General features: G+C 41.3%; 1 long non-coding RNA gene across 2 annotated transcripts; it reads left to right on the forward strand.

Moving 5' to 3' along the window:
* The first annotated feature begins 26,978 nt into the window (after positions 1 to 26,978).
* LOC134738516 (uncharacterized) lies at positions 26,979 to 48,734 on the forward strand. Of its 2 annotated transcripts, none has more exons than XR_010124247.1 (4): positions 26,979 to 27,104; positions 31,011 to 31,214; positions 32,851 to 33,073; positions 48,592 to 48,734. It is a non-coding gene; the product is annotated as an uncharacterized LOC134738516 (long non-coding RNA). The 2 variants fall into 2 exon arrangements; XR_010124246.1 differs by lacking the exon at positions 48,592 to 48,734 and adding an exon at positions 43,028 to 43,164.
* The last annotated feature ends 23,355 nt before the right edge of the window (positions 48,735 to 72,089 follow it).

A 72,089-nucleotide genomic window follows, 5' to 3' on the forward strand; every position in this document is an offset into this window, starting at 1 on the left:
ATAGATTGAATAAAACTTGAGGATCCACAGAATTCTTCCTGGGTAAAGTGACATTTTAAAAAAAGATGAGAAACTATGAATCTGATGGGCATCCATGAAAAAGTGCCAAGCCAATTGTCTCTCTTGGGTGCCGATTTTAGTAAATGGGGGCGAAGTAGAGGTGATTATCACATAAGCTCTGTTGTCAGGAGTCTGACTTGAATTCTCTCCCTGAGAATTCAACTGTCATACTTGGAGTGTGACAATAAATGAATTACTCAACCTCTCTGAATGTCATTTCCTCTTCTGTAAAATAGGAAAGAGGTGAAATCATTGTGAACTATTGTGAAGATCAAATAGGATGACATTGAACACAGTGCTTGGCACAAAGACAGAGCTCAGTGTTGGTAGCGTCTTATTAGATTACTAGTAATCTTATTTAAGTCAAGAGAGAAGAAGGTTTGCAAGGAAAGAAGCAAGCCTTTATTTATCTACCCAGATAGGCATTGCACAGAACGTGTTAACTCAGCAGACCTGAGTTGCCCAAACTCTGCACATCCCAAAGGTCTTCAGGACTGGCTCCTGACCTGATCCTGGCCTTTAAGTCCTTGGAATATCCTAAGACTGTCTTTGCCTCAGAAGAATGTCTTTGTATACCTGAGATCTTGAGCCATGTCAGATCATTTATGCTAACAATGTGATTTACAGTACATGATCATTATGACTTTGGGCCATACTGTATCAATTCAACATCATGTTTGGGGGGTGGGGAATAGATGCTGAGTAACTAAGGCCAGTCATATGGGTCGCCCATGCCTACATGACTTATCTTCAGTAAAAATCCCAGACAGGGCTCAGGTGAGCTCCCCTTGTTGGCAACTTCACAGGTATTGTCACATATTATTTCTGGGAGAATTAATGACTCAACTGAGAGAGGACAGCTGCAAACTCAGATCTAGTTTTTCCTAGACTCTGACCTATGTGTATTTTTTTTTTTTTTTGCTGATTTTGATGTGTATCCTTTGACTGTAATAGAATAGAACTGTGAATATAATACCTTTCTGAGTCCTGTGAGTCCTTCTAGTGAGTCCTCAAATCTAGGGTGGTCTTAAGCTTCCCCAACACAGATACTGTGCTAGGTGCTGCCTTCATGACATCTTACTTAATTTAATCTTCATCACCACTAAGCAATGAGACTGATATACACAGAGGTAATATTCTAGGGTGAAGCTGTGAGGCAGGCTCACCTATTTAGTAAGTGTTCAGCCAGAGTCTGAACCCAGGACTGCCAGATTTCAGAGAAATGGGTGTTACTTGGGCTGGTAATTTCCATGGACCAAGTACACATATGGGACAAGGGCACTGTGTCCAGGCACTAATAACGCCAGTTTCTCTGGCCTGATTGTGGTTTCTCTTGGCTAGTAGAAAACATGAGGTATGAGACAGAGGCATAGAGAAATGGACAGAGTATCAGAAATGACAGCCTGCTACCCCTCAGTCATCACCTGCTGAACTATCTATAAATTTTTCCAGGAACTAGAGAAGGTGCACATCAGGAAGCAAGTGTCCCTCATAGACCAGGGTAGCCAGAAATAAAAAAGGAAAACAGACTGAGTCTCAAAGAATCTTCTGGCTGGTTTTTTCTATATTTTCTATTAAAAACATTTTTTTGAGGAACAAAACATATCTGTATGCACTGATAGAGAAATATCTCCAATACAGACCATCAGGAGGTAACATCAAGGTGTAGAAAGATGTATAGTGTATAGTTTTTGTGCAAAACAAAACAAATGCACATACACCTACATACATATACTTAATATCTTTTATATTTGTTATATATATGTATATATATGACATATACAGTATCCGTTACCTACATATCTATGTGTATTAGTCTGTTCTCATGCTGCTAATAAAGACATAACCGAGACTGGGTAATTATGAAGGAAAGAGGTTTAGTTGACTCACAGTTCCACATGGCTGAGGAGGCCTCACAATCATGGTGGAAGACAAGGAGGAGGAAAGTCACATCTCACATGGCAGCAGGCAAGAGAGAGAGAGAGTGAGCCTGTGTAGGGGAACTCCCCTTTATAAAAACATCAGATGTCATGAGACTATCCACTCTCAGGAAAAAAGCACAGGAAAGACCCACCCCTCATGATTCAATTACCTCCCATTGTGTCCCTCCCATGACATCTGGGAATTATGGGAGTTACAGTTCAAGATGAGATTTGGGTGGGGACACAGCCAAACCATATCACTATGTATCCATCCCTCTCTACCTATTTTTACATATATATGATATGTACATATATGTATGATATACACATATTTACATATATATGATTTTTACATATCATATATATGTAAAAATATATATTATATATAATATATAACTTTTCTGTCCTTATATTCCAAATATATATCCAAAGATATATATTATATATAATATTTACATAATATGTACCTTTCTTGTCCTTATTGTTCAATTATACTTTTTCTTGTCCAGTTACACAAATGTTAAATCATTTCATTTTGCCCCATATGTCTACGCTCTTTTTTGTCTTCAATTTTTTTGTCTCTTTTTGGTACAATCTGTAATTATTTTCATAAAGTTCTCTGTTTCCATTCAATGATTTTTCCCTTTGTTGATTCTCATCTGTTATTAAATTTATCCATTGAATACTTAAACTTTGTCGTTTTATTTCTCATTGCTGAAGTTTTGATTTGATACTCTTTTATAGATTCTAGTTATCTGGTAAAATTCTTCACCCTCTTGTTTATTAAATTGAACGTGTTGATCAGAGTTATTTCTAAGTCTGTGTCTCATCTTCAATATTGGCATCATCTGCGAGTCTGTTTCTACTAGAGTCCTTCTCTCTTTGCATGTCTGTATCTATATGTTTGCCTGTATATGGAAGGAAACACAGAAATAAGGAGAAGTGGTGTCCTCTGAAAAAGGTACCTGAGATATCAGGGATTATGTTAATTTTCTTTTTTCTTTTTGAGGTGGAGTCTTGCTTTGTCGCCCAGGCTGGAGTGCAGTGGTGTAATCTCGGCTCACCGCAACCTCCACCTCCCGGGTTCAAGCGATTATCCTGCCTTAGCCTCCCAAGTCGCTGGGATTATAGGCACATGCCTCCACGCCCAGCTAATTTTTGTATTTTTAGCAGAGACAGCATTTCACCATGTTTCCCAGGCTGGTCTTGATCTCCTGACTCAGGTGACCCACCCACCTCCGCCTCCCAAAGTGCTGGGATTACAGGCGTGTGCGACTGTTCCTGGCCAAGGGGTTATATTAGTTTTCTATTCCTGCTGTAACAAATTGCCACACCATTGTTTAAAATAATCCACAGTATCTTATAGTCTGGAAGCCCTGAAATGGGTCAGCAGGGCCACATTCTTACTGGAGGCTTGAGGGGACAACCCAGTTCCCTGCCTTTCCTGGCTTCTAGAGGCTCCCACGTTGCCTCTCTGCAACCCCTATTTCCATCCTGACATCTCCTCTGACTCTGACCCTCCCACCTCCCTCTTAAAAGGACTCTTGGGATGACACTGGACCTACCTGGATGATCCAGGATAATTTCTCCATCTCAAGGTCCTTAGGTTAATTACATTGGAAAAGCCCTTTTCGCCCCTTAAGGTAGCATCTTCACAGGTTGTGAGGATTACGATGGGGACATCTCAGGGGACTATTATTCCACCTCCTACGAGGGTAGAATGAAACTTCACTGTCGCTGGATAGAGCTGTGCATTTAAAATGTTTATTATGTGTGGTATTACCTAATCAAAATTTAAAGTTGTATTTATATTTGATAGGACAATTCCTGCAATGATTTTAAAAGCCAAAGTGTGTGTGTGTGTGTGTGTGTGTGTGTGTGTGTGTGTGTGTTAAATTAAGCCTCCTTTCCATGCCTGGGGTGTTCCTTCTCTGAAGCAGACATTTTACTCATTTTTTGCATATCAGTCTGCATTTTCTGAAGAAGAAAAAGGGGAATGGGAAAGAACACAGTCCCCAGCTGAAGGAGGGGTAGGGTGGGCTGCTGTGATGTCATCTGCCTGGATTGAGACCTCCTTCTGGTTCTCTTTGGGCATCTAAATCTTTCACAAATCCAGCAAATGTGTATATTTCCTGACTGTAGGCCAAACATCATGTTAGATCCTGGGGTACCAATCAGGCTATGCCCCCAGGCGGCCTTGGCTCTGGAGGGAGGCAGGCAGTAAGAATGCACTGATGACTTGTCAGAGAACGTGTGGCCTTAACAGCCACAATTCCAAACCTGTGTCTCAGCCCGGCTGAGCCTCGGGCCTCCTCCCTGTGCAGCTGGGTGCTGGGGTCAGGGGAGAGGAGAGATCTGCTCAGCTGCTAGCCCCAGGAAAACCCTGTACATCTTCCAGGACGGCCTTTCTGCTGTGTATTTATGCCTAGGCTCATGTTCCAAGAAAATCCCATGATCAACCAAAGCATGATTTCCCTGGGAACCAGAGGGACGTGAGGCCGTCAGCCCCTCTGATATAGGGACTTCCCTGGGCTGTTTTCTCAGCAACTCACAGCTACAAGGCAGAAAAACATAGATGATGCATAGTGCTCTGGCTTTCTCTCCCCTCCTCTGGGGATCCTGGGGCTTGGGCGATTCATTTTAGTGCCTCTCATCAGGCCCTGAGCCCAGGGCCTCGGAGGGAAGGAGGATTCCTGCAGAGGGGTGAAGTTTGGCTGTCATTGATGGTTACCCTTGGGTTGGTACCATGCGCTGGGACGTTCAGAGGCTGATTTTCCTTCTTATATCTGACAGTACATTTTGGATCTTTAAAAGCCCCAACTATTCCAGACACCTACACAAGTCATAAGCCACAAAGGTCAGTAAATTTCAGACCAAAAATAAAAAAGCAAGGGAGAGAGAAATGCACAGTGACAGAATGAGATTCAGACACCCAAGATACACAGGCCCCCAAGGAACGGCCAAAGAGCTGCCTCTGAGACAGAAATGCCAGAAGTACAGAGGAGACACACACCTGAAAGGACTGAATATTATCAGGAAAAAGACGTAGTGAAGAGACAGACTCAGACACACCAAGGCTCAGCGGCACTGCTGTCCTCAGGTGCTCCGAGATGAACAGGCAACCTGAGAGCTTCTTAGGACAGGCCGGATCCCTCAGGGTCGACTCCCATTCCCACCATTTTTATTTCCAGCCTGCAGAATCACCTCTTCCTCGTACTAGGAAAGAACTCTGCAGACTGGGAAACCCCTGCAACCTGCCACTGCAATAAATTAGATCTGCCACTTGCAGACCCTAGTAGGCAAGTGGTATTAACTAGACCTCAATAGCTATACAAGAAAGATACATGCACATAGTACACAGAAGGCTGTGCAGTCACAGGATCCATTTTTATGGGAAGTGTTCCCTTCTCCCAGACATTTAGCAAAGAAGTGATTCTAGAACAAGAGTCGCAAAGGTGGAGATGAGCAAAGCAAAATCCTAATTTATCCAACCCTTTTGTTGAATAGCTGAGCAAATGAAGTACACAAAACCAGGGGAACCATTAAATGTCACAAATTCAATACAGAAGCCAGGTAGAAACCAGACATCTTTGGCCATGGCTTAGGGTCTTGGATCAGTAGGATTTTGCCTCTCCATTGGAATGGCATCCTACTCTACTGTGGCAAACAAAGCTGGATCCCAGAATTCGAGCATCAGTATCAAATGAATTGGGAACTATAAACGACACTTTTAAAGGTGATCATAATTATTTCCCTCTTTGATAGAGCACAAAGGGAGTGCCCTGTCTAACACTCCCACAAGAACTTGGCACAAAAGGAATGAATGTACAACTTTGGTTTCTCGCTGGCATTTAAAAGCCCTCATTTGGGAGTAGGATTTATTAAATATTATAATCAGTTCAGTGTCGCCTGCTGAAACATTTACTTTAATGGGCTTGTTAAATTTAGATTATGTTAAAAAGAAAAAAATTTAGATTATGCTAAAAGGAAAAAGAGAGAGTGAGAGAAAGAAAGACATTCCCCTGTCTCTGAACTCTTGGGCTGCCAAATCCTCATTGGATACATACTGAAGAAATAGCTCCCAGCCATGATAATTACCCAGATTGTGGGAGGAAGGGGATGACATTTCAAGATGATGTGAGAGGACATTTTGTTTGGTAAAGACACCCTCCTGATCAAAGCCTCTTTATTTTGGAAAGAGCAACATAAACCTTTCTTTCTTCCTTTCTGCTTCCCATTCTTCCTTTCTTAAATGGTATTTTAACTTAATTTTAATTACATGAGTAACACGTGATATTTATGTTCGTTTGTATTGTGTTGCCATAACAGAATACCTGAGGCTGGCTTATTTACAAAGAAAAGAGGTTTATTTGCCTCATGACTCTGGAGGCTGGAGAGTTCAAGATGGTGCAGCTAGACCTGGTGAGAACCTCATGCTTCTTCTACTCTTGGTGGAAAGTGGACAAGAAAGGGGAGTGAGCATGTGCAAAGAGAACACATGGTCACAGTGGAAGCAAGAGAGAAAAACTGAGGAAGCCAGAGTCCTTTTAACAGTCTGCTCTCTTGGGGACTAATCTATTCCTGAAAGAGGGATAACTCACTCACCCCCAAGAGAGCGCATTAATCTATTCATGAGGGATCTACCCTCATGACCCAAAAGCCTCCCACTAGGCCCTATTTCCCAACAGTACCACATTGGAGGTCAGCTTTCAACATGAGTTTTCATGGAGACAAACCATATCCAAACCAAAGCAATATTAATAGCTGACATTTTTTGATGCCTTGCTATGTGCTAGACACTGTTCTAAGCATTTACCTGCATTGATATTTTAAATCCTCTGATTGCATTATTAAGTGGTATTATAATTATTGCTATATTACAGGCGGGAAAAGTGGAGCATAGCGAGGTTAGGCAATGGGTCGAAGGTCACATAGCTAGTAAATGACAAAGCCAGTATTCAAACTCAGGTGCCTGACACTGAAGATTATGCATCTATCTAACTGCTATGCTATACTGCACAGATACTCATTCACCCATAGAACTAAAGTTTTTCCGTATAAAGCCAAAGTTTTCTTTAATCAACCTAATCCCTGTCTCCTTCTTATAACCAATATTAGCCATTACCATCAGCTTGGGAAGCATTCCCCATGTGTATGAAAATAAATAGAATCACTGTGTGTATTAAAGCAATGATGTCATTCTGTATCATTCTTGTAACTATTTCTTCAGTCAAAAATATTCCATTTTATACCTGTATAATATTCTATTCTATTTTATTTAGCTACTCTCTTCTTGACAGATATTTAGGTTGAATTTAATTTTTAAAAAAGTAAATAATGTTCAGTGTATATGTAAGTTTGTCTTTAGGGAAGATAGAAAAAATGGAATTACTTAGGTCATTTTTTGTTTTTGAACAGATATTGCCAACTTAATGTTCTTAATGACAGTACCTGAACGTTACTATTACTTCAATCTCTCTGTCTTTTTCGTAATTAAACTGAAAAACAAACAAACAAACAAACAACAACAACAAGAAAAACACTTGGCCGGCCAGGCGCAGTGGCTCACACCTGTAATCTCAGCACTTTGGGAGGCCAAGGCATGCAGATCACAAAGTCAGGAGTTCGAGACCAGCCTGGCCAATATGGTGAAACCCCATCTCTACTAAAAATACAAAAATTAGCCAGGGGTGGTGGCTGGCACCTGTAGTCCCAGCTACTTGGGAGGCTGAGGCAGGAGAATTGCTTGAACGGGAGGCAGAGGTTGCAGTGAACCGAAATCGCGCCACTGCACTTCAGCCTGGGCAACAGAGAGACTCCGTCTCAAAAAACAAACAAACAAACAAAAACCTTGTTAACCTTATGGGTAAAAAATACAAGTGCTTCTCTCTACCCTTCTGTGAGAGTTAACCACCTTGGCTACTGCCTTTCAATGTGCAATTCTACACAGCTGGGCCTACTAACGGTCAAGTTCAGGTTTTCCTTGGTTCTAAGGCAAGTTTGGCAAAAAAAGGTTATTTATATCTCTTCTCTACTTTGAGTCCTGGCAATTTGGAGCCAAGTTGTAGCTGTTGAACATTCTAGGCCATGAGACTCCTCACCCACCAAGATAAAAACTATGTTCAGTTTAGAAGCAAAATCAAAATCTCCCACTCTTTGGTGTATTCATTAATGTTACTATCCAGCCCTTAACTTGACAAATACTTAATGAGAACTTTCTATGCGCAGACACAGTGCCAGGTGCTGGGGAAACAAGGATGAGCAAGATAAATGCTCTCCCATCCTCATGGAGCTTCATGTGTCTGTGATTGCCCAGTTCATAGAATCAAATGTCCACTTGGGTCTTCTCTAGTTTATAAAAACTGTTCTCCACTCACCTTCCATGAACTTCACCTTGAATCCAAGACCATGTTTTTGGGGCCCTGGTGCTTTACAAAGCACCCAGTCCGCATCTATGAGGGTTGCCTACAACCTCCAACCTCCATTCCTCTTGTGGGACTTCTACAGGGTCTATATGAATATTTTAGAAATACTCAGTTTAGATTTGCTATTATTGTGTCAGGTCTGTTGAAATAGTTTAGTATAGACTAGTCCTAAACCTTGAAATGAAATACCCTTTCTTTCTACTAGAAGACAACTTTTCATGAGTCTCTTGCATTTCTGCCTAACTTGAGAGCAGATGAACTGACCTCAAAAAACAGAGATAGTGTGGTGTAATAAAAAACATATTTGGCCTTCATCCTTGGTTCCTGATGCAGAACTCCTAAAACCCTTGGAATTTCCTGAGTCATAGGAGCATCTTTTATTCTTCATAACAAACCCCTTTCAACCTGAGTTTATGCTACTGAAGTGACTCTTGGTGGGCACCTGCATAGCTTCAGGATGGGGACTGGTTGCCAGAAAACCATATGATTAGAGGGTTGGAACTTCTAGCTCTACTTCTGACCTCTAGGGAGGGGAGAGGGCTGGAGATTGAGTTCAATCCCCCAATGGCCAATGATTTAATCAATTATTCCTGCATAATGGAACCTCCATAAAAACCTCTAAGCAATAGAGTTTGGAGAGCTTCTGGGTTGAACACATCAAGGTGTTGGAAGGTGGTGTGTCCAGAGAGGGCATGGAGCTCATACCTTGTCTTATGCTTCTCTTCCATTTGGCTGTTCCCAAATTGTATCCTTTTTAATAAACTGGTAATAGCAAGCAAAGTGCTTTCCTGAGTTCTGTGAGTCATTTCAGTAAATTATTGAACCTGACATGTGAAGAAAGGTCATGGGGCTTGCAACTGGCATCAGAAGTGGTAAATAATCTTGTGGGATGGAGCTCTTAACTTGTTGGGTTTGGGCTAACGTCAGATAGTGTCAGAAATGAATTGAATCATTGGGTGCCCAGTTGGGGTCAGAGAATTAGAGAAATGGAGAATTGCTTAAAAGGTATCCCAGGAAAAAAAGAACCTGAGGGATAATCTCCCTCTGGAGCAATGGATAGGTAGGCTTACCACTTGTTATAAAAGATCTGGATTCCTTAAACTCAGGGTTCTTCTCCAGTAATGCACCCTTCTGCATATGCAAATGTCATTTCGTCCTCTCTGCATTATCCTGTAAAAATTGAGTCTCATGGGACCATGATACATGCTGAAGGGTTGTTCCTGATTATTGCTATGCTTAATACACTTTACTTTATTTCTGGCTTAGGAGCCTCTGTCTTCTACCAGCATCAATGAAACTGTGGCAGTTTGGCTTGCTAGCTTGCAAACAGGGAAATGTCTGAGACATTTCACAGTTATTGACACAGGTATTTACCCATTAAATAAAATACTTATTGAGTATCTGCTATATGACAACTACTAGGGGTTCACAGATGAATCAGATAGTCAGGTCCCTGCTCTCATGGAGTTTCCATGCATAGTGAAGGAGGCATGCAAAATAGAAGCATTTATGGATTGTGAAATGTGCTAGGAAGGGAATAAATAAGTGCAGTGGTCGAGACCAACAGGTATACTAGGGTGAGTTGGTGAGAAAAGGCCTGTCTGTACAGATGACCACATTGGTGAGAATTGAGAAGTGGTACCAGTCATTCAAGTGCTCCAGGAAACACAAGGATGGAGGCACTGAGGTGGGACGGAGCCCAGTGTCTTCCACAAACTGACTGATGACACAAGTGACCCCAAAGTAGATTAAAGCAAGTGAGTCATATGAGGTGATCAGAGAAGTAGCAGGAAACACCCGTCCTTGAACTCACAGTATGAAGGTTGTATTTCATTCAAAGTGAAAATGGAAATCATAGAAAAGTTCAAGCCGCAGAGAATAGGGAGGAGCAGCATTTCATTTACATCTCATAACAATTTCTCTGGACACCTAGTAAAGAAAGGAACAAGAGTGCTTCTCCTAGGACCTCCTGCCTGGACCACCCAGTGCCTTCTCTGAGCCCAGCCTCAACTTCCCCTCTTCCCCTCCCCCTGCCCTGTGAGTGTGTTTCTGACCCATCTCTGCTGGCTCTCCCATTCTCCCTTCTCACTGCCCCTAGGTTGCTGAGCAACCCACAATGCCTCTCACCTCAGTGCACAGGGAACAATGGTTTTTCAGCTCAGGGCTTGAGAAGGGCAAAGAGGGAATCCAAAAGCAGAAATATGGGCAACCCTTCAGAATGGGCCATTGTTCAGTTGGGAGCAGAAGGGGATTTGCAACAGGCAAAAAGAGAAGGTACACCTTTTGTCAGGAAGGGATTATAAAACCATCCATGAGAACACGTGCCCAAAGCATTAAAATTGACATCACAAATACATTTGATGGAACAAGACAGCGGGACATATTGCAAACAGAATGTGACAGACAATGTCTATGAAGAAAACAATGGTCAACAAAACGGTGCCATACACACATTATAAGGAGATATTATGCAGCTAAGTGAGAACGACAAGTTGCAAAGTCCTGTGTGTAATATGATCCATTTAAAGCAAACATTAACGATTTGAAAAGCAAGTCTATGTTTATGTGTTTGCATATATATATATAAAATCATGAAGAACAGTGTGAAAAGTTACCTTTTCAGACCTTGTTGGAAAGGTGATCCTCAGCCTTGACTAAATATTAGAATAATTCTAATAATTTCTAATAAAAATTAGAAAATTTCCTTCATAGCTACCACAAAAGTTAATACTAGGAAACTGAATATTTTCAATAAAATTCTTGTTTTTAAATAGCTTTAGATTATAGGAAAGATTTTTGCAAGATTAGCATACATTATCATGTATGTCCTTCATACCTATGGTATATTTGTCAAAACTAAGGAACCAACATTGATACATTATCGTTAACCAACTCCAGGCTTTAATTTGTATTTTACCAGTTTCTTCCACTACTGTCCTTTTTTCTGTTCAAGAATCCAATTAACAGTACAACACTGCTTTTAGCCATCACGTCTTCTTAGTCTCTTCCTGTCTGTGACAGTTTCTCAGCCTTCTCTTAATTTCCTCACCTTGAAAGTTTTGAGGAGTACTGGCCAGGTATTTTGTCAAATGTTCCTCAAGTTGAATTTGTCTGATGTTGATTCATAATTAGACTGACGTTATGGGTTTTGGGAAGTACCAAGGGCAGGTCATTTGTCCTTTTTAGCACATTCTGTCAGGGATTTGCTACCAACAGTAGCAAATTAACTGGTGACATTAACCTTGATCACTTGGCTAAGGTGGTGTCTACCAGGTTACTCACTTGAAAAGTTACAATTTTTCCTTTCCCTTTCCATAGCCTATTGTTTGGAAGTGAGCCACTAAGTCCAGTCCCCATTTAGGGGGAGGAGTTTAACTGCAACTCCTAGGTAGGGGAAGACATACATTTATTATTTGGAATTGTTCTATGAGGAATATTTGGCTCTTTTTTCTCATTTATTTATTATCAGCAAAAACTTGTGCATATTTATTTTATACTTTAGGTTATATTCCAATGCTACATTATTTATTTTGTTTCTCAAATTGTTCCAGTCTTTGGCATTATGGTTTCTTTCCAGTTGGCTCTGGGGTTCCCTTCGTATCCCCTTGCCTTTTTTTTCTTTATTACCACTCTCTTACTTTCTGGCACTATAAAATACTCTAGTCTCATATTTTGTATTTCCTTTCCCAGCTTTAGACTCAGATATGTCTCTGAGAATGATATTTAGAAACCAAGGTCTGGGAAGAGGCATTCTCATTGCTATAGGGGTGTCACAGCTTCTGAGACTTCTCTGTGGATAGAGGTAGGAAATATATGTGTATACAACCCAGGTGTACACACGTGTCTAGAATTATTGTTGAATCTCAACCTCTCTGTCTTTGTATACACACACACACACACACACACAGAGCACTAATGAAGTATATTTCATTGCTTCATTAGTAAGAACATAAACTCATACATTCATACATATATATATACAAATGCATATATGTGTATATGTATATATATGTATGCGTATATAAATAAACTCATACACGCACATATAAACACACACATACACGCATATATATACACACACATACACGCATAAACACACACACACAGAGGGAAGGGGAAATAGATATTTGTTGTTGCTCTCATGGTTTAAATTAAACATGAGTTCATACTGATGTCTTCAACTCTAAACCAATACTCAAGGATTCATTCCCCTTCTTGCTTGTTTATAATTTTGTCTCTGATAGTAACAAATTTTGCTGTTGTTATCCTCCATTTATTTACTTACTTGCTTAACCCTCTATTAGATGTAAAATACTTTGGGAATTACCAACTGTAGGTACCCCTATGACAAACAAACTTATAAAATAAAGTTCAATGTTTCTATAAAGTTCTTTTTGTCCTTAACCTTACAGTTTCCAGTCAAAATGCCATTTTCCAAAGTCACAGAGATCACCTTTTGTTTATGTCACTTCTGGGGAACTTTAAAAAAAAAACACTGATGCCTATAACCTAACCCAGATCACTGAAATATCCTTGTAGGTGAGTCCCTAGCCTTAACAGTTTTAAAAATTTTGAAATATACAAGGTAAATGTTTTCATCCCAAAAAATGCGTGCAAGGTGATACATTTATCAATTAGATTGATTAAATCATTCCACAATGTAAATATATTGCACAATTTAAACACAATGTAAACATTGTACCACACAAATATATAATTTACACAAGTATTATTTGTCAATTAAAACTAAGTACATTAAATTAAAATAAAATAAACACTTTAATTATCCCCAGGAGGAGCGATAGCTTCAAACCCATTGAGAATCATTGAGAATCATCACTTCAGAAATTAGAAACAAAGAGTTTCAAGTATTGTTTTATGTATTTCATTGTTTCATTAATTAATAAGAACACAATTCATTTGTAATTTAAAACAAAATAAGAAAGTAAAAATTTTTTTTTCTGATAGGATGAGAATAGCAGTCACAGAAACCAACCCCTCTTCCTGGTTTTTCCTCTTAAGGGCTGTGTGACATCAGAAAAGCAATTTAAACACTCTGAGTCTCTGCCTCTTTGTCTGTAGATTCGCTCTAATGCCACTCATTTATCTTCCTTACATGGCTTTTTCTCACACCCCAAGCCAGCTGAGACAATGTCTGTGAACACATTTCGATGATCTTGAAGAACTATTTAAATAGAAAGAATTGTTGTTACTAAGTTATGTCACCTAATGAGTTGTTCTTGAGACCCTTGAGAACTAAGGATGGCTCTGTGACTTGCATAATTGGTGTAGCCATTACTCACATAAACTGGCCTGACATGGAGGACAATGGCCAACCAGGAGGAGAGGGGAATGGAGCAGATATGGAGAAAAGAGAAGAACCATGAACGATAGCGCACAAAAGGCATAAGAAAGAGAGGAGGTCGTCTTCTGATTTTCCTTGGTTCCTGAATAGCTTTCTAGGTCTACTTATAACCTTGAATCTCTCTGCTATCCAGTAGAGCTACTGTATATTTTGTATTATTTCCAGTGATCTCTAATTTAATAGTGCACTGGTTTCTCTAATATGGTAGAAAGTGATAACAAATTTGCATGTTAAACCTCACGTATGCCGATTCAGCCATGATTAATCCAGATGAAATATTGCAAACATAAGCAGACCTCAAGCTGAGGATTTATCTACTTTGGCACCATTAGCCCTGTGAGTAGCCCTGTGTTTGGAGGCTTTTGTGTAGATAGGCTGCTTAACATTACCCTTGGCGATTCTGGTCTACCAGGTGACAGCAGCAGTCCCTCCTCCAGTGTGACAGCCAAAAAAGTGTCTCCAGATATTGCTAAATGTCCCCTGAAGGAAAAAGAGTCTCCGTTTGAGAACCACTGCTCTAGTGAGAATAAAAATTTTTGTTCTTATTAAATAACTAATACAATGTTATATGCTGGTTTTATCCTTTCAAAAATTGTGATGAATTTTTCAAAAACTACAAAAAACTTGTACTTGTAGACACTGAATGACCACAAAGTGGTCTGATGATGATATAAGGTGAAGAGACACAGCTCTAGGGAGACCGTTTTGAATTTTTCATATATATTAATAATGGGTAAAGGAAATTGTCTCTTATTATGTGAGACAGCTACCATTGTAGTCATGTTTTTATCTGCCTCCCAATCCCGTACTAAGTGGAGAAAAATATCTAAAGGGAGTACATTTTTCTGTGAATATAACAGTTTTATGTATATTCTTTCTAAGTTTTAGGCTAGTTTCCTTATTCTTATGGGGAGATACCTGAGTCATCTCCAAAGCACTATCTACTTCAATGCAGTCACGTTTGATTCTAGGTGAAAAAGACATTCAAGTATACAAACTTGGCTTGTGCAAAATCCAAATTGGCTCACAAAAGCAATAGGGAATATATTCAGGTACAGCTTGATCCAGGGCTAAGCAATGTAACCAGGATTGGGTTTGTCTCTGTCTTTTACTTTTGCTATCATGTTGGTTTAATTCTCAGACTCAGTGATCCAGCCTCTTTCTCAGAAGACAAGATGAATACAGCAGCCCCTCTTCCCATGCTATCAGGTTCACTCCCAATGAGAAAAGAGGACTCACCTGTCTCCCAGCAGCAAAAGATCCTCTGTTTCTTTGGTTTGCTTTCATTTTTCATTGAATTTGGGTCACCAGCTTATGCACATGCCATTATTGAACAAGGGTTCAAGACGATGGCTCATGTGCCAATTCCTCTAACTGGTTCAGAAAGGGGAAGAGGAGAAAAATCCTTAAATGAAAACAAGAGCTGGTACTGGAAGAAGGTGGAATCATTTTTGGAGGGGCAAACAACAGAAGCCTGCTTCTCTAACCTAGAATATATTTATAAAAAAAGTTCTCAGAGACTTAATAATGGGATGGCCTACATTTTATAAATGAAGACATCAGGTCTCAAGGATCTTGAGAGAAGCAACAACTATAGTTTGTAGCAGAGACCAAATACTAACCAAAATTTAGCTATCAAGTTTTAGATGATGGAATCCAAATTTCCAATATTCAATGAGAGATGACATTTACACTGGACTCAATGAAAAGTGAAAACATTTTCTTACACATTCCTAGGATCATTTTGTTTTAGACCTGGTGTTTATTTTTAAATCTTACTTGATCAAAAAAACAACCTGTGGTGCTTGTAAGAAATACAGATTCTCAAGTTACTCTCCCATCGATTAAAACTTACAATGCCAGGGGTATGGTGAAGAAATCTGTTATTCTTATTATTTAGCTAGTTTGTCAATGCATATGTCAGCAGTTCACGGCCTCAGGTGAATATTAAAATTACCTGGGGAGCTGCCGATGACTGGTCTCTCAACTCAGATCAATCAAATCAGAACTGCCTGGAAACAGGACTTGGATTTTTTTTCTCCTTTTTTAAATTCTCAGGTGATTCCAATATGCAGCCAAGTTTGAGAATCAGTGTCTTGTGCCGTAGAGCAGTGGTTTTGGAGAACTCAATATAATAAACACAGGAGCTTAGTTCCTACCCTACTTCAGTAAGTCTGAGCTCCCCCTTTGGTTATGAGCATTATGGGTGATTCTTATACATTCCAAAGCTTGAGGAACACTGCTCAGAGTCTTACTAATCAGTGTGGTTCCCAGCTGGCAGTGTTGACATCATATGGGAACTTCCTAGAAATGCAGCATCTCAGGCTCCACCTCAGATCTGCTGAGTCAGAATCTGCATTTTAAGAATATTCCCCAAATGGTTTGCAAACATTTTAGGGTTTGAGAATCTCTGCTATAGCCCTATCTTTGACTCACAACAACAACTTAAGCCCATGTGAGGAGATGTTTATCAAGGGAAAGCGTTAGCACAAATACCTAATGCATGCAGGGCTTAAAACCTAGATGACGGGTTAATAGGTGCACATGTGTACCTATGTAACAAACCTGCACATTCTGCACATGTATCCCAGAACTTAAAGTAAAATTAAAAAAAAATATATATATATATATATATATATAAATTTCCAAGCCTCACTCCAAGATATTCTGATTAATTGGGTGGCACCTTGGGCCTTTTATCAGGAATTCTTTAAAAAAGGTTCCCAGGTGATTCCAATATGCAAAGTAGGACTAAGAACCACCATTATAGGAAAAAGTATGCTACTCAATAGGATCCAGTTATATTTCCGCTGCAATGTTTATTAGCTTTACAACTTTGGATAAGTTATATAACTACATACCATTAGCCTCCTAATCTGTAAAATAGACACATATCTAAAATACCATTTCTAGAAAAGTCTTGCAGATGGAACTCCTGACATATTCTGCCTTGTCTTCCTTACTAGGAAGGACTGTTTTGCATGTTGAAGTTTAAAATAAACGGAAAAACACCTGCAGTCCAACAAAGCTGAGGAAATCAGAAGCTAAAATTAATTTTCATTAAGTAAAACAACGGCCAAGAGATTTTCACTTTCTATTCCTGATTCCTGCTTTCTTCATCGTCTAATAAGCCCAGGTTTCTAGAAGGAGAGCCGAGTTCGGCTGTTTCCTCCCCTAGATCCTGCAGCTGTTGAAATATCATTTTTTTCCTCCCTAGGTAAATCAAATGGTGCTTTATGCAACAGTGAGTTTGGTTGCCAGTTTAGAGGGAGGTGTTGTTCTTCCATGAACCCTTTCTGAGTCATTTTTCTCATTAGGTGCAGATAGCAATGAGGCTGACTAGAGCAAGCCTAATGGGCAAGGAAAGCTCTTGGCTTTCAAGCTAGATTGTCAATAGGTATGTTTGATATGGCTGCATTTCCGACCTAATCAGCTGCCAGCAGTCTCTCCACCGAGTTCCCTCGGGGCATCAGAGCAAGCTATATTCCACAATCTAACAGCTTAAATCAGCTCCAATCTCAAGGAGCAGGGGCCCGAAGAAAACAAAATGTTGGATGAAGCTTGTATATGCAGAGAAGAACCTTTTTGATGAGGGCAAGTGTGTTTGCACAATATCTACTCCTTGCCTGAAACCAAACCCAGAGCCTCCGTTGGCGGAATGATGTTTGTGAGAACAGGTGCATCTAAATTCAAATTAAATCCTCAGGTCATTCGGCATTCAATTATTTTTACTGGAGAACACCCACTGAAGAACTTTGTCCAAAGCATTGTAAGAACAGAACATTAGCTTATCTATGTGTGCTTTGGTCAGGCTTCAGCCCTAGTTAAATATCAGCTTCTATCTTGAAGATGCTCTGGCTGTGGCTGTATTTGATTTAGGCACAGAAGGGTGCATGCCAAGTATTTTTGAATTAGTAAGGACGCTTTTAGGTGCAATTTACCATAAACATAAACTAATTAAATTAAATATGGACAGAATGTACAGGCTCATAAAAAAAGGAAGTCTACAGTCATTAGGTTTAAGGCATAGTTTTTTGTTGTTTTTTTTTTAATCAGGATAATTTTTCAACTGCTGTCACCCTCTTAGCTTGCCCTACTGACTTTGTCCTCATGGTAGGAACATAGTTGAGACAGGGCTAGCCTTCATATCTGAGTGAGCCCTACAAGAGCCTGAGAGAGCTTCTCTTTCCCCAACCTTTAAAAAACAAAAATTCCTGAGCTTCACTCTGATTGGTATAACTTAGTTTGCCTGCCTAACTCTAAGCCAGTCATGTTCGAGGGGAATGACCTTATGCTAATTAACCTGACGGTAGAGTCAATTCCACCCAAACCACACAGCTACTTCTCAATGAGATAAGTGGATATTGAGGAGAATAGTAGAATTTCTTACGTAGTTACTTATTTTTCTCAAGGAATTAATAGTTGTTATTATTTTTAATTGGAGAGAACTTGGGGATGTGCAAGCTAGATTCTGAAACCAGTTCCATGCTGGCTTTGAGAATCTCTTCCCAAAGCGAGGCACGTCAAAATACAGCTGACACATTCTGATCTGAGAATTATCTTATGGTGACACAAAGTGAGATTTTGAGGGGTGAGAGGCTTGGAAGAGGTTTGAGGGGTGGCCATTGGAAGCCTTCTGACAGGGTTGAAGTGTGTGGGATACAGGAGGGTGGTAAGTGTGTGTAGGTGGGAAAGTAGAAGCAGAGACACCCCGAGTTTCTTTATTGATGGAGCATATTAGCTCCTGGCTCACAATCTTTCTTCCTGTCTTCCCTTTTCATCATTCTGGGTGGCTTACAAGCTCATGCACGTGACTGGTCATTTATCGGAGCAACCACCTTATTTTACCCCCATCTCTGCCACTCACTCCAGGTGTTCCCACCCTGAACTTTACACACTGGTGACTTTACCCCTTCTCCACTTCTAAGATATATTTCAAACAACTCGTTCTTACATTGTCACTTAATATTCCTTCCCAATAATTCCAGGGCCCTCAGTGCAATAATTCTTTCATCTTTATAATCCTCCAGCCCATTGGTTGTATCACCTTTTCATTATTCATTAATCTGCTCCTACCTTCTCTTGCCCCCTTCATCAGCTTAGATTTCACGACCCATTTTTATAATGACTACCTTTAAAACATCTTAAATCCCAGGCCTCTCTTTTCTTTTATCTTGTTCAGATGGCTAGCTAAACATTAGTGAAGAAAAATCAAATAAGCAGACCAACTAGTTTCACTTAAAATTCATGACCACAGACCTCATGTGGATACTCAATACTGCTCTGACATCTGACAGTGCTTCTCCAGGAAGATTACCTCCTATCCTCCAGATGGAAATTTTAGAATTTCTCTACTCTCTTCAAACCTTGCATTCCTGCTCTCCATAATTCTTATTCTCAAGTGATGATATAAATTCATATATTTTGAGAAAATAGAAGTCATTATGAGAAGTCCTTCATTACCTCACCACAAATCTACCCATAACTGTTCCCTCTTTTGTAGATTTTCCTTTTGTTGAGATGAGGGATATAGAGAGATGGGAGGAATGGGAGTTAATATTTAACAGATATAGGCTTTCAGTTTGGGATAATGACAAATTTCTGGAGATGGATAATACTATTGGTGATACAGCAACGTGAATGCACTTAAGACCACTGAACTCTACACTTTAAAATGATACATTTTATCTTACGTATATTTTACCACAACAAAAATAGGCCTTAATTACAAAGGAAGAAGTATTAACTTTAGAGTTGAGAACCCATCAAAAACAAACAAACAAGCAAACAAACAGCAGGTGCAGGAAATATCCTCCCTCCATTTTTAGGCCAATCTTTTACAGTCTGGATTTATCGCCTATCGTTTTATCAGACTTTACTCCTTTAGTTAGTCTCCAATGTGCTGGTTCTCTGTTCCATTCTCTTACCCTCTCTGCATGCTGGGAGGCTGACCTCTATGGAATACATCAAAGTTTCTTAGGTTTGGCCAGCTGGAGGCACAACCAGGAGACCACAGGGCATGAGGTGTGGTCATGAAGATTGCAGTCTCCATATTTCACGTTCTGAATGTCCTGATCACACATCTGATAATAGCAGTTTTCCTCTATAGCCACAGCTTTTAGTGAACAGCCCTCACTTTTTTGGCTTCGGGTTTCACTGTTTCCTTGGTCTTCTCTCTTTCAGACCTGTGTGTGCCTTTCCTTCATGGCTACCCTTGTGCTTCATCTGCCCTCACCTTGCTAAGTCATCCTTACACTTACCCTTTGTGTGTGCCGAGCGCTTCTCACCAGAACTCTGAATGATATTTTCCCCTATTCTTCATCATTATTTTCTTTCTTTCTTTCTTTTTTTGACGGAGTCTCACTCTTTCACCCAGGCTGGAGTGCAGTGGCGTGATCTCGGCTCACTGCAACATCCACCTCCTGGGTTCAAGAGATTCTCCTGTCTCAGCCTCTCAAGTAGCTGGGATTACAGGCACCTGCCACCGTGCCCAGCTAATTTTTGTATTTTTAATAGAGATGGGGTTTCACCATCTTGGCCAGGCTGGTCTCAAACTCCTGACCTTATGATCCACCCACCTCAGCATCCCAAAGTGCTGGGATTACAGGTTTCTTCATCATCATTTTCTCCAGATCCAGAGAATCATTCCCAGCCTCATGTGTACATGTCCTAATAATCTCCATGAAACAAGTAAAATATTTAACTGTCAACAGACATGATACTCCACTAACAGCAATCATAAAAGAGGAATAAAATACAAAACAAACACCTCATTTATTTGAGGGTAGAAAAGAGCCACAGAGGCAGCCAAGACCCGATAAGCCAAGGTCCTGGAGAGTTGGGAACCTTTAGAGAGAAGCTAAATTTTCTACACTCACTCGTCCCTGGAGGTATTTGAAGTATTACAATAGCACAAAGGAAGAGGTCAAGAACTGGAGCAGAAAGTGACAGCTAAATAGACCTCTTGAAGTCTCTTGGGGTGAGATTAATGAAAAGTGGGGTTCAAAGTTACCAAAGTGATTAGCATTTGAGGGACCAAGATGTCGGTGAGAAAGAAGGCTCAGAGAAGTAGGCATGGAACTGTAGGCCATGCTTCCCCCAGAGGCATTTGCCAGCCTATAAACGTCACAGGGCAATATCAGGAAATGATGTGTACATTTTAAGAGGCTGAGAATCTAAGCACATATTTTGACAAGTTCACAGTGCTGCAAAACAGAAATTGAACTTCAGGGTCCTGCAAGCTACTCAAGAATCTCTCATAGAAACTCTTGAAGGGCTCTATCCTAGGGTTAAAAGTAAACTAGACTGCACTATGCAGCCATAAAAAATGATGAGTTCATGTCCTTTGTAGGGACATGGATGAAATTGGAAATCATCATTCTCAGTAAACTATCGCAAGAACAAAAAACCAAACACCGCATATTCTCACTCATAGGTGGGAATTGAACAATGAGAACACATGGACACAGGAAGGGGAACATCACACTTCGGGGACTGTTGTGTGGTGGGGGGAGGGGGGAGGGATAGCATTGGGAGATATACCTAATGCTAGATGACGAGTTGGTGGGTGCAGCGCACCAGCATGGCACATGTATACATATGTAACTTACCTGCACATTGCGCACATGTACCATAAAACCTAAAGTATAATAATAATAATAATAATAATAATAAAAGAAAAAAAATCATACAATGAAAAAAAAAAAAAAAGTAAACTAGAAATAGGACCTGTCTGAAACTCAGTCTTAAATTAGCTTAACCCCTGACTGAATTAACATGATCAACCACAATCTAACTGCCTTCCAGTGGCTAAAATATATACTCTGGAGAAAAATACCATCATCTAGAGACTCAACATCTTTTCTTTTCTTTCTTTTTTTTTTTTTTTTTTTTTTGAGGCTGAGTCTCGCTCTGTTACCAAGCTGGAGTGCAGTGGCACCATCTCGGCTCACTGCAACCTCTGCCTCTCTGGTTCAAGCGATTTTCCTGCCTCAGCCTCCCAAGTAGCTGGGACTACAGGCACCTGCCACCACACCTAGCTAATTTTTGTATTTTTAGTAAAGACGAGGTTTCACCATGTTGGCCAGGATGGTCTCAATCTCTTGACCTCATGATCCACCCACCTTGGCTTCCCAAAATGCTGGGATTACAGGCATGAGCCACCGCACTTGGCCTCAACATCTTTTCATATGCAATGTCCAGCATTCAATTAGAAATTACTAAGCATATGAAGAAATGAAATGAAGAAGAACTCTAGTAGAAACAGGCTCACACATGATGCAGATATTGAAGATGGAACAGAACTTGAAAATAACTCGAAAATAACTCTGATTAACATATTTAATTAAATAGATGAGAGGGTGAATAATTTTGCCAGAGAATTGGAATCTGTTAAAAAGTATCAAATCAAAAATTAAGAAATGAGAAAGAAAACAGCAAAGTTTAAGAATTCGGATGAATTTAATAACAGATTAGAACCAACTGAGGGAAAAGTCATTGAACTGAAAAAGAGATGTTTATTTAAAAAATAAATATATGTAATATTTATTTTTTAAATAAAGATACACAAATATATACACATATATATATTTATATATCTATACATGTACATATATATGTACTGAGAGAGGAATAGAGAGGGGAGAGAGAAGACAGAGAGACAAAGAGACAGCAGAATAACTATTTAAAAAGATAGTAAAGATTTTTCCAAAATAAATAAAAGCCATATATTTAAAAAATGCTAAAAACTCCAAGTGGAATAAAAACAAACAACTACTCATGTAAGCTCATTGTAGAAAACTGCTAAAAAAATACAAAGAGAAAATTACAAAATCGGCTGTAATGAGAGGTGTGTGAGGGGGTAAGTAGATTACATTCAAAGAAGTAACAATAAAATTGATGCTCCAATTCTCAATTGAAATAATGGAATTTAGAAGATAATGTAATGATTTCTTCAAAGTGCCAAAAGAAAACAATTTTAATCCTTATGAAAATATCCTTCAGAAATGAAGGTGAAATAAAGACTTTATCAAACAAAGAAATGGAAAGCTTGTCTCTAGAGCAGATCACACCAATGACTGTGGGTATGCAAGGTAAGGCTTCTGAGTTGCTGCTAATATTCTGTTATAACCCTGAGTAGCAGTCACACAGATGTGTTCATTTTATGTAAAATGTTTCGTCTGTACACCTATGATTTATGTTCTCTTCTGCATATGTTACGCACTTTAACAAATTGTCTAATTATAAATCCACAATCCCTTTCCTGTAACATCTTATTTATTTACTCCACTTCATAGCAAAACTTCTTGAAAACATTTGTCTAGTGTTGATAAATCAACTTCTTCATGTCTCATTTTTAAAATTGTATTGAACTTCAGGTTTTTCTTTTGTAATTTTTAATTGACATATTTGTAAATATTTGGGGGGTATAATTTAATTTTTGATACATATATGTTGTATAATTATCAAATCAAAGTATTTAGCATGACCATCACCCCATATATTTATCATTTCTTTGTGGTGAGGATATTCAAGCTTCTCGTATAGCTGTTTTGTAATACACAACACCTTACTATTATCTATTCTCATCCTATGGTGTAATAGGACACCAAAACTTATTCCTCCTATCTGACTGTGATTTTGTACCTGTTGGTCAGCCTCTCCCCATCCTCCTCTTCTCTCCTCCCCAGTCTCTGGTACTCACCATCCTATTCTCTGCTTCTTTGATACCAACTCTTTTTTTCTTAGATTCTACATATGAGTAAAATCATGCCTCTCACCATATACAAAAATCAACCCTCAAATGGATTAAAGACTTAAACGTAAAATCTGAAACGATAAAACTACTAGAAGAAAACATACAAAAAACTCCTTACAATATTGGGCTGAGCATGGATTTTAAAAATAAAACCTTGAAAGCACAGGTAACAAAAATAAAAACAGACAAGTAAGACTACATCAAATTGAAAATATTTTGCACAGCAAAGAAAACAATTAACAGAGTGAAGAGACACCCCAAGGACTGGCAGAAAATATTTGCAAATGTACATCTGACAAAAAGTTAATATCCAGAATATATAGGGGACTGAAATAACCCAACAGCAAAAAACCAAAAAACAACCTTCCCAATAACCCAATTTAAAAATGGGCAGAAGACCTTAATAGATACTTCTCAAAAGAAGACATTCACATGGCCAATATGTTCATGAAAAAATGTTCAACATTTTTTCATATTATAATTGAGGAAATGCAAATTGACCTAGGTTCTTTTTCTACAACTTCATTGACACACTGTTCAATGTCATCTTTGCCCTCTCCTATGATGTTGCAAAATGCAGAGGATATATTGGTCCCCATCTTTGCATTTTAGGATAATTGAACACAGCTTACCTTCTGCTCAAGACATTTTCTTCTCTGAGCTGCTGTGATACCATATTCTTCTGTTTTTATTTCCAATCTCCCTGGCTGCCTCTTTTCATATTTCTTTATGCACTCACACTTCTCTGTTTGACCTCTACATGTGGGAGTGCCATGGAACCCTATCCAGATGCTTGTGTCATTTCTGATCCAAACTCTATTCCACATTTATGTCTCCAGTTTAGACTTGAAAGTTGAGCTCTAGACATGTACACGTAATTGCGTGTATCAGGGGTCAGCACACTTTTTCTGTAAAAGGCCAGAGAATAAGCACCTTAGCCTTTGCAGGCCACATGGTCTCTGTCACAACTATTCAACTGCGTTGAGTGCATAAAAGCAGCCATCACCAATACATAAATGAATGAACGTGGCTGTATCCCATAAAACTTTGTTACCAAAACAGATGACAAGCAAGTACAAGGGGCTATAGTTCATTGATCCCTGGCCTATATACATTCTTGATATTCACTCTTGATATTCACTCTTGAATCACTAATAGGAGTTTTCATATTAACAGGTTTGAAAGATTTCTCCCTGTGATACTGAATTTGATGTGTCAATTTGGCTGGGGCACAGTACCCAAATATTGCGTCAAGTTTTAACCTAAGTATTTCCGTGAAGGTGAGGTTTAAGTAAGGTTCACATTTAAATCAATTGACTTTGAGTGAAGCAGATTATCCTCTATAATATGGGTGGGCCTCATCTAATCAGTCTTGTAGAAAGAAGACTGACTTTCTTGGACAAGGAGGGAATTTAGCCTGAAGACTGCCTTCAGGGTCAAACAATAACTTTCCCCTGGGTCTTCAGTCTGCTGGTTACCTGGCAGAGTTTTGGACTTGCCAGCCTCAGCATTTATGTAAGCTAATTTCTTGAAATAAATTTAAAATATCTCTCTCTTCCTCTCTCTCTCTCACCCCCAATACACATACACACACACACACACACACACACACAAAACACTATTGCTTCTGTCTCTCTGGAGAACCTTGAGAATAATACCCTTGCAAATCTCTATTTTGTAATCTTTCCTCCATCTCCACCATCATCATGATTCAAGTCACTATTATTTCCCACCTATATAGCCTTGATAGCCAATTAATTAGTTTCTTTTTAATCTCTGCTCCACAGAGTAGTCAGAGTAATGTTTGTAAACACAAGATCCTGTTCCTCTTCTGCTTAAAACTTCTCAAAATAAAACCCAAATGTTTTACTAAGGTCTGCCAGCATGTGGAGCGGGGAGATAAAGGAAATTGAAGCGTGCTCACCCTCTTAAATGGGACTGCTATTCTTTGGCTCCAACATACAAAGCAATGTGGGCTCAGTGTGGCCAGACCTTTTGTTTTCTTTTTAAAATAAAAAGCAGCCATCTAGGTTTCTTTGGTCTTCATAATTTCTCAGACTCCTCATCAGGGTTTTAAAGCTCTTGTAGATTTCAGTTCTCTCTCCATCTTTCCAAATTCTTCTCTCCCACACGGCGGTCTGCATTTCTCCCTCCAGTCATGGTGATCTAACTGTGATTTTCCCTCTGCATCCGGCTGTTTCTCACCTCCAAGCCTCTGCACCTTCTGTTTCTTGTGCTCAGGCTTCCCTCCACCTCCCACCCCTTTGTTCTCATGGTTGATGCTTCTTCTTCTATGCCATGTATTCCATGAAGACGTCTTTGACTCCACCACTTCAAGCTGAGTTCACTGTCCTTCCCTGGGGCTAATAAAACCCCTATGCTTCCTCATGAGAGCAGGCTTTTATGCTTCCTTTCCATTGTCTCTGCCAGTAGCCTGTGGGCTAACTGCTCAAGTACATGAACAGTATCTTGGATTCCTTTGTGTTCAATACAGGAATAGCCATGAAAGAATTCCAGCCCTGCTCCTAGGTTTTGACCAGTTAACCTGATTAATATGTATTGCCATGAAGCCTCTGTCGCTATCCAAGGTGCTGGCCACCTTGCCTTGGTGGTTCTAGCCAACCTTCCTTACCAGGGCTAGAGTGTGATCCTCTGCTCCCAGTGCTGTGACGCTATCTGCTCATTTAACCTCTATATTACTAGGGTCTGCTACACCCCAGGCTGCTGATATTAAGTTTATGCATTAATACAAGTCCTCAGTTGCTTATTTGCACCTCTGGGGTCAGTATCTGCAGCCAGATCGAGTTTCTCTGTCCCAGTTCTGACCTGGAAGGCAAGCCCTCTGCCCCATTTCAGCCAAGGCACTCTCTCTTTCTGCTTCTTATATAAACTACATGCCAATCCTCACACCTGTCTCCACTTGGTTTGAGACAGGATTCCAATTCTCACTCCTGAGAATGTCTAAGAAATAGTTACACAATTCTTTTTCTACTGGAGGAGGTCCTTTGCATGGGAGAAAGTTCAGGTTAAAAGCACATAATTTTTTAACATATTTCCTCAGACCTAAATTTATACCCTAGCTTTATTAATGACTAAATATGCAAACTTGGGCAAGCTACTAATGCCTCCGAATCTTAGCTTCCTCATCTCTAACATGGGAATAATAATACATGCCTCATAGGGTTATTAATAAAATGGAAGCTAATGTGTTTAAAATCACTTAGTTCATAAGCTTTAATTGGTTTTTTAAAAGGTATTAATAAATAACAGTACAGCAGTAGTCTCATCCATTGTCCCAGTCTGAGCTGGCCTATCTCTCTCATTGTGGAACATTTCCTACCTTCTTCTACTCTCTCCTGACAGCTGCTTTTGCTGCTAATAAATCCTGCCTGTGATATCACAGTGCATTGTAGCAGCTGGCTCAGAGTCGAGACATCAACACATGAATCAGACAGGATGAGAGGAAGATAAGGCTAAAGACAGAGGCTCCAGCTACCTTGGTGACAAGGAATGGAGGAGAAAATGAACAGGAAATTTTAATAAGATTAGGAGGGCTTGCTTTTCTGCCAAGTGAGGTGGGTTTAAACTTCTTCCTGTGTTCACTACCTAGTTTGTCTGAGTTAGGCAATTGCTTGAGGGAGAGGTAGCTAATCAGGAATTTGGCAACCAAGAGGAAAAACTGCAAATGAAATCGACCATCTGATGTTCAGGAAGAAGAAGGAAGGAAAGAAGGAGGGAGGGAGAGTGAACAAAAGGAGGGAAGGAGAAAAAGAAGCACCATTCCCCTTCCTGACATGCCTACCTTGGACACATTTCCAGCATGGTAGAAATAGGCTTCCCAAGACTCACACAATTAAGAATTAGTTTTCTAAAATTTGATGTTCATAAGAGTAAGTTCAATTCCACAGTGGCACCTAAGACCATTCAAAATATGATTCCTTCTGAACTTTCCCTCTCCATCTCTGGGCACCCCATCTCCATGTGTACATAGAAAGATGTAGTAACAGGCCAGGCATGGTGGCTCACACCTGTAATCCCAGCATTTTGGGAGGCTGAGATGGGCAGATCACTTGAGGTCAGGAGATCAACGTCAGCCTGGTCAACGTGGTGAAACCCTGTCTCTACTAAAACTACAAAAATTAGCCTGGTGTCCTGGCGCGCACCTGTAATCCTAGCTACTCAGGAAGCTGAGGCAGGAGAACCACTTAAACCAGGAGGCGGAAGTTGCAGTGAGCCGAGATTGTGCCACAGCACTCCAGCCTGGTGACAGAGAGAGACTCTGTCTTAAAAAAATCAAAATAAAAAAAGATGTAGTAACAAAGTTTAAGTGTTTACTCACTGTCAGGTTCTATATCTGCATTCTTTCATTTAGTCTTCTCAGCAACCCTGGAGAATGTCCCATTATTATCCTTATTTTCTTTACAATAAAACTGAGGCTTAGCATATTATATTATTTTCTAGAGTCACAGATTCAGCATGATGTTGAGCCCCACAGCCTGATAACAGAGAGTATAATGATGACTATTGTGTCATCAAAAAAATTTTTTTTTTGAGATGGAGACTCACTCTGTCACCCAGGCTGCAGTGCAGTGGTGCGATCTCAGCTCACTGCAACCTCTGCCTCCCAGGTTCTAGTGAGTCTCCTGCCTCAGCCTCCCGAGTAGCTGGAACTACAGGCACGCACCACTATGCCCAGCTATTTTTTTTTTGTGTGTGTGTGTGTGTATTTTTAGTAGAGACAGGGTTTCAACATGTTAGCCAGGATGGTTTCGATCTCTTGACCTCGTGAACCGCCCACCTCAGCCTCCCAAAGTGTTGGGATTACAGGTGTGAGCCACCGCGCCCGGCCCAGTGATTTTTTTTTTAAGAAAAACAATACTTTATATGTGAGTGTATGTATATGTTGCTTAGTATGTGTCAGCCTCTGCCCAAGACACCAGGGATACAGTGGTGAACAGCACAGAGGTAGAGAGGTTATACAGCTCTTCAAGATTGAACAAGTAGCAAGCAGTAGACTGGGGATCCCAACCCTAGTCTTCAACTTTCAATTTTATTTTTCTATTACACTCAGCTGTTCTCCAATTCCCATGTCTTCATATTCAAAGACGCTATTAACCTACCCTATCACCACCACCTGGGGCCTGCAAAGCAAAGCAAATGGAGTTAGCATCTTTGTAAATACGAATTGTCTGAGTCAGAACTCATTGGACCCAGGGAAATGCCCTTCCCTGTTTTTCAGAGAGAGTAGAAATGCTATTACTCTCCCGGAGAAAGCATGAGGCTCAGGATATAAGCACTGAAGAGCTGGTTCTCGCTCCGTGTGATCCGGCCAGGATGACTTCCCTTCATAGATCCTCATCTGTAGATTGAGAAGGATGGATGAGCTGGTTCCCAGGTTCCCTTAGCCTTTGTGGGAAGAAATCTATTTGCAGTAGTTCCCTAAAACTATTAGTTCAAAACTCTTTAAAACAGGGAGTTTAATGAAAAGTTAGGGAGACAAAAGTTTGACTAACAGAAGCACGGTCTTTTAAATTCCACTTACTCTGCCAATCTTTTGCTGATCAATATGCTGGATCACACTCTAAGGCGTAATTGGCTGCAAGCTTCTCCTAAGGGCTTTAAAATTCAGAGCCCACTGGGAGGCTGAAGCCAGAGGATCACTTGAAGCCGGAGACCAGCTTGGGCAACAAAGCAAGATTCTGTTTCTACCAATAAAGTAAAATTAGCTTGGGCAAGGTGACACACACCTGTAACCCTAACTACTCAGGATGCTGAGGTGGGAGGAGCGCTTGAGGCCAAGAGTTTCAGACCACTCTGGGCAGCATAACAAGATGCTTCTCTATTAAAAAATAAGAAATTAGCCGTGCGTGGTGGTGCATGCCTGTAGTCCTAGCTACTCAGGAGGCTGAGGCAGGAGGATAACTTGAGCCCAGGATTTCCAGGCTGCAGTGAGCTATGATCATACCACTGCACTCCAGCCTGGGCGACAGAGTGAGACCGTCTCTAAAATATAAAATAAAATAAAGACATCCAAGCTTTATCAGGAGAGAATACACATAGGTAATTGTGTTGGTGAATTCCTGGGGCTTCATTCAATAGAAATTCTTCTACGACAACAGTCATCCTTAGCTTCCTCTTCTCCAGAGTCTAGGTGCAGGGTAGGAGTTAAAATCTTGAACTCACACATCAGTCAGGAAAGATCTGTGTAAAACTGTCATCCCTTAATTTCTCTTAGCCTGTTTCTAAGGGGATATTTCTATGAGGATAATTATAGTACTTCCCTCTTTGGGTATAATCAAACCAGTTTATGTAAGTATAGCTTAGCCCACAGCAGAAAGGTAATGAGATGTTCAACTGATCAACAATGAAGTCTACAGGGTCATAGATGTCCCTGAGCTCCTCAGAATATTGTCATACTGACTTAGATAGTTTATTACCACATTCCAATATTAACATGCTGTCTTAATTGCAGAGAGACCCTGTTACCTGTTACTAATAACAATATTTAGCAATTTTTTTTTCTTTTTTGAGATGGAAACTTGCTCTGTTCCCCAGCCTGGAGTGCAGTGGTGCCATCTCGGCTCACTGCAACCTCTGCCTCCCAGGTTCAAGCGATTCTCCTGTCTCAGTACCCTGAGTAGCTGGGATTACAGGTGTGCACCACCATGCCTGACTATTTTTAGTAGAAACAGGGTCTCACCATGTTGGCCAGGCGGGTCTCAAACTCCTGACTCCAAGTGATCCATCCACCTCGGCCTCCCAAAGTGCTGGGATTACAGGGGTGAACCACCATGCCCGGCCTATTTAGCACTTTCTAACTGGACAGAGAGAGAGAGAGAGAGAGAGAGAGAGAGAGAGAAATGGAGGTAGGGGAAGGAGGATTTTGCAGTGTGCTTAGCTGGAAAGCCAGCTAGGCAGTAAGCATGGAATGAGCCATCAGTTTCCACAAGAATTGTTGGTAATGACTCCTTCTTCCCTCCCTTCTGGCTGGCTGTCCATTTTGTTGAGGGCTGGATTGTTTATATGAGAAAAATTCTGGTCCTGTGTTAGAAGGCACGCTTGCTGCTAAAGACAGGTGCTGATAGAACAGTGCAGAGGGCATGATGCTTATGAATGGAGTCACAAAATATCCCACTCCACGAGCCCTGCCCCACACACCAGCATCAGCTGCTTGATTGCTTACAAGCTCACAATTCTAGCAGACATCAGAAACTTGGAGGAGATGCCAGTGGCTCTGAGAACCAACCCACATTACTTGTTTATTTCCCCCCAACCATTGTTGAAGAGTATTTAGCAAGTATATTTCCTGAAGGTGGTTCTTTTTACAAGAAACCCCAACAGTGATTTAATTAAGCCTACATAAATGTTAAGTGGGATTCAAACAGAATGGGATTTTCTGATTTTTATGTGTTGAAATAAATTCCTTGTTCTGTTCTAATTGAATAGATTGAACACAGACTGTATTTGTTCTTATCCTGCAGCCGCTTTCACAGGAGCGATAAATTGGAAATGTTATCTGGCTTGATACGCCAGTTTTTCTGAGAAAATCACTCTGCCAGTGGTGAGAGAATGGAAGAGCTGAAAACATCTTCTTTTTTCAAAGTCATATGTCACAAACCTAGGAGACTCCAAAAAATAAATTATGGAATATTATGACCACTGCTGCCAAGGATACGGTGAAATAGGTACATCTTGTATGCCCAGTAATGTTGAAAATTAATATAATCTTATTTAAAAAGCAATTTGGACATGTTGAAAGAAAGCCTGAAGATTACCACCATGCTTCATGATTCTATCCAGGTGTCCCACTATGGGAGCCAATTCCAAAGAAATAACTACAACTTGGGAAAAAAACTATATGCATAAAGATGTTCATTGTGGTGTTAGCTATAGCAGCAAAACAAAACAAAAAAAATCACAGAAAATGTTTGCAAGAATTCCCAAATAGAAAATTATTAAGTCAGCTATGACACTTTCTCAGTAGGATATTATGCAGCACTTAACATGAAAGTCAGTAAGCTTACATTGAAAAATACCCAAAGCATAATCTTAAGCTAAAATAAATCTAAATATACTTATACACTATAACTGCACTTTTTAAAAAATATGACAGACAGCATGAAATATCCAGAATAGGCAAATTCATAGAGACAGAAAGACAGGCATAGTGGTTGCCACAGGCTGGAGGAAGAAAAGAATGTGGAGTGACTGCTAATGCATAAAAAGGGTTTCCTTTTGGGGTGATAAGAATGTTCCAGAACAAGATACGGGTGATGGTTGCACAACATTGTAATAATGTAATAATGCCACTACGTTGTACACCTTAAAGTGGTTAAAATGATACATTTTATGTTATGTGTATTTACCACGTTTAAAAAAATAAAATGACAAAGGATGAAAATGAAAGTATGTAAAAATTGGAACAGCAAATGTTTTCGGAGGATGGGATTATGGGTGGATTTTCTATGTTTTTGAAATTTTCTGTTATCTTGGTATTAGAGAAAGGCAGAATCAGACAGTATTAGAATGCAGCCAAGAAGCCTCAGGGCTGTGATTTCCCCAAACCCCATCCCTTTCTCCAACTCCTGTAGACCTGGATATCCAAAACTGGAAACTGAGGCAAAGCCACTGCAAAGGACTGGACTTATGAGAGAAACAGCAGGGAGTTGGAGAAGAGGGAATAGTTAATGAGTACAAAAATACAGCTAGACAGAATGAATAAGATTTAGTATTTGATAGTACAACAGGGTGATTACAGTCAATAATAATTTATTGTACGTTTTTAAAATATAACTGAAAGAGTATAGTTTGTAACACAAAGAAATGATAAATGCTTGAAGTGATGGATACCAAATTGACCCTGATGTGATTATTACACATTGTATGCCTGTATCAAAATATTCCATGTGTCCATACATACATATACCTACTATGTATACCCATAGAAATTAAAAATAAAAAAGTATAACGAAAGAAAGAGAGGGGGGAATAAACTAAGAAATTCAGTGTATAGAAAATTTTCAGTGCTTCAGAATTGCCTGCATTCCTCTTCACAATTGTTATTCACTTTCTCCTCCTCACAGTGTACCATCATAATGCATTATAATACAGTGCCATGGTATAGTTTTGTTTGTTTTTGAACTTTATATAAATAGAACCATATAAAGGGTCTTCTTTTGTGTTTAGCTTCTTCCACAAAAATCTATAGAGTTATCTATATTGATGCACATATCAATAGTTCATTCATTTCTATTATATCATAATATATTCATAATACCTTATGAATGAACCAGAGAAATGACCTGCTTTATGTTTTTAAAGAGTTTGTGGCATCTGGTTTTAACTCCAACATGTAAAGAGCTTGGAAGCCATCTTTCCTTCCACCACAAGAAAACAGCTGAACTGAAAATCAATGACTTTTCTTAGATCCATTACAGAATTGAGATTGCAGGACACACTACCACCCTGAAAACTGGAGATAGGCAAATACAGAGAGGAAGCAGATCAGCTTACCTGAAGCAGAGGCCGCTGGAATCAGTGACAGGTAGGAACATTTAAACTGTACCTTTGATGACTTACTGGAAGCTGAGTGTGGACCAGATTGGGAGCCTGGTTTGAGGGAGGTCTCCATGCTTCTGTGTGTTTTATCTCCAGGAGTCCCACTAGGTTCCCACAGTGAAGATCAGAGAAAAACAGTGAAAAAATCCCTCATATTTGTTCAAAGGAAGAGAAAGTAGCCATTCTGAAGTAAGCCTACAGGTTTCTCCATAACAAAGATCTACCCAGGAAGGGAAAATACTTTACTAGTTTCTTCTCCCAAGTGAAGAAAAAGAAATACCCAACTCCAGCTCCCTGTAGCCTTCCTGTCCCTCTAAACAGAAGATATAAAGCTTAGAGGCATCTTAGAGGTAACAAACTCCCTAAAAGACTAAAGCTTAATCATAGGATTATAGAACACCTCACCTTTTCCCACACCTTACTGCATTATAGAGCTCCTGTATAATAATATGGATTACAGCTAAAAGAGCTATAAGGCTTAGATTTATTTAAGAAGGAGTTTCTAGGGAAACCCAGAGACAACCAGGGAGACAAAAACAAATGACATTAAAGTAAATGTGAGCCTCTGACTCCTACAGCTGTATAAAATGGTAAACACAACCTAACTCCTAGCCAAATAAACAGAAAACTTCAGTAAATGCATTTCCACCTTTGTTGTTATTATCCAATATATCATGTCCAGTTTCCAACATAAAACTACAAAACGTGCTCAAAGACAAATAAAAACACAGTCTGAAAAGAAAAAACAAGCATCCAGACCAGACTTAGATATGGAAGAGATTTGGGAATTATCAAGCCAGGTATTTAAAATAACTACATATATGCTAGGGGCTGTAATGGAAAAAGTAGACAACATGTAGGATTAGATGGATAATGTAAGCAAATAGATGAAAAATGTAAGAAAGAATTAAAATGAAATGATAGAAATCAAAATAATCACATCACAAATAAATAAATTGTGATGGCCTCATCAGTTAGTTGAAGAAAGAATCAGTGAGCTGGATGTATTGTCAATAAAATATTTTCTCAACTGAAATGCAAAAAAAAGATAAACAAGCTGGGCACAGTGGCTCACACCTGTAATAAACAGGCCAGGCATGGTGGCTCCACTTTCAGTGTCTGAGACAGGCAGATCACTTGAGGTCAGGAGTTTGAGACCAGCCTGGGCAACATGGTGAAACCCCGTCTCTACTATAAATACAAAAATGAGCTGGGCATGGTGGTGTGTGCCTGTAGTCCCAGCTACTCGGGAGGCTGAGGCAGGAGAATCACTTGAACCTGGGAGGCGGAGGCTTCAGTGAGCCAAGATCATGCCACTGTACTCCAACCTGGGCAGCAGAGTGAGACTCTAAAATCAATCAATCAATCAATCAATCAATAATAGAATACCCACGAACTGTGAGACAATTTTAAAAGGTATAATGCATACAAAATTGGAATACCAGAAGGAAGAAAGTAGCAGAAAAATTGTTTGAAGTAATAATGATGGGAAATTTTCCAAAATTAATGACAGAAACTAAACCACAGGCATAGTAATCTCAGAGAACAACCATCATTATCAAAATATCTATCTAGGCATACCATATTTAAATTGAAGAAAACTAAAGACAAACAGACAGGCTTAAAAGAAGCCAGAGGGAAAAATCAACCACCTTCTCTACAGAGAAACAAGAATGAGAATTACAACAGACTTGTCATTAGAAACTATGCAAGCAAGAAGAGAGTGGAATAAGATATTCAGGGTTGAAAAAAAATAAAACTCCAGCAACATAGACATTTGTGTCAAGCAAATTTTTTTCTCAAAAGTAAAGGAGAAGTAGATATTCTCAGACAAGCAGAAACTGAGGAAATTTGTTGTGAGCAGACTTGCTTACAAGAAATGTTAAAAGAAGGCCAGGTGCAGTGGCTCATGCCTGTAATCCCAGAACTTTGGGAGGATGAGGCAGGGAGATCACTTGAGGTCAAGAGTTCCAGATCAGCCTGGCCAACATGGTGAAACCCTGTCTCTACTAAAAATACAAAAATCAGCTGGGCTTGGTGGTGCACACCCATAATTCCAGCTACTTGGGAAGCTGAGGCACACGAATTGCCTGAACCCAGGAGGCAGAAGTTGCAGTGACCTGAGATCATGCCACTGCACTCCAGCCTGGGCAGTGGAGTGAGACCCTGTCTCAAAAGAAAGGAGGAAGGAAGGAGGGAAGGAGGAAAGGAGGGAAGAAGGGAAGGAAGGAAGGAAGGAAGGAAGGAAGGAAGTAGGAAAAAATTCTTCAGAGAAAAGAAAAATGATATAGGTCGGAAACTCAGATCTACATAAAGAAAGGAAGAATAACAGAGAAGTAATCAGTGAAAGGTAAATGAAATCTTTTATTTTTGTTATTTCTAATTGATCTAAAAAGATAGCTGTTCAAAGTAATAATAGCAACAATATATTGGTTGAGTATAGCAGATGAAATGAACAGGCTGGTAGTATAAGAGATAAGAGGGATGAATTGGGAATACTGTGGTATAAGGTACCTTCACTACCTATGAAGTAGAGAGGTATTATTTAAAAGTATAATTAGATTATTTTAAAATGTGTATCACACTCAAAAGCAGCCACTGTTTTTATCAATATATAATAATTTTACATTTTTGGGTGGCACATGTGATATTTTGATACCTGTAACATTGTACAACATGTACCCTGATACCATGTACCCTAATACAAATCAGGGTAATTAAAATTCCATCACCTCAACCCTTTATCTTTTCTTTGTGATGGGAACATTTTAGTTTTTCTCTTCTAGCTATTTTGAAATATACAATTATTGTTTACTATAATTTCCCTACTGTACTATTTAACACCAGAACATATTCCTTCTATCTAATTGTATTTTTGTACCTGTTAACTAACTTTTTATCTCCCACACCCCATCCGCCACCACATATGACTGATATGCTAAGAGAAGTGGGAACATGGAGTTATATCAAGTGTTCAATTAAAACTAGCAAAGGCAGAAGAAGAGGGGAGGATAAGAAAGAAAGAGCAAGTGCAATGAAAAGAGACAGAGCAAGTGCAATGAATAGAAAAAGCTACAAACATGATAGATATTAATCCAAGTAAATCAATAATAAACTTAAATGTGAACAGTTTAAATATACCAGTTAAAAGACAGAGACTGTTGCATTGGATTATTTTTAAAACAAAGCCAAGATTTATTTATGTGTTCTCTATAAGAACCCCATTTTAAATATAAATACACAGATAGATTAAAAATAAAATGCATGGAAAAAGATATACTGTTCTAACACATTAACACTAATCAAAAGAAACCTGGAGGATCCATATTAATTTCAGTCAAAGCAGACTTTAGAGCAAATAAAATTGTCAGAAGTAAAGAGGAGCATGGCATAATGATAAAGGAACCAATTCTCCAAGAAGACATAACAATCTTTAAGGTGTATACAACTAACCACAAAGCATCAAATTACATGAGGCAAAAATAGATAGAACTGAAAGGAGAAATAGATAAATCCACTATTAAAACTGGCAACTCCAACACCCATCTATCAGTAATTGACAAATCTATCACACAAACATCAGTGAGGATACAGCTGAACTGAACAACACCATCAGTAACTGAATCTAATTAATATATGTAGAGCACTCCATCCAGTACAGCAGGATGCATTCTTCTCAAGCTTATGTAGAAAATTCACCAAGTAGACTACATTCTGGGTTGTATAATACACCTTAACAAGTTTAAGAGTGTGCTGTCAAATAACAATGGAATTAAATTAGAAATCATTAACAGAAAGACAGCTCAAAAAATCCCCACATACTTGAAGATTAAATAACACACTTCTAAATTACACATGGGTCAGAGAAGAAGTCTCAAGATAAATTTTTAAAAATATTTTAAGCTAAACGAAATGGTAACATTAAAATATTGGGACACAGTGAAACAGTGCTTAAAAAGAAATACAGAGCACTGAATATGTATTTTAGAAAAGAAAAAAAGGATCAAAATCAATAATTTAATCTTCTACCTTGGGAAACTACATAAAGAAGAACAATATACACTAAAGCAAACAGAAGGAAATAAATAATAAAAATTAAAACAGAAAATGGTAAGATTGAAAACTGGATGTTAATAGAGAAAATCAGTTAAACCAAAATCAGCTTTTTAAAAACAGTCAATGAAATTCATAAACCTCTCATCAAGCTAACCAAGAAAAAATGGAAAAGACACAAATTAATAACATCAGAAATGAAAGAGGGAACACCATAATTGAGCCCATGGGCATTTAAAGGAGAATAAAGAAAATTATGAATACCTCCATGACTCCAAATTTGATAACTTAGATAAAATTGAAGCGGGATATTTCCCTGACCCCTTCGCAGGACATGCAAAGGGGTGCCTTGTTGACTCAGCCTGCAGTACTCAACTCCTTGTGAGAGGGACCATGCAAGCAAACGAGGCAGGAAGTGGAGTGTGTGGTCACTGGAACTAGCCGGCTGCTTTGGTGCCAGCAGAGGCAAACTCCACTCATTTGGACCTGCTGGGCTTCCCCCTTTGTGGGAAGGAGCACACAGGTGAGCAGGTGCAGGAGCCAGGGCAAGCAAGCACTTTTGGGAGCTGGCAGGAGTGAACTCCACACAGGGCCCCATAGCAGCATCTGGCAGAGAGATGCCCATATCCCCAGAAACCCCAGAGACAGTCTTACAGTGCTCTTTTAGCTCTGTTGTCTGCAGATGGCTTAAATGTTACCAGTTCAGTATACTCTCTGCCTTTTCTCATGAGGCAGCTGCCTTCCATCAGTGAGGGCAAAGTGTCAATGTGACAGCCTTTTGCATCCACATTTGTGGTAGCTGAGCTCTTGTCTGGCATCCAGGAGAAATGAAGTCACACAAACAAATCAAAGTTTAGTAAATGTGGGAAATTTTATTGCCAATGAAAGTGACTCTCAGTGGGAAGGGGAGCTGAAAAGGGGACGTGATAGGAAAGTAATCTTTTCTTGAAGTCCAGCTGTCTCCAGCCCGATTCTTCTCTGAAGTTATGTAATCAAGCTGTCCCTCTGAAGTCAAGCTGCTTCTCTCTGATGTACAACCAGAGTCTCCAATGTCCAGCTGCTTCTCTCTGCCAGCTGGGTCTGGGGTTTTTATAGGCACAGGATTGGGGGCAGGGTGGGCCATGGGTGGTTTTGGAAAAGGCAGTATTCAAGCGGGAAAACAGGGATGTAAGTTCTCACTTTGGGCTGTGGTTTCAGGTTTTTGGGCTTGAGAGTGGGGCCCTTGCCAGGGACCCTCCCTCTTCTGCCCAGAATTTCCCTGCCTTCTGTCCCTATCAAAATCAATCAATTCCTTGAAAGATACAAGCTACCAAACCTCACACAAAGAGAAACAGATAATCTAAAGGGTCTATATCTATTAAAAATCTTCCTAAAAAGAAAAAATCCAGGCACGGATAATTCCATTGCTTAATTCTACCAAACATCTAAGGAAGAAATGATACCAATTTTGTACAATGTGTTCAAGAAGATAGAAGCAGAGGGAATACTTTCGAACTCATTCTATGAAACCAGCATTACGTTAATACCAAAACCAGATAAAGACATTATTTAAAAAAATCTATACACCCACGTCATAGATGTAAAACTCCTCAACAGTATCTTAGAAAACAGAATCAAAAATATGTAAAAAGTATATAAAATATACATAAATATATATGTAAATATATAAAAATAATTATACAGCACAAGTAGGGTTTATTCTAGGCTTGCAAGGCTGGTTCAACATTAAAATCAATTAATGTAATCAATCATATCAACAGGTTAAAGAATAAAAATTGTATGATTATATTAATAGATGTAGAAAAAGTATTTGACAAAACCTAACATCCATTCAAAATACAAACTCTCAGAAAACTAGGAAAACAGGAACATTTCCAAACTTCCTCAATTTGATAAAGAAAATTATCTACAAAAAACTCCAGCTAACTTCATACACAATGGTGAGAAACTTGATACTTTCACCTCAAGATCAGAAATAAGGAAATAATGTCTCCTCTTGCCATTCCTTCTCAACACTATCTCAGAACTTGTAGCTAATGGAATACCATAAGAAAAGAAATTAAGAGATATACAGATGGGAAGGAAGAAATAAATTATCTTTGTTTACAGATTATATTATTGTCTATGTAGAAAATCCCAAAGAACTGGACCAAAAAATCCAGAACTAATAAGTGATTATGGCAAAATCAAAGAATGTAAGGTCATTATACAAACATCAATTTGCCCCCAATATGGTAGCAATGAACAACTGAAGATTGAAATTAAAAGTAAGATATAATTTGCATCGGCACCAAAAAAAAGATCTCACAAAATATGTGTAGGATCTATATGAGAAAAACTATAAAACTCTGATGGATGACATCAAAGATCATTTAAATAAATAAAGAGGTGTTCCTTTTCATTGATAGAAAGACTTGATATAGTTAAGATATCAATTCCTCACAACTTTACAATTTGTAGACTCAGCACAATTACTACCAAAATATCACCAAGTTATTTTGTGAATATTGACAATTTGATTCTAAAGTTTATATAGAAAGGCAAAAGAAACAACTATGTAACTCAAGACTGAAGAATAAAAAAGTCAGAGAACTAACACTATCGGATATTAAGATTTACCACAAAATGACAGCAATCATGTTAACAAGGTATTGGTGAAAGAATAGATGAATGATAAATGGAACAGAATAGAGTACCCAGATGTAGACCCACACAAATATAGCCAACTAATCTTTGACAAATGAGCAACAACAAGACAATGGAGAAAGGATAGTCTTTTCAAGAAATGATACTGAAACTTTTGGACTTTGGTATGCAAAAAAAGAGAACCTTTTATAAAAATTAGCTCAAAATAGATGTTACACATAGACTGCAAAATTACAAAACTTCTATAAGGTAATGTAGGAGAAACCTGAGGTGACCTTGGGTTTGGTGGTGAGTTTTTAGATTCAACATCAAAAGCACACTCAGTAACAGAAACACAATACAAGTCATGTATCTGTTAAATAACTTTTAACCAAAATGTACAAAGAACTCTTAAAACTCAACAATAAGAAAACAAATAACCTGATTTAAAATGAACAAAAGATTTGAAAGACACCTGAAAAAGATACACAGAGAGCAAATAAGCACACAAAAAGATGCTCAGTCCCATATGTCATTAGGAAACCACAAATTAAGACAAAAGTGATAGTACGACACACCTGTTAGAATGGCTAAAACCAAAAAAAAAAAAAAAATCGCAACACCAAATGCTGACAAAGATGCAGAGAAACAACACTTACTTGCTGCTGGTGGGAATGTTAAATGGAGCAGCCATTTTGGAAGACAGCTTGCAGCTTGCAAAGCTAAGCATAGCCCCACTATATGAGTGCAGCAATCATGCTCCTAGCTATTTACCACAAAGAGTTGAAATTTATGCATGCACAAAAACCTGCAACGTGAACGTTTACAGCAGCTTTATTTGTAATGGCCAAAGTCTGGAAACAACCAAGATGCTCTTCAATAGGTGAATGAATAATTTCTGGTATATCCATACAATGGAGTATTATTCAATGGCTGAAATAAAATGAGCTATCAACCCACAAAGAGACATGGAGGAACCTTAAATGTATTTCGCTCAGTGAAGAAGCCAGTCTGGAAAGCCTACACACCGTATGATTCTAATTAGATGACATTTTGGAAAAGACATTACTATAGACAGGGAAACAATCAGTGCTTGCTGGGGGCTTGGTGGAAGGGCACGTGCATGACTCCTGTAGCGACAACTCCTGCTGAAAGCAGGCTCACAGGCAAAAATTACAAAATAAATTATATTAAAGACCACATAAATACTGGGAGAGTTTACTACCAAAGGGAGGGAAGAGATGAATAGAGGAAGCATTGGAGATTTTCTGCGTGGTGAAACTATTCTGCATAATACCATAAGGGTGGATGCACATCATTACGCATTTGTCAAAACCCATAGAACCAGACAACATAAAGAAAGGAACATCATGTAAATGAAGGACTCTAGTTAATGGTAATGTATAAAATTGTAACAAATATGCCACACTAACGCAAGATGTTAATAATAGGAGAAAAGGTATGCTAGAGGTAGAGAGTAGGGGTGGGGTGCGTATATGGAAGTCTGTATTATCTGCTCAATATTTCTGTACATCTAAAACTGTACTAAAACTGAAGCCCATTTAAAAAATAAAAAATAAAATTAGTTGAGTGCAAATGATGGTCTAAGCACAGCAGTTAAAAAAAATTAAAAAAACAACAACGACAACAAAAAACAAAGGTGGGGGGCTGGGCATGGTGGCTCACGCTTGTAATCCCAGCACTTTGGGAGGCTGGGGTGGGCAGATCACCAGAGGTCAGGAGTTCGAGACCAGCCTGACCAACATGGAGAAACCTGTCTCTACAAAAACAAAAACAAACAAACAAAAAACCCCAAAAATTAGCTGGGTGTGGTGGTACATACCTGTAACCTCAGCTACTCAGGAGGCTGAGGCAGGAAAATCACTTGAACCAGGAGGCAGAAGTTGCAGTGAGCCCAGAACCCACCATTGCACTCCAGCCTGGGCAACAACAGCAAAACTCCGTCTTAAAAAACAAACAAAGAAAGGAATTCTATTAATTTTTTTGTAAAGCTTGTCACAGCTGCCAAAGTAATCTATACCTTATTCCTGATAAGGGATGCCATTGGTAGGTAGGGGTGAAAATATCTTAGAAATGCAACCTTCCTTCTAATTCATTAATATTTCTTTTCAGAGGTTTTACGGGTGCTTTAGCTGTCTTTTTGTGTCTTTTTTCACCTGGTGACAAAGAGCTGCAATTTTCCTACCTATCAGTTTGGCAGTCTGTGTGACATTTGATGGAACAACTTATGGAGTATGGTGGTGCTTACATTTCTACAGTCAGTCTTCCTGGGTTCAGTTTCAGCCCCACGACTTAACAAGCCTATGAGTCTGAGTTTTAACAAATAGCATGGAGGAAATGTTAGTATTTACCTCAAAGATTGTGGTAAGGATTAAATAAACTAATCTCTGGTTCCCATTAGATGTGTTCAATAGATGTGAGCTGTTATTTTTATTATTTATATAAGTCTTACCCAATGCTCACATCAAATAGGGGAAAGATGAAAGATTCCCGCTCAAATTATTTCTGGACTGTCAAAGTACATGAAAGCAAAACTAAGATAGGATGCTTAGAAGCTGTGGAAACACGGCCAAGAGGAAAAAAAAAAGGAGAGAAATACAGGTCAGGATAGCTTGAAATCTCCTCTGCCCTTGATCTGGGCATCCAATATAGCTCACCCCAAATCCCTTTAATAATCCCCTTCTGTAAACTTGACCCTAACCTTGTGCTCTCCAGTGCAGGAAATAATGATAAAGTCTGAGGTTTTACCTCTAAGGTTCTCGGTGACCCCTGGCCTGAGCCTCCACCTCTTGAACCTGAAATCAGGAAGGGTCAAGACCCTGATTATTTCTCCTGCTCTCTTCCTCTCTCTCGGTGTTTATATTTTGCTCCACATGCCTGGGGCCCATCAAAGGGAAAGGAACATGTTCAGAAAATAAATAGCATTGCTATCTTAGGCTTTGCTTGCTAGAAGCTGTTTATATAATATAATCTGGTTTCTTCACTTTGGGGAACTTAAGGCACAGAAATTGCTTTCCCTCAAGTCTTAATATCATAGGACTCAAAAGAGACCCAAAAGAACTTCATGGGACCATGGTTCCCTCCACAGACATGTTGCTAAATAGTTTCTTTCCCTTCATGTTTGAAAGTTGCTTCTTCAATCAAGAAGCCAAAAACATCTCCAGAAGCACTGATACTCTGTTGCCTCGGGCTGCGACTTGTGGCTTATGCTAAATTCTTTTCTCTCTCTCATCCTTGCTAGGCTGCATTTGTAACCAAGCCCTGGTCCTTTTCATTGCATCTTGCCAGAATGAAGAAGAGCTGATCTCTCCAGTTCCTGTTATTCCCCTTACATTGCCCACATTTATTGCTCAATAAACTACAGAAATCCTTTTGTAACCCTCGTTCTCCTCTCTTCCCCCTTTCACTATTGAATTTAAAACTCATGCATTAGGCATGTGCTTTGTGATATTTGTGTCACCTCTCTAAATTGTAGTGCAAAAAAGAGGAAGAAAAGGCATCTGCTCAAATTGACATTTCCATCTCGGCTCACTCATTTGAGAGTGACAGGCTATAATTTGCCAACAGGTTCACATCCAAATGCATAGGTTAGTGCTGACATCAGGTGATTTTTCCACCATTGCCATCTCCAGCTCATGCATGCTACACAGGAGGCCACGCTTAAGTCAGCAGATATTGCAGGAAAAAGGAAGAGAAAAAAAAGGAGAAAGCTCTTGATTCCCTAAGCCTCTTAATGCACCAAACACAATGATATACTTAGGTCTATTTGGTGGAGCAGGTGGGTGGGTCAGAGCATGCATTGGAATGCTGTGTGGGTTGAGAAAACTGGGTTTTCTCTTATGTGCACTTAGTCTGGTGCAAACACACTTACCCTTTGACTCTGTGAGTAAACAGACTTTGTAGCCAGGAAAACCAGAATCAATTCCTGGCTCTGAAGACCAAGACTGAGGTGAGAGAGGAAACATAGTTCCCTCCTGCTTCCAGTGGTCTTTCCCTATCCAGTTATGTGCCTCCCCCAGCCACAACAAGGTCCACTTGCTATTAGACTGGTGCAATGAATGGCAAAAACCACAATTACTTTTGCACCAACCTAGTAACTTGTACATTGTCTGGCCAAGAAGAGAACGTGTTTATTACTTTGTCTTTTTCTTTCTGTTTCTTTTCTCCCTATTGCTTCTTTCATCCTCCTCCTTCCTTCTGGATTCAATTTTCTTCTTGCTGGGTTATAGTCTTTAGAGGTTCTCTCAGCAAGCATCTCTTTGGTAGTAAATTCTCCTAGTCTTTTCATGGTCTTTAATATAATTTTGGGGGGTAATTTTTGCCTGTGTGCTTACTTTCAGCAGGAGTTGGTATTAACAGCAGTCGTGCACGTGCCTAGGTTTAGGAGGACTCCTATTGTCTGGGTTTATGGTTGTCTCTGCAGAGGTTCCTCACTTCCTGGCTAGCTTTTACATTAATTCCGTGCCTCGAAGTTTCTACCCGATATGAGGAGGTACAGATCAGGCTCATCTACTACATACACCTCATGCAGTTCTAGGGTTCTAATATTTTATGAGTCACTACTTTCCATCAGCGATTCAGACAGACATTCACTTCTGGTCTCTGTCCTGGAGCTGGAAGGGAAGTTTCTCCTCCCTGTTTACAGACTTAGCATATGTTTCCTGGTGCCTTACTTTACCCAGGAATCTTCATTCCTTTTTGTAGCCTTACAAGGGGCCACAGGCTTGAAGACAGTTTCTTTCCAAGAACATTACAATCCCAGCCCCAGAGGGTCAAATTCTGTTCTCTACTGAGCCTGGAAAGCCTCTTATCATCTCTAGATTACCTGAGGGGCACCCTTTTTAACTTTGACCTCAGATTCTATTTTATTGAATTAAAATTGTTTATTTAGTAACTTTACACTTTAGGGCATAGAGAAGGTTTTGCATAAAGTTTTGTTTTGCCTTATTGACCAGGAGTCCTGCACTCACCTTTCTGCTCCTGTTTTTTCAACTTTCATGTATCCCTTTGAAGCTTGGGACAACATCCAGGTTTGCAATTGTGCCATCTATGGACTACCTTACCAGTCAAGACTTCAGCTAGTGATGGGCTTTCAAGCCCTTACTGCATTGACGTTATGAAGTCAGAGACCCAAAGACATTTTGAGCAACACTTGTTTGGGGAACCAAGATCTCTGTGCAGGTTCACAAGCGCATGGTAAACTCTGACCTTTACCAAGTCTGGTTCTGGTCCCATGGGCAGCTACTCAAAAACGAGAGAAAAGGAAATGAGATGAGGTGGCTGCACATGGAATAGAACGTCCCGCATTTTGGGGCTGACCATGGATAGCATGCGTTCTATCCCTGTTGTAGTACATTATTTCCTGCTCAATCCAATGCCTCTCTTTCTTTAAAGACAAGAAATGTGTTTATGTCATCATTGTCTTTGGCAACCAAAAGAGTGAGTCAGTCTTCACGTTCCAGAGTGGAAAGAAAGCAATAATCAGATATCAGAACTAGAGAATAATATCTTAGCAGCCAACCTAAGGAAAAAAAATTTTTGATTAGAGACACCTTAATGACCAGGGAACATAAGGTTACCATCTTTGCCTCATACCAACTTGCTCAGTCCACTTGAATGTTTAGCAAATATTGCTTTGAAAAAACTTCCTGGTTCAGGTGACATTATAAGATAAGCACCACATAAATCCAGGATGGACAAGGAAAGAGGCTTCTGAAAAGAGGATGAGACTTGGCAAATAGAATACAGCTCCCGTCTCTGAGAGGTACCCCGTCTGGTAGCAGAGGGTCAAACAAAACAGTTTCAAAGCCTGTTTTCCCTACAGCAGCCTGTAGCATCCATGATTTTTGGAAGAGAAGGGACATTTCTCCTGGATGTTAGCTTTCTTGTCTTTCCCCCAGGCGTCTCCCAGAGTAGGGAGGGAGCTCTTCTATTTGTTGAGGGCTTAATCTCTGCCAGGCAGGAGTTCTATCTATTTTTAACACATTTGACAGAGTGATCTTTTAAAAGCAAAATTAGATCATTCTATTCTCCTTTAAAAACTATTCAAGGGGTATTTTCTTTGCATTCAGAGAGATCCAATTTTTTATCCTCACGTACTTGATGTGATCACTGTTTTCTCACCTGTTTTGTAACTTACAGCAGCTCCCGCTGCTCAATACAGTTCAGCCTCTTTCTGTTTCTTGATGTCTTCCAGCTCATTTCACCCCAGGGCCTTGGTGCCTGCTGTTCCATTGGTCTGGGGCCCTTTCGTTCTTATATTATCATCTGGTTGGCTCCTTGGAGTCATTGAATCTCAACTCAACTCAAATTTTGTTTACTCGGAGAAGGTGGCCCTGAAGCCCTATCAGGTTAGCCCTTCCTGTCACTAACAACATCAGCCTGTTTTATTTTCTTCATGGCCGTCTCCATTATCTGAAATTACGGTCTTCATTTATTTATTTCCCATCTCTCTTCTCTACTGTAATGTAAGCACCATAAGAACAGGGGGTTTTGATGATCTGATTCACCACAGCATCTCCCGTGCCTAGAGCTGTTCTGGTTCTTAGTAAGCCTAGTGGCTGAAAATATGGCCTTTGTAGCCAGTTGACCTGGGTTCAAATCCTAGCAAAGCTATGTGACCTTTCTCCTGTTGCCGAACCTCTCCAAGCCCTCACCTTTAAAATGGTAATAGTAATCATAATTCTTATCTCATAGAATTGTTCTAAGGATTGAAGGAGTGAATGCATATAAAGTGTTTTGAATAGCACCTGGTACATAGTAAGCACCCAAGAAATGTGAGTAATTATCATCGATTATAAATCTGTTAAATGAATGAATGAATCTGGTGTTTTCCCATACAGATTTCATTGACTTCTCATAGCAAATGTGATTCCATCCATTTTATGAGTGATGTTAAGAAAATTGCCTGGGTTTTCACAGCAAGAATGACCTGGATAAGGATTTCTTTCCACATCTACCAGACTGTGAATCTCGGGCCCTCTTTTATGATTCCAAGCCCTCTCCCCTCCCCTCTGGTGTCACCCGTTTCTGTACTGTGCCTTGGCCCTGTGCTGGGTCAATTTTTCTAAAACCTCTTGCCCTGGTGTCTTCCTAGCTGGTGTCAGCTTGAGGCTTGATCTTGAATTAATTCCCCTTTTGCTCCTGTGTGTGCTGCAGACTCCTCCACTCAGGTCTGCTCATTTCAGCCTCTGTCTCAGCAGTTCCTGATGACCCCCAGCAAGGAGCAACAAAAGGGATTTTCAAGGAAGAATACCACATTGATTCTTCCACTGCATCTTGCTATGGAAATGGAAAGAGTGGTAGTGATTCCCCTGGTCTCATCACCCTGACTGGCTCTACCTGCACTGAATTATTCTTCCCAGCAAGGTGGCAGAAATGGCCCTAGTGTTTTTTTTATAGAGCTGTCTTTTATCTCCACTTAGTGTCGACTTCTGCATTCAAGGTAGAGTGGGAAAAAAACATAAAAGTAAACATTCTTCCGGGAAGAAAAAGGCCCAAGACTTCAAGTCAACATGGTAAACAATGGCGTAATTTTTCATCTAACTGGGTTCTAGAATTCGTGAACTTCAATCAGACCCATGTTGCAGCATTTGCTTTGATATGTGCTGTGGAATAATACTTCACACTTCCCTAGGTAATTCAGGGAGGGTGATTATCACATCCATTCCCTCTATCTGTCTCTTAAAGACATCCTTTGGGTCTCATCCTCTCTCCAGAATTTAGAAATGAGAGGGAGCAAAAGCTCTTGACTACTCCTCTGGCCTAAACTGAAGGTGTTTCATGTATACGAATGTAAGTCAAGGAGTCACACAAGTCTGTCTCTGACAGTATGTGAGCCTCTATGTAGGTGCAAAGCGTGTCTGTGTGTGAATAAGAAAGTAAGCACGAATAAGTGTATGTGTCCATATATGAAGTATGTGTTTATGTGCCCAAGTGGGTAAGTATGAGAGCGTATGCTTGTATACCCATATGTGAGCATATATGTGTGTAAACATGGTATGAAGATCATGCAATTTTCACCTAGAGATGAGTGTCTAGGTGCCTACGCATCTTTGCATGTCCAAGTGAGTCTTAATAAATATATCTTTGGCTGGGTGCAGTGGCTCACACCTGTAATTCCAGCATTTTGGGAGGCCGAGGTGTGCGGATCACAAAGTCAGGAGTTCAAGATCAGCCTGGCCAACATGGTGAAACCCCGTCTCTACTAAAAATACAAAAATTAGCTAGGCGTGGTGGCGTGTTCCTGTAATCCCAGCTACTTGGGAGGCTGAGGCAGGAGAATTGCTTGAACCAGGATCCAGGAGGTGGAGGTTGCAGTGAGCCAAGATGGCACCACCACACTCCAGCCTGGACTACAGAGCGAGACTCTGTCTCAAAAAAAAAAAAAAAAAAAAAGAAGAAAAAAATCATTATATGAGCATGTTTCCCAGTATATAAATATATCTGGGCATGTGTAAGTACTTGTGTATATACACCTTTGAGGTCTGTGCAAGTGTGTGCATGAGTGAAGAGCTAAGTGAATGCATTTGTGAAAGTGCATGCTTCTGTGCAGGTGTGAGAATATATGTCTATTTCCCTATAGGTTGTGACTACATGGGTAAACAGAGGTTCGGGTCTGCTGAGGATGGAAGAACAGGCCACACCGTTCTGACTATTTTTCCATGTCACCCTCCTGGGCTGTGGAAACAGAACAGGGCTTTAGAATTAATCTTTTCCAGTAAACTCAACTCTGAAAATAGTTCCGCTGTAAAATTTACCTTGCCTTCTAGAAAGGCCCATCACTTCTGTGCTCTTTTCCCATAGGTCTGAGGAAGTTCTTGAGATAAACTTTGTGAGTGGTCCACTATTTCTGCATTTCACTCCAAACTTTGTTCTACTCATTGTTCAATTCAATGCCTTGAACCTGGCTTATAATAGATGCTGAATAAATGAGTTATAATTGAGAACAATGTTGATTATTCTTTTACAACTAAACTCTAGCCATTTACAGATTTTAAATAAAGTGATCCATAACATTGAATTCTTCCTGAATGTATTATCAGAATGTGAATTATGGGTTATGGCATTCATCATTTGCTTCATTCATTATTCACTCAACAAACACTCACTGAGCACCCACTATACTCCAGGCTTGGATTTGGACACCGGAGATGCAACAGTGAAGAGATGCATTCCCGTAAGGAAACCAATCAATAGGCAATTATAATACAGAACAACCCATCCTGAGTGGTCAAAGTAAGAACCATAAGTTGAATCCTCAACGTTATTTTAGGACAAGAACAAGAAACCCAAGAAACTCTTCATCTTTGCATTTGGGCTGATAAGTTCTTCCGATTCTTCTAAACACGCTCCCCCATCCTGGCTTAGTGGTGCCCATAAGACTCCCTGGGTTTCCTTTCTTTTCTGTTTTCTTGGCTCTTCCCAGCTCTCAGACTGAGCATCTATCATCAAGACAGCAGGGAAAGTTCAGCTGATGAGTGGCAGACACTGATGCTGTCCCTTTAGTAGAGGTTTGTTTGCCTGCTTTCTGTGGCCAGGTAGGGGGTAAATTAGTGCCCTGTGTTCTTCTCCTGTCAGGCATGGGTGAATGGCTAAACTCCTTCCTTTTCTGAGACTGCTGGTCAGGCTCCACTGAGCAGCCACTTGGCACTGCTGAAACCAAAGAGAGAAATAATGAGCCACCATCAGGTTCTGTAGATTCTGAGGTATGTCTGAATATGCTCTGGTGTTGGGTAAGTGAACAGTGACCCAGGGGAAGGGCAGAAGGATCTGAAGCTGTGAGTGCAGGCACAGGGTTCCTCTGGGAAATAGACACCAGGTGGAGGTGAATAAAAAGGAGCTCCTAAAGACAAGATGCTCAGAGACCCTGGGGAAGAGGAGCAGGTCAGGAGCTCCACAGCTCAAAGTTGCATAAGGACACACCCAAAGCGTTTTGAGGTGGCAGACAGACAGCTGGAGGCAGATCTTGGAATAGATGCAACAGAAATAAAAAATGGAAATAAGTCATGCTCAAAAAACTGAGACAATGATGATGGCTCACAGAGCAGGAGGCAGCAGCTGTAGGAAAGGGATCTTGGGAGCATCCTTGTGTCTTTCCTCTGTTCATCTATGTCCCACGGACCACAGGTTGGCAGTGGGAAATGAATCAGCCCCAAGAGTGCCTCATTTCCTTTGCAATTCTAGCAAGAAAATGAAATTGTCAGAGTTACACTCCGAATCCTGAGGACCTGACCCCTGGCTGTAGCATCCTCTGCATTCCTGTTGCTTCACAATCTCATCGCTGACTTTGACCACAGCTTTCACAGCCTTCCTCTCTCCTTCAAGCCACATCTTCACCATGGTGGCACCAACCAACCATCCAATAGACACCAAATTAGAGACTCAGTGGGTCCAGGAGATTCAGGGTGCATCTTGTGTGAAAGAGCGTGACTGGCATTTCCACAGGGAACAGGTCTACATTTTTTTTATAAGATTATCAGAGACTTGTGGGATCCCCACCTCCCCTAAAAAAAAAAACATTCACGGCCTGGTACGCTGGCTCATGCCTGTAATCCCAGCACTTTGGGAGGCTGAGGCGGGCAGATCACAAGGTCATCAGATCAAGACCTTCCTGGCTAACACAGTGAAACCCCGTCTCTACCTAAAATACAAAAAAACTAGCTGGGCAAGGTGGCTCACACCTGTAGTCCCAGCTGCTCAGGAGGCTGAGGCAGGAGAATCGCTTGCACCTGGGAGGTGGAGGTTGAAGGGAGCTGAGATCGCGCCACTGCACTGCAGCCTGGGTGACACAGCGAGACTCCGTCTTAAAAAAAAAAAAAAAGAACCATTCACTGCCCTAGACTCTCAGTCCCTACCCTCCTCCCTTCTTTAGTGAAGATTCGCCTCTACCTGAATCTCATCATGAACTTTCCTATCATTGTCCGCATCGGTCCCACCCGTGAAGCAGTCGTCTCTGGTTTCCCTGACCATAACCTTTGGTCCAAATAGCTTTCTCACTTCTCCATGCTAATTCTGCTTTATCAGCTGGTTGAAGACTTCTAGGCCCCTCCCTCCTCTCTGTCTTCCAGCCTTTCTATCTTCTGACCTGGCTTCCCACTGCATTCGGTCTAGGTTCCAAGGTCAATTACTCAGCCACCCTCTTACCAGCATTTTCAGATTCCCAGGCTCCTTGTCTCTTTTGTAGACCTACAAATACATCAGAGAATGCAGAATAGTGTTCTGCCACCCCCCAAAATTCAGAGGGTAAAATCTCACCCAGGCATCCACGGCATCTCGGTAATTGTGTTATTTAACCTTGGCCATCTCTTTTCTTCATTTATCTTGGCAAATCCTCCAAAATTTATCCACTCTTCCTCAAGTCCCTCTATAATGAACTTCCAGCTCACATCCTTCTCGAGGAATGGCCTTGCCTTTTTCAAGAAAAGAGAGACCTGGAGGGATAAACTTCCTCAACTTCCTGCTGGCTCTGCCTATGGTAGCCCTCTGTTGACAGGTGAGAAATGAGGATTAGAGAAGGATAGCGCCCTCTCCAACCACTTACAGCTAGCTAACGGCTGCAATGGAGAATGTCTCTACTTCTTTAGGTCATCTGGAAATGCTTTGTTCTCTCTGTTTATTATAATTATTCTTATTGTTATGATTATGATAATTAGATAGGCTTTATTCTCCATTAAAACAACAGATACATGCTGAATGACTACTGATATGGTTTGGCTGTGTCCCCACCCAAATCTCATCTTGAATTGTAATCCCCATAATCCCCACATGTCTTGGGAGAGACCCGGTTGGAGGTAATTGAATCATGGGGGCAGTTTCCCCTATGCTGTTCTTGTGATAGTGAGTGAGTTCTCATGAGATCTGATGGTTTTATAAGTGTCTGGTATTTCCCCTGCCGGCATTCACTCTCTCTCCTGCCGACCTGTGAAAAGGTGCATTCCACCATGATTGTAAATTTCCTGAGGTCTCCCTAGCTATGTGGAACTTTGAGTCAATGAAACTTCTTTTCTTTACAAATTACCCAGTCTTGGGTATTTCTTCGTAACAGCATGAGAACAAACTAATGCAACTACTATGAGCCATTTCTTACAATGTGAACAGTGTGTCATGCTGGCCAGCCCAAGCAGATCTGCGGGTCCCAGGGTAATTGTAAAAGTGCGCAAATCCACAAGCAGTAAGTGTTCACAGGCATGCATGCTCCACGAACCTACATCTGCTCTCACAATGCTTACATGCGCACACACACACACAAGGACAGGTGTCTGCAGAACACAGACCTTCTGCAGATGCAGATTCATGCGCAGGTGTGCAGGTAAGTGCAGCTGCTGATTGCTTGTGTCTGGTTTTATCTGCCACCTGTCCTTGAAATACTTCCCACTGATGACCACTGCATTCCACCTGTGAGTGGAAAGGCACAATGAACTCTGCTTAACAGGCTCATGAATTTACCAGGCACTTACTTAAGATGGTTACACCACATTATAGCAAATGGCTTCTGTGGGCTCAGGAAGGGCTGTATTTACTTTCCGAGAATTACCATTAGTCCTGGGTGGGAAGGTGCTAAGAGGCCGCATTAGCACGGCTTTGGTCAGTTTCTCTCCCCTGTGCAGTTGCAGAATTCATGTGGGGTTTATTGATGGGCCAGTTATTCTTTAACAGGTTTCCAATTTGACTCCTGGGATAATGAGATGGGTCTTTAGGGACCATCCGTCTCTCTCCCATGGTTGTGGGCAGCTCTGAGGAGCCTGACTCCTTAACTAGCGGGTGATGGAGTGGAGATGGGGCTGAGTGTAGCACAATCTATTTGTCTCTCCTGGAGCTGAAATGCTCCCCAGAAACTCCTTTCTCCTCTCTGAAACCCCTCCTCAGCTGACATATTTGAAAGTCAAGCAAGGCTCTGCCTCAGGTAGTCAGGGGATTTGTGTCCCAGCTCTGCTGGGCAAGCTTAGGCAAGTAACCAAATCTTTCTGAGTCCGAGGTTTCTCTCCAGTAAAATAAAGACATGCACCTGATAATACGTGGCATGAACTGAGGATCTACTCTGTGCTCAGCACTGTGCGAGTTTTCAGCCTAGGAAGGGACCAAAATCAGGCAACATCTCTGTCCTTATGAACAATGACAAAAACAAAAACATACTGAATCACCTTAATGGATGCATGATTCAGGTTGATATAGGTGCTGGGAAGACAAGAAGCAGGACCGTAAGCAAGGGCCATGTCCTTGTCTAGGACTCCAAGAGAGTAACAGTGGAGCTGAGAGCTGAGGGGTGAGCAGGCATGAATCCGTTGGAGGAGGGTGGTGAGAGTGTACCAGGCAGAGGGAACAGCTTGCATAAAGGCCTGGAGACTGGAGAGAACATGGTGTGTTGCAGAAGCTGAAAGAGAGCCAGGAGGACTGGCATGCAAAGAAGGAAGGGCTGGAAAGGTAGGCAGAATGCAGATCCTCCAGTAATTTATACTAGGACACCTTGTTAAGGATTTGGTCTTCATCTCAAGAAAAATAGACAGCTGTCAAAGGTTGTAAGCAGAAGGAAGACTCCAGCCTATTGGCATTTCAGAAAGATCTCTCTGGGCCAGGCATGGAGGCTCATGTTTCTAATCTCAGCACTTGAGGGGGCCAAGGAGGGAGGATGACTTGAGCCCAGGAATTCAAGACCAGCCTGGACAATACAGTGAGACCCCTACTCTACAAAATTTTAAAAATTATGTGGGCATCATGGTGCACACCTGTGGTCTCAGCTACTTAGAAGGCTAAGGTGAGAGGATCACTTGAGCCCAGGAGTTGGAGGATGCAGTGAGTTGGATGGCACCACTGTACTCCAGCCAGCCCAGGCGACAGAGCAACACCCATCTCAAAAAAAAAAAAAAAAAAAAGGAGATTATTCTGGCTGCAGTATAGACACCATATTGGAGGGGAACCAGAGAGGATGTTACAGACTGGTTAAAAGGCAATTTATGCAAAAAATGATGGAAGCTTGTCCATGGCAGGGGGCAGAGAACACCGTGACAAGTGATATTAAGCAATTCATTGAACTGAATTTGAGCAGAGAGGAGAGAAATCTGTCAATGATGACTCCTGTATTTCCTGCTAATTCCTCACAAGGCCACTTAAAGATGAAATGAACTCATGTGTGACTAGTGCCTGGCACACCACAGGTGCCCAATAAATGCCAGTTCTTGTCTCCCTGTGTCCTTCAGTTCTTTGCCACTTGATTCCCACTGACTCCTTCACAGCCATGCAAAACTGGGACTCTAATCCCTGTTCCCTTCTCCTAGAATGTTCTAACCTTATCATTTTTCTAATTCAGTGCTGACGTGCCAACAGGCAGCCTTGGCTTGGCAGAGCTGCCAGGGAGAAGCCAGGCACAGCTTGCGGCTGGGAACAGTTGTGCTGGGATAGTCCTTGGTGGGTTGATCCTCCCCCTGGCGGGTCTGACTAGGAGAGCTGCTGCTTTGTCACATTGATGGGCCAAGTCCCCTTACTCCTTTGCAGAATGGAGAGGACACTTGATAAATAGGTGAAGGAGGGACACAAAACAAAATTGGAATGGAGAAAATAATAGGATTTGTGGACGGAAGAAACTGCACCCTTGGGGCTGTGTAATCATGCATTAATCCCCCGACTCTCCTAGGCTCCAGTTTTCTCATCTTTAAAATGGGGTTAATGATAGTTTTTATATTGGAGTTCCATTGTGAGAGTAAATGAGATCCTGTGATGAAAAAATGGTAAATAAAGTATAATGTGGCAAAGAAATAATTAATGTGTAAGTGGCCGGTAGGGTGTCTATGAATTCAGTTAAACCTGAGCTCAAACCCAAATTTTACCACTTCTGACCTGCATGTTGGAGCAGGGCAGGTGAGTTACTATTTCTCTGCACCTGAGTTTTCTCATCCACAAATAGAGATCATAACATGTAGCCCATAGAACTATGGTCAGCCTTAAAAGGGAAACCCCAGGTCCCCAATCTCGTGAAGTTTATAGTTTTAGATAGAGAAAAAAAAATAAACCTGTAAATCAAAGATTAGAGCAGGTGTGGTGGTTCATACCTGTAATTCCAATGCTTTGGGAAGCTGGGGTGGGAGGATTGCTTGAGGCCAGGAGTTCAAAAGCAGCCCGAGCAACATAGCAAGACCCTGTCTCTACAAAAAAAAAAACTTTTTAAAATTTTAATTAGTAGGATGTGGTGTCTTATGCCTGTCGTCCCAGCTCCTAGGGAGCTTAAGGTAGGAGGATCGCTTGAGGCCAGGACTTTGAGTCCAGTCTGAGCAACAGCAAGAGACCCTGTCTCTACAAAAAAAATTTTTAAAAATTTATGGCTGGTGCCTGTTGTCCCAGCTACTGGGAAGCTTAAGGTAGGAGGATGACCTGAGGCCAGGAGTTTGAGTCCAGCCTGAGCAACATCTCAAGACTCTGTCCTACAAAAAAATAAAAATAAAAAAGATTAGCCAGGTGTGGTGGCATGCACATGTAGTCTCAGCCACTTAGGAGCTGAGCTGGGAGGATCACTGGGGTCAGAGGCTCCAGTGAGCTATGACTGAGCCACCACTGCACTCTACCCTGGGTGACAGACTGAGACCCTGTCTCTTAAACAAAAAAAAACAAAAACAAAAACAAACAAACAACAAAAAGAAATGAGGTGAAAAAAATGAACAAACATAAATCAAAGATTAGTTGACAGGGTGGTTTAATTCTCTGAGGAAACCAAAACAGTGTGAGGTCATAAGAGTGGCTACCTTGGATGGGGTGTTCCTGGGGGCTTCCCTGTGGACATGACCTTTGAGCCCAGACCTGAACAAAAAGAAAGGCTAATGACTCAAAGATCTGGAAAGATGATTCTCAATCCTGGCTGCTCATTAGAATCACCAGGAAATCACCTCCAGACCAATTGAAACAGTATTCTTTGGGGTAGAACTTGAACATATGTATGTTAATATCCAGGGGGATTTTGATACATGACGAAGGTGGCCAATACTAAGCAAGTACAAGATGCAAGATCTCAGGAGTTTCCTATTGCCTGACATCTAGTAGTATCTTGTGTTTATTTGCTAGAGCTGCTGTAACTCATATGGCAGGCTGGGTGGCTTAAAATAGTGGTCTCCAAATTTTTGGTGCCAGGGACCAGTTTTGAGTAAGACAATTTTTCCATGGATGGGGCTGTTGGGGTGGAAGGTAGTGGATGGTTTTGGGATGACTCAAGCACATTACATTTATCGTGCACTTTATTTCTATTGTTATTACATTGTAATATATAATGAAACATACAACTTACCATAATGTAGAATCAGTGGTAGCCCTGAGCTTGTTTTCCTGCATCTAGACTAAATGGTCCCATTTGCGGGTGACGGGAGACAATGACAGATCATCAGGCACTAGATTCTCATAAGGAGAGCGCAACCTAGATCCCTCACATGCGCAGTTCACAACTGGGTTCACACTCCTATGAGAATCTAATGCCACCGCTGATCTCACAGGGGCGGAGCTCAGGCGGTAATTCAAGCAATGGGGAGTGGCTGTAAATACAGATGAAGCTTCGCTCACTTGCCTGCGCCCAGTTCCTAAAAGGCTATGAACAGTACTAGTTCATGGCCGGGGAATTGGAGACCCCTGGCTTAAACAACAGAGATTTATTTTCTCACAGTACTGGAAGCGGAAGTCCAAGATCAAGGAGTTGGCAGGGTTGGTGTTTTTCTGAAGCCTCTTTCTTTGGCTTGCAGACAGCCGCCTTCTTGCTGTGTCCTCACAGGCTCATTCCTTGGTCTGTGTTCTGTGCGTCCTAATCTCTTTTTTTTTTTTTTTTTTTTTTTTGAGATGGAGCCTGGCTCTGTCGCCCAGACTGGAGTGCAGTGGCAAGATCTCGGCTCACTGCAAGCTCTGCCTCCTGGGTTCACACCATTCTCCTGCCTCAGCCTCCCGAGTAGCTGGGACTACAGGCACCCGCCACCACGCCCAGCTAATTTTTTGTATTTTTAGTAGAGACGAGGTTTCACCGTGTTAGCCAGGATGGTCTCAATCTCCTGACCTCGTGATCCTCCTGCCTCGGCCTCCCAAAGGGCTGGTATTACAGGCATGAGCCACCTCGCCTGGCCCCTAATCTCTTCTTAAAAGAGCAACAGTCATATTGGATCAGAACCCACTCATGTGGCCTCATTTTACCTTAGCTACCTATTCAATGGCTCTCCCTGCAAATGAAGGCACATATTTATATTTAGGACTTAGCATATAAATTTTGGGGGGGACACAATTTGGACCATAACACACCTAATAGATGCAAGTTTCTTCCTTGACCCTAAGCTTCTGATTGATTTTTTTATCTACCTCCCTAAATTGACACTGTCTGCACTCCCTTCTGTGTGGCTCTGAGAATACTTTTCATTATCCCAGAATTAATGGTTTCCAGAAGTTTGAACTACAAAACATCTAAACAAGAGTCTTAATTAGAGCCCTTATCTCCCAGGTAGAGACTGTGCTTCAAAGAGGAAGAAACTTTCCCAGTCCTTCATAGATAAAGGCCTGGGAGCAAGTCAACATTCCCAATGTTATTGCTGCCATAATCTTTGTTCTCCTTGTACCTGCAGATGCAGAGGGGCAGGAAAAGTCCACTAGGCCAGCTCTACTGCTTATTATGTGGCTTTTGGAAAGTTAGGCCACCACATTGAATGTTATCTATAAAAAGGAGACTATAAAAGGATGATTGTGAGATGCACGCCATAACGAGAAGCCTTCTCACAATGACTGGTCTATAGTATGTGCTCCATAAATGGTGACCGTCATCATCCATGTGATCCTCAGTGCTGTGCCTTCTGATGGGTGTGAGGCCATCCTGGGTGGAAGGAAGGAGCATCTGACTTCTCAGGGTTTCCAAGTCTGGTGTGACAGTGCCTCCTTTGATTCCAGCTCTGGGTAAGAGGAGGTCATGCCCAGGCAAGGATGAGCAGACTGAAGAGGACCTGACATCAGGTAACTGTATAGCCACTATCTTCACAAGGACAGTGGTCCTCACACTTTCTTACAAATGCATTTCTCTCCTCTGCCACTGGGCTATTGTCAGAGCTGAATTCCAGGCCGATGGCCGTGGGACATTGTCACACGGGATTTAAACAGGAACCTGTGAGAGTTTCCCTGACATCTTGGCTGCCCTGCACTCTATGAGGGAGGTGGAGGGAGAAAGTCTCTGTAGCCCACTGGGGCTGTGACATCAGGACTCAGCCATGTCTGCAGGGTTTTCCTCCTCTCTGACACTCCAAAGGCTTCATTGGCAGATCAGCAGAGAAAGTAGCTTCCTTTGCTGAAAGGCTTAGGAAGAGACGGTGACCTATTTTTGCAAGCTTTTCTGATGAGGTCTTCATATGGGAACTTCTGCCAAGCAATGAACTCATAAACAGTGGGTAGGGTTTTCTAGGCACCCAGATGAAGAACAAAGAGACCTGGTGTTTTCCAAAAACACAATCTTGCTTTCAATATGGAAAAAGGAATGAATCCTTACATCAAAAGCAAGAAGGAAGGCAGCTTGTGTGTGGGTCCTTTTCTCTAAATCCCTTGCAACCATTGTGGCTAATGTCCCTCTCTCCCCATTTGTCAGTTATCCAGTTCCTGAGCAAGTTCTGACAAAGACAGGAAGACCAGCAATAGTCTTCCACAAGGAGGTTGGTCTGGAATGAGAGTTGCTGCTAGAGAACAAATACTCAGTCTGATGGATATGACACTATGTCTCAGCATTCCCTTCACTAACCTTCCAAGCTCAGCACCAACTGGATTTAGAGCTCGACTACAAAGCAAATATGTCAACTGTTTCTCAGATGCCTCCAGTCCTCTTTTCCCCACAGGGTCTATATCATACGCTTTCCATTCTCAGAGTCAATTAGGCTGCTGCGGGCTGCAAGAAACAGAAGATGCAACAATGTGGCTTGAGCCATCAGTAAACGTATTCTCTTCTTAAAGCAAAGTCCAGAGGTAGGCAGTGTTGAGGAGAATTCCACAGCTCAGACATGCCAAGGACTGGAGCTATTATAGTCTTCAGTCCACCCTCCTTGGAATATTGAGTTTTCCTCCTTATGTGTGTTTTTTTATGGTTATAAAATAGCTGCCACTGCTCCAGCCATTGCCTCTTTACCAGACAGTATCAAAGCAGGAAGCAATAGAGCTCTCTACTCAATCCACTTGTAACTTTAAATATAAATGTTCGATGATGTATAACACATGTACAAAGAGTACACACATCAAAAATGCACATTAGATGACTTTTCACAAAGTAAACTGAGGCATGAAACAAAGCACACAAACCATGATACAGAACATCACCAGAAGCACCCTTGGCCACATTCCAATCCCACTGCCCCCAAGGGAAATCACTAACCTAACTTCAAACACCATAGATATGACGGCTTCCTTTTTTGTTGTTGTTAACCTTTTATAAATGGAATCACACAACTCTTCCCTTTAGGCAACTGTCTTCTGTTTCCTGAGATTTATCCACATAGCTGAGACTATCTATAGTTTGTTCTTTCTCATTGCTATATAGTGATCCTTTCCACATATCTAACAAGATTTATTTATCCAATTGCTGATAATTATGTGAGTTGCTTCTAAGTTTTGTAGATCCTGAATAGTGCTGATATGACTTCCTGGTGTGCATGTTTTGGTGAATATATAACTTAGGAGTGGAATGGCAGGGTCATAGAATTTACCTCTCTGTTTCCGTGAGGGAAAGTTTTTCCCAGAAGGCCCCAGCAGACTAGAAACAAGCTTACCCTGAAACAACTCACCAACCACAGCCACAGATTGCCTTGACCTTGATTGGCTTAGAGATATAATTTATTTCCTGTGGTTGGGAATGTTGCTTTCTTTTTTGTTTGTTTGTTTGTTTTTTGTTGTCGTTGTTGTTGTTGTTGTTGTTTTTTTTTTGAGATGGAGTCTCACTCTGTCACCCAGGCTGGAGTGCAGTGGTCCCATCTTGGTTCACTACAACCTCCGCCTCCTGGGTTTAAGTGATTCTCCTGCCTCAGCCTACTGAGTAGCTGGGATTACAGGTGTGCACCACCACACCCAGCTAATTTTTGTATTTTTTGTAGAGACGGGGTTTCACCATGTTGGTCAGGTTGGTCTTAAACTCCTGACCTCGTGATCCACCCGCCTCGGCCTCCCAAAGTGCTGGGATTATAGGAGTGAGCCACCAGACCTGGCTGCGAACGTTGCTTCTTAATCAAAACCAGGCATCTGGAGAGAGTAAGAAATAGGCACGGTTTCATGTGGGCACCATCACACGCTTTTATCTCCTACTGATTATTAGCTCAGGTTCTTCCATGAAATGTAGGTTCACCTGCAATCACATCGGTGTCACTCACCTGGACACCTGTCCACTGCTCTGCGTTTCCTAGAAGTGTGGTTGAAATTTCCTGTCACTATCTGCCTGCCCCCTACCCAGGGTTTTTCTCTAATTGTGTCTTTTTTGCCAGAACCATGCCTGAGCCCTCCTTGACAGGTAGGCCTGAAGATGCTGTCGGGGAAGAATAATAAATATAGACCAAAATCGCCTGGCACGTGCCTTATCTCAAGCCCTCTATCTGCAATTCTATCCCATCGGGCACGCTTCCTTCAGTGAATTTTCTAAGTACTTCTATTTCAAGATCCCAATGGGAGTGATTTTTTTTTAAAAGGGCACATCCTCTTTCAGTATCATCCGGCGAAAAATCCTGAACAATCTCAAGCTGATTCTAGGACAGTTTTGAGTAGGTTATCATGGGATTTCCCCCAAAGTGTGAGTTCAGTGTAGTATTTTAGCAGAATTTTAATATTGCGATAAGGGTGGATTGACGTTGCATCCATTTGTATTCTCATTACAATAAAAGAATCAGCATGGTATTAGAATTTTACTGCCTGTGATGTTTGGTGAATTACAGGGAGGTCTAATATGATTTCCCACACTATATTCTGTTTAGATTGGCAGGTTTCTGTGGCCATTTCTCAATAGACTGATAAAGCACTAGACAGAGGATTAGCGCTCTTGGAAGCTAAGAAAGGAGGTGATGGGGTTGTTTATAGCTTCTGGGGATGGATTCTGATGAAATAGCCCAGAGGGAGTGAAACTTTCACAGCATACAGAATGCCAAGGACTCGGAACATATTATAGGGAACAGCCCCACTCCATCGAGTACTTCCCCCTGGGGGCCCAGGACCAGAACAATCAGAACAGAGATACTAATGAATCTCCCCTTGGACAACATCATAAGAAGATATAAATCATACCAAATGTCTCTGGAGGAGATTCATTCTTTTTCTCCTGCTAGAGGGACGCTTCAGATTGGATTTAACTAGCACATGTTAGACAGCAGCAACAACATGCACTCTCAACACTCACAATCTCATTCCATTTTCACACAGCCCTGTTGAATAAGCTATCACTATTATGCTCCCCACCACCAGTATTGTTTTAGATAACGTTTCCCGGAAACAGACCCTGAAATGGAGAATTACATGCAGAAGGATTCCTGGGGATTAGTCTCTGGAGATCAAAGAAAGCAAGGAAGTGAGGGAGGCAGGATTGGAGAGGTAGAGAAGCTGACCGGCAAAGTGGCTACAATGAAGCTCCCGCAGAGAGATCCAGAGTGGGGTGACCTTCCGAGTTCTTGCAGACAGACACAGTGGTTCTGCTCCTGTGTCTAGACACATCAGTTGCTTCTTGGCTGGGGGCTACCCCATAGAAGGGACATAACCTTGCACAAGGCAGCTCCCTGCTACAAAGGACAGTACTCAGTGAGGGACATGGAGGTGAGAGGTCAACAGCCAATATTCTCATCACCTGGGGGATGAGTGTGTCAGCCTTGATGAAGGAATCTGGGCAGAATTCCACACTGTCCACTGACATCATCATCATGATCATTTAATGAAAGAGCCTCAAAAGAATTAAGCAAATGACCCAAGGCCACATAGCTGGTGGGTGGACCCTCAGTTGCTCTGACTCCTGAGTCAGTGTGCCCTCTCTTCCCTGCCATTGCCTCAGTCTCTCCATTTCTCTCAGGAGTCTAACTAGGGAAGCAGGTGGTGAGGTAGATGATAAAGGAATGGAAACTCTGAGTCAAGGAAATAACAATTCAGATAGAAGAATGCTAGGAACACCTTTCATTTGATAAACACCAGTACACACCCACTGTGTGCCCAACATTATTCTAAATGCATGGGTAGAATATTAGGAAGACAGACAAGATTCTCTTTCTCATGGAGTGTTTATTCTAGTCAGATAGGCTTATATTCTACAGAGCCCAGAATGTGATGGATAAAGTCAGTAGTAGCTGAGATTGGTTGAGTGGACATGGGATCTCATTTGAAGGAACAGGAAAGGTCCGTATTATTTATACTAGTTGAGGTTATATCATATTTGGCTACATATAACAGGAAAACCAACTGATAAGAAGAAGGTTTATTTATTTCTGTTCCTTAAGTATGGTGTTTATTAAAAATAAGAAAACATGTGGCCGGGCACAGTGGCTTATGCCTGTAATCCCAGCACTTTGCTAGGCCTTGGCGGTCAGATCAGCTGAGGTCAGGAGTTCAAGACCAGCATGGCCAACATGGTGAAACACCATCTCTACTAAAAATACAAAAAATTAGCTGGACCTGGTGGTAGGCGCCTGTAATCCCAGCTACTTGGGAGGCTAAGGCAGGAGAATCACATGAACCTGGGAGGCAGAAGTTGCAGTGAGCCGAGATCGCACCACTGTACTCCAGCCTGGGTAACAAGAGTGAAACTCTATCTAAAAAAAAAAAAACAAAACAAAACATGCAAGGTTATATTATATGCTGGGTGTGCAGGTAGACAGAAAACCCTACACCAGCATGGATGGCAGACTTCTGTTCTCTGACTTCCACTTCAAACTGGATTTTGGTGTAGTATGGGCTAAGTTGACATTTGGTTTAAAATGAGGAAGCAGGAGATGCAACAGATGAAGTCAAGGCAACAATTCAGTCTGTCTCGTTTAGGTAATATTGAATGGCAGGGAGTATCTCTTGTCATTAGAAGCACAATTGCTTAGTTGGGCATGGTGGCCTGAACCTGTAGTCCCAGCTACTTGGGAGGCTCAGGCAGGAGGATCACTTGAGCCCAGGAGGTCAAGGCTGCATTGAGCTATGATTGTGCCACTACATTCCAGCTTGAGCCACAGAGTAAAACCCTGTCTCAAAAAAATAAATAAATAAAAGTAAATAGAAACACAATTGCAATTGTAACTGGGAGTGATAGCTGTTACTTAATGAGATTTAGGCCTTTGCATAGGTTTGTCATGTGGTCTTGTCTTCCCTCTTTAGAAAAGGAGGAGCTCTTTCATGATGATTTCCTCAGATGTTTGTCCACAGATAATATAAGTCTCAATTGCCAACATGCATTGCTTTCCAGGTTTGTGAGCTGGAGTCTCTTCAGTAAATGGCCGATAAAAGTATTTGAATATATCCCTGAAAAAGAAACTTCCATCTACCATCTAGTTTTGTGTGTGTGTTTGTGTGCGTGTGTATGTGTGTTGTTTTGTTTTGTTTTGTTTTGTTTTTAGACAGGTCTTTCTCTGTTTCCCAGGCTGGAGTGTATGGAGTACAGTGGCGCAATCACAGCTCACTACAGCCTTGAAGTCCTAAGCTCAAGTGATCCTCCCACTTCAGCCTCCCGAAGTCTATCTAGTCCTCCTTTGATTTTCTTTTGCCACAATGTAGCAGAGCAGACCTACATTGGATTTTGGTTTTTGTTTTCTGGTTCTGCAGAACTTTCATTCCCACATAAAGGTAGAAGGGATTCTTGGCTGTCTGAAAGAGAAGATACAAAGATTCCACTAACTTTGGTCTCAGTGGGTAGAAGAAAACATCAGAGACTTGGAGACACCAGTTAAACTTCCTCAGAAGGGTTATGCATCTTTTCCACACAGCAGAATAAAAAGTGTGGAGGAAAATGCCAACCCTTATTAGAACCTCAGCCCAGGGAATTAAGCTTTGCACAGTCAACCCAGGAGGTTATCAGCTGCCCACTGGACATAGTTCTTTCAGTTCTCCTGATCTTTCGTTAAGTAAGTCTGAATACCCTGACATGTTGCCATCTTAGTCTAGTCGGGTTGCTATAATAAAATACTCATAGGCTGGGTGGCTTAAACAAAAGAAATTTGGCTGGGTGCAGTGGCTCACACCTGTAATCCCAGCACTTTGGTAAGCAGAGGTGGGTGGATCACCTGAGGTAAGGAGTTTAAGACCAGCTTGGCCAACATAGTGAAACCCTGTCTCTACTAAAAATACAAAAAATTAGCTGAGCGTGGTGGTGCACACTCATCCCAGCTACTGGGGAGTCTGAGGCAAGAGAATCACTTGAACCAGGGAGGTGGAGGTTGCAGTGAGCCAAGATCGTGCCATTGCACTCCAGCCCAGGTGACAGAGCAAGACTCCATCTCAATATATTTATCTAGGTCCTAGAAGTCCCAGATCCAGTTGCCAGTCAATTTGGCTCCTGGTGAGAACTTTCTTCCTAGCTTTTGGGCAGCCACCTTCTTGCTGTGTCTTCTCATGGTGAAAAGAAAGGGAGAGTGAGTTTTCTTGCATCCTGTCTTACAAGGACACTAATCCTATCAGATCAGGGCCCCATCCTGTGGCCTCATTTGACCTTACTTACTTTCATAAAGGCTCGACTTCCAATTATAATCACATTAAGGTTAGGGCTTCAACATATAAATTTAGGGGACAGGCAGTTCAGTCCTCTGCAGTAACAGCATTAAACATGTGTAGGTCTTCTCTTTCTCCAAAGAAAAAGATTTCAAGAGATATTCTTTGAGGGAATCCAGCCCAGCATCCATGCCTCTGTGCTTTCTAACCCAATAGTCCAACTGAATGTTCACATGTGACTTCATAATTCCATACTATTGTTCCAGAGGTTCCAAAGAGCTTCATGTAGACTTCCCTAGGCATTAGCTAAGAATCCCAAATTCCACCCACAGAGAGCCAGCTTCTGCTGGGCACTATTGTTGCCTATAGATTAGGGGATAAAGAATTTGTGTTTTAGTGTTTCAAAGCAAGGCACAGTCACATGGCCAGGTCATGAGCCATGTGCAATAATTCATTATCATCATTCTTAATTGTCACATCACCAATGGGCTGCTTTGGGTCCATTATTATTATATGGTAAGATAGAAGTCTTTCTGGGATCCCTATTACAGCTTCAAAGACTTTGCAGTTCAACAAACTCATACAAAAATGCTCAATATTACTAATCATTGAGGAAACGCAAATCAAAACCACAATGAGATACCATCTCGCACGAGTCAGAATGGCTGTTATTAAAAAATAAAAGCATAACAGAACCTGGCAAGGTTGTGGAGAAAAGGGAATGCTTACACACTGCTGGCGGAAATTTAAATTAGTTCAGCCACTGTGGAAAGTGGTCTAGAGATTTCTGAAAGAACTTAAAATAGAAGTACAATTCAACTCAGCAATCTCATTACTGGGTATATACTCTAAGGAATATAAATTGTTTTACCCTAAAGATAAGTGCTCTTGGATATTCATCATGGCACTATTCACAATAGCAAAGACATGGAATGAACCTAAATGCCCTTCAGTGGTGGACAGGAGAAAGAAAAGGTGGTACGTACACACCATAGAATACCACACAGCCATAAAAAAGAATGAGATCATGTCCTTTGCAGCAACACAGATGGAGCTGGAGGCCATTATCCTAAGTAAATTAACACAGGAACAGAAAAGCAAATATTGCATTTTCTCACTTACAAACGTGAGCTAAACACTGAGTACACATGGACACAAAATAGGGAACAATGGACACCAGAGCCTACTTGACAGTGGAGGGTGGGAAGAGGATGAGGACTGAAAAACTACCTACTGGGTATTACGATTACCTGGGCGACAAAACTATCTGTTCACCAAACCCTTGCAAAACACAATTTACCCATATAACACACCTGCACATGTACCCCTTGAGCCTAAAATAAAAATTGAGAAGAAAAATAATAAAAATTAATAAACTCATTGCACATTTAAAAAGAGAGTTATCATGGTTGGATTTTCCTTTTTCCTTAATAAATAAAACTCCATTATTTCACACTAAAAAATGTAAAGAGATACTTGGCAGTTGGACTCTGTGAAATAAAGCAGTATTGCTCAGTGACTTCACCACTTTCTGGACCTCAAATTAACTTTTCATTATTGCAAGTGTATCCAGTGCAGCCACAGCCTCAGCAAATAATTTCCTAGGACATCACTGACATTCGGACTTGAAGTGTCCTCACTGTCAGATCTGAGGCCACAGCAGTGAAGGCTGAGTTCAGCATCATCTGTGTCTGGGGCTCTGAGAGCAACTGAACCTTTCTCCTTCCTCTGTTGCGCCGTGGGCTCCAAGGCAGGTGACAAATGGAAACCAAGTTGAGGGGAAAGTGCTCCTAGAGCCTGTGCTAGTTCCCAACCAGATGAGCCACAATACCCGTGGAGGCTGAGACTGAGGGTCACCAGCCCCAGGATGAATGATTGAGAGTGCATGGTTGCCTTGGTTTTATAGCATTATTTTAAAGAAAGAGGGCCTCCCCTCCCTGACCAACACACCCCAAACTATTGAAATCCCACCTCACTTCCTTTTTAATAAAGTCATCTTGAACTGCCCTATGGTCTTTCACTCTCAAACTCTCAGATCCAGTTGTCCGGGCTCACCTTCGGCCCTTGCCCAGCCTCAGAGGAATGTGGCTTGGAATCAGGGAGATTTCTTATTACCTCTGGGGATAGGAGTTCTCAGGTTGGTGGAGGAGCTCAGAATATCCATCAGATCACAAAGTCCTTCTGTTTTCAAGTCTGTCATTCTCAGTGAGTCAGATTTATCTCCCACCGGATGGCAAAATGACCACAGTGGCTTTCTATCAGTTAAGGTAATGTAGTTGCTCTAACAAACAACCCTAAAATTTTAGTGGCAGTAAAAAACGTGCTTTAAACAATATTTTTCTTTTGCTCATCATAGTCCAACAAGAGTTGATGGGAGAAAGTTGAGGCAGGAGCTCTTTTCCTGTCTGTCACTCAGAGACACAGGTTCCTTCCATCTTGGTTCTACCCTATTCTAAGTCTGGAGTCTTCTCTACCCAGTAGAGAGGTTAAAAAAAGGGCAATATTCCTAACAGGAAGGTTTCATGGGCCAGGCCTGGGTGTGAAGAGCACTGCTTCTGTTGAAGATCTAGAACTTGGTCAGAGAGCTTCATCTACTGCAAAGGAAGATGGTGAATGTAGCATAGGTGTATTGCCTGGACAGAAGAAACCTAGGTATTAGGGAGCACTGCAGTGTGCCCCAGAATTTCCAAGCACCACGTCCTTACACAACAGCATTCAAAGTCAGGACCAAAGGCAGAAATCACAGGGCTTTCTTCATTCTTTCTCTCTTTGCCATCAAAGAGAAGCATCTTTTTCCAAAGCCTTCCAGAAGATTTTTTTGCCTGTGTCACACTGGCCATCACTGGGCCACCATTAGCAGCAAGGAACTCTAGGAGAGTGAGTATCTGGCATTTTGTTCTCTAAGATGGAAAGTGGTTTCTGCCAGCAAAATAGACCTGAGAATGGCTCTTGGTTGTTACACCAATGTGTGCCTACAGCTTAGAACAGAGTGTTCCAGCCAAGGTGACAAAGAAGATGTTAAAATCAGAAGAAGATGGGACTGGGTATGTGGCCAATGACCCAGGTGAGAAGGTCTTGGATGTGGGATGGATTTCAGTCTTGTCGGGGAATTGCAATAAAAGGTGCAGAGGACAAGCACTAAGGCCACAGGTAGTTAGATCAGGAAGCTGCAGCCTGCTTCTCACATAGATGCCCAGGGGTCATGTTCATGTCCCATGCCCCTCTGGGAAGAACAGCTGGGTTACAGCATTGGGTGGAATTGTTAGGGTAACTGGTCCACACCATTACTTGGTGTGTGTGGGGTAAGGGGATGAGCATATATATGGGGAATACCCTTTGACCACTTTGTCTATGTGTTCCATGGTTTTTCTTGAACCCATCATCACCCAGTTCCCGTGGAAGCAATGCTTCCTGCATCCCATTACATCTCACTTTTCTCCTCTTCTAGGAAGAGTAGACTTTGACTATATCAGGAATGGGGATTAAGTTTGCATTGCAGGTGAATTCCAAGCCTCCTTGTAAGTGAGAAAGAGTTTTATACTTACCCCCATGAGTGCTGAGACTAAGGAAATAATTACATTAGCTTCTGTCTATAGAGCATCTCTTTTGTACTTGAAGAGTCGTTTTCAGCCTTGGCTATATATTGCAATCACCTGGGGTGTTTTAAAAGATTCATGCTCCAATTAGAATCTCTAGAGGTACAGCCTAGGCATCAGTAATTTTTTAGATGTTCCCCAGTGATTCTATTACACAGAGAAGTTTGAAACCCATGTTACCAGACAGTGTTCTAAAGGTTTTAGATATATTAGCACTTTTAATCTTCACAACTACCCGTTAAAAGAAAGTACCATCAGTTTCCTCATTCACGAATTAATGAATGAATGAGGTTCAGTGAAATTAAGCAACGTGCTAGGGTTTATACAGCAGGAAGTGATACTGGAATCCACACCTGGGTCTGTCGGACTCCTGGGGTCAGCCTCCCCACCACTTCGTAAGGCTGCATCTATAGGAAACAGGTTGTTATGTCTGACAACCGGGTGAGGCTGCAGTAGGCTTCGGCTGACAACACCCGAGATTGCTCCCAAATGGTGTTCCCCTGGCACTGGCTGGGGAAACCTAATTGCTGCAGTTGTGTTATAAAATTATCACTTTACCCACGCAAATGGGCCAGAGCCACCGGTTGTCTATTCCTGTGGTTGTCCCAGATTATTAAATGAACAGCTGCCTCCAATTATGTTCGCAGCCGCTGAATTCAATGGCATGGCTGCACGCATTTGCATACTCATGGCTCCCAACCCATGGCCCAGGCTTGCAGGACTCCTCCAACGGGGCTCTAAAAGTTAATTTATCTTGGCAATTTAAATAAATACACTTCCATCAGCTTTAGTGACTCCACTAGGTTTCAGAGAGTACTTTGACGGAAAGGGAAGGCGGAGATGGAACGAGATGGGTGGGTGACGGTGGCGTTTGCTATGAGCTCAAGGTTAAGGGAAGCAAGAGGAATAAACTATTGAAATGATGAACAAAGAACTCCACACTGGTCAATCACTTTCACTCAGAGCTCCAATTTGCTCATTTTACGTTTGATTTTATTTATTTATTTATTTATTTTTCAGACGGAGTCTTGCTCTGTCATCCAAGCTGGAATGCAGTGGTGCAATCTCAGCTCACTGCAACCTCCTCCCCTTGGATTCAAGCGATTCTCCTGCCTCAGCCTCCTGAGTAGCTGAGATTACAGTTGCCTGCCACCACACCCAGCTACTTTTTGTATTTTAGTAGAGGCAGGGTTTCACCATGTTGTGCAGGCTGGTCCCAAACTCCTGACCTCAAGTGATCCACCAGCCTCGGCCTCCCAAAGTGCTGGGATTACAGGCATGAGCCACCACGCCAAGCCTCATTTTACATTTTAGACCTAGGGCAAGCTAACTGAAAAATATATATATAGTCATAAGAACACTCAACTTGAGATCTACCCTCTTACAAAATTAAGTGTACAATATGTTATTGTTGACCATAGGTACAATGTTGTAAAATATCACAATTTCATAAATTTCTATCGTTCTCACAGCCTTGTGGAGCGGTGGGATTGTGATCCCAGAAGTCAGACAGCCCCAGGTGTGAATTCTAGCACCACTGCCTATTGGCTGAATAATTCCTAGCCAGTTGCTTAACCTCTTTGAAATTCACCTGGAGCATTTCTAGAGCTGATTCATCTTGCTTGACTGGAACTGTGTCCCTTGGTTAGTAACGCATTTCTCTTCCTCCTCATTTCTGATAGCCACCATTCTACTCTGGCTCTATGTAATTGACTGTTTTAGATATAGATATATCTTAAATACGAACTCATGCAGTACCTGTTCTTCTGTGACTGGCGTATGTCACTAAGCATAATGTCCCAGTTCCTGAAGTTTCATCCATGTTGTCTTGGAATGCAGAATTTCCTTGTGTTTTATGGCTGAATTGGATTCTGCTGTATGTGAGGACCACATTTTCTTTATTCCCTCACCCACTGCTAAATATTTAGGTTGTTTCTGCATCTTGGATGTTGTGAATAATGCTGCAATGGACACTGGAGTGCAGGTATTTCTTCAAGATCCTGACTTCAGTTCTTTTGGATAAATACCCAGGAAGTGGGATTGCTGGATCATACGATAGTTCTGCTTAACTTTTTGAGGAACATCCATACTGCTGTTAGTGGCTGCACCATTTTGCATTCTTGGGCAAGCTTTTTGATTGATCTAAAACTTACTGTTTCTCACCTATAAAACGGGATTAATAAACTCAAATGCAGGGTTGTAGCGAGAATTAGACGAAACAATGCAATTTCCTAACTGCCATCGTTCTTGTCTTGCCTTCATATACTTGTACTTTTGGGGCTACTAGTTAATTTTCCCCTTTAAATTGAACCACTTCTATTTTTAATGTGAATATTATTTATCCATAACTTTATTAATAGCATCCTGCAGACCACAATAACATTGTCCTTTCCTAATGCACATTAAGCAACAGATAACTTTAAAAACAGAGCTCTCTCAGCCAGCCGTGGTGGCTCACGTCCATAATCCTATCACTTTGGGAGGCCAATGCAGGCAGATCACTTGAGGTCAGGGGTTTGAGACCAGGCTGGCCAACATGGCTTAACCCTGTCTCTGCTAAAATACAAAAATTAGCCAGGCATGGTGGTGAGCGCCTGTAATCCCAGCTACTCAGGAGGCTGAGGCAGGAGAATCACTTGAACCCCGGAGGTGGAGGTGGCAGTGAGCCAAGCTCACCCCACTGCACTCCAGCCTGGGCAACAGAGTGAGACTCAAAAAAGAAAAAAACAAGAACACAAAACAAAACAAACAAAAAAACAGAGCTGTCTCCTTCATGTGCCACCTCAGTGGTGTGTGGAATGCACTTGGAGACCCTCTACATGGAGGGAGTAAGACCGCAGCTGGGCACCTGCACATGAGAAATAGCCAGTACTTATCTGTTTCACCCTCTCCTTAATGCCAGCCTCCCATGTGAAGACGATCCTTACACAGGCAGCACTGATTGAATCTGGGGTGTGGGGGCAGCTCAGCCACCATGCAGGAATAGAATCAGCTCCAGTGTTGCTGCAGCTGCCCACTCTTGCCCCTCACCGTGGCAGCTCTGGGTTAATGGCAGAGACCCAGGACCTCGCTGCCTGTGCTACAGCCTGGGCTGTGCAAGCTACCAGGGAAGCAATCCTTGGCAGGCATCTCACCTTTCTGTGCCTCAGTTTCTTCATCTGCAAGGTGGAGATAATGTTAGCTACATCATGAGGATTGAATGATGTGCCTGGTGCAGAGAAAGTTGCCATTTAAAGGGTTGCCAAGCTAAAGGGATTTTTTTTTTGAGACAGAGTCTCTCTCTGTCGCCCAGGCTGGAGTGCAGTGGTGCAATTGCGGCTCACTGCAACCTCCACCTCCTGGATTCAAGTGATTCTCCTGCCTCAGCTTCCTGAGTAGCTGGGACTACAGGCCCATGCCACCACACCCTGCTAAATTTTTGTGTTTTTAGTAGAGACAGGTTTTCACCATGCTAGCCAGGATGGTCTCGATCTCCTGACCTTGTAATCTGCCTGCCTCGGCCTCCCAAAGTGCTGGGGTTACAGTAAAGGGATTTTTTAAATGTCCAGATATGCTGATTCACATCAGTTTGTAGCCCCTCTTATCTTCTCTCCCTCCTCTTTCCTTCCTTCCTTCCTTCCTTCTTTCCTTCCTTCCTTTTTTCCTTTCTCTCTCCTTTTTTCCCTCCTCCTTTCCTTTTTTCCCTTCCTTGTCCCTTCTTTCCTTCCTTCTTCCTTCTCTTTCTCCTCCTCTACCATCCTTCCTTTCTTCCTCCCAAGTGCTTTCCTTCCTTCCCACATCCATTTTTCCTTTCTTCTTCCCTCAAGTCTCTGCCTTTCACACACCCAGAGGACCTCCTACACCTCAGGGAATTTAGTTACTTTCCTATACATGATGCATCTTGTTTTCTCATTTCACAGGTGAAATTGAAGAGGCTGCAGCTTTGAGAAGACACATGATTTTCACATGTTCACATAGCAAGTGCAATAATGAGCTGATATCTTCCTAAACGCACACTAAATATAATACATGCTTGTGAAAACTAAGATGGTTCCTCCATTGTCACCTAATGCATTGTGTGCACCTGCAGTACATGTGCTTCTCCTG

Source organism: Pongo pygmaeus, chromosome 18 (assembly GCF_028885625.2).
Source record: "Pongo pygmaeus isolate AG05252 chromosome 18, NHGRI_mPonPyg2-v2.0_pri, whole genome shotgun sequence".
Classification (NCBI taxonomy): domain Eukaryota; kingdom Metazoa; phylum Chordata; class Mammalia; order Primates; family Hominidae; genus Pongo; species Pongo pygmaeus.